General features: G+C 35.7%; 1 protein-coding gene and 1 non-coding gene across 2 annotated transcripts; both read left to right on the top strand.

Moving 5' to 3' along the window:
* The first annotated feature begins 6,957 nt into the window (after positions 1-6,957).
* TRNAS-AGA (transfer RNA serine (anticodon AGA)) lies at positions 6,958-7,039 on the top strand. Its single transcript has one exon. It is a non-coding gene; the product is annotated as a tRNA-Ser (tRNA).
* Positions 7,040-24,810: 17,771 nt separating this feature from the next.
* On the top strand, positions 24,811-52,788 carry LOC150078167 (uncharacterized). The gene is made up of 6 exons (XM_090385018.1): positions 24,811-24,917; positions 30,827-30,976; positions 34,519-34,647; positions 40,858-40,963; positions 45,548-45,692; positions 52,272-52,788. The coding sequence occupies exons 1-6, from the start codon at positions 24,905-24,907 to the stop codon at positions 52,653-52,655; spliced, it is 927 nt and encodes a 308-aa protein (XP_090241144.1). The 5' UTR covers positions 24,811-24,904; the 3' UTR covers positions 52,656-52,788.
* The last annotated feature ends 10,959 nt before the right edge of the window (positions 52,789-63,747 follow it).

Below are 63,747 nucleotides of genomic sequence, written 5' to 3'. Positions count from 1 at the left end.
TATTTATCCCTATTTTATGTTACACTTTTTTGGGAGATAACAGCAAAAAGGGAGGGAGAACACATAAGCCAATGGCTTTTTTAGGGGGTATTCCCTTAAAAAATGACCAACTGCTTCCTTTAACATTTGTACATTATTTCCATGTTGGTGTTTTTAAAATCCAGGAGTTGAGTGGAAGGTAATTTGAATCAGACATCCCTCCCTGGTGATGTGTTCGATTAGTAGTTTCTTGAATTGATTTAGTGAAGTGGCATTTTTGATTTTTGCAGGAAGTTTGTTCCAGGTTTTAGCACCTCTGTATTTTATACTTTTCTGACCTATGGCTTTTCTGAAAAGCGGAATCTTCAGGTTGGCTTCATTTCTTAGATTGTATGATAGTTCTTCTTCGTCTGTGGTTATGAAAAAGGTTCTGAAGAGAGGAGGAAAGTCTGCTGTCTTCATAGCATTGTAAACAAGGATCGCCTCGGCTTTCTGCAATAGCTGGTAGATGCTTAGGAGCTCACTTCCTTGTATCTCGAACTAACCGATGCGTTCCAGGGAAGGCACAAAATTGAATGAACGCATCGATTGAGTATATACTTATTAATCCCAAAAGTATATGGACAGCAAACGAAAGTAGGCAGTATTTCATAACTGTAATGGTGGAAGTCAATTTATGACTTAATTTCAGCACGAAATCAACTTAGCAATACAAAGAGAAAATTTTGGTAAAAATATCCTGCGATAGAGTGCTTTATCATGGGAGAAGACATACAAGTTCGCATTTGTACTTGGGTTTGCTGATTATGAATCCCAGATATGTCCCAAAATATGTTAAGTTATGCCTCTGGATTACTACAACAGATTTGCAACATTATTCTTTTCGAACGGTACGGTGGAGTCAGTTAACTACTTGTCACTCGTTTGGAAAGGTCGGAATTCAAATTTCATTAGACACTGGAAAAAATTGTAAAGGTCTTTTCAATCGGGACCGTAGTCATCCAATCTCAGGCGAAGGGAGTAGGGTTGTCTTGAGTTGTTTCAGGTTTTTCAGTCAACACGACGTACACGTGACATACAGGATAAGTCATATGAACTGGCGCGCTGTGAACCAAAGTAGATTACGTGCCAAAAAATCCCAAAAGTAATTAGCCAATTTTAAATTACTATTCAATAAACAGTTTAGCAAAATGTTTTAATATTTTAACTCTTTTGCTGACATGTCTTTTGTTTATTTTCATTCAGGAATAAATTTTCTATCGGAATAAAGATATTCACTATCTATACTTCATCAATCAAACATGGTATCATTAGTTTTTGCAAACAATTTCTTTTCAAGATGTTGTTCATGAAAACGACTTCTTGAATTTAGTACGATCTACCTCATTTTGTTTCAGCGATATGAATCACTGAATCCACAGTAGTGGAGATGGAGAATTGCCTATGTTCAACGCAGAATTGTACAGCCACGTGTTTTGGCGATAGAGAAAGTAGGATATTTTTTGGCAGATGCAGAGAAATTCCACTTTGCATTCTTTGAATAATGCTAATATCGATTGGTTTCGTTCTGAGATGAATATAAGAAACATCGGGACTTCAATGGATGAATTCTTTTCTGAACAGTATTTTCTTTATATTCCGTTTTATTTTCTGTTTGTGTATTGGTTTCGAGTTATTCTGTATCTATTTTGTGTTTATGCAATAATAATTGTTGTTTAACAGCCTTATTATTTTTTCTTTAAAGTGCAAGCAATTATTTTCAAAAACCTTAGTATAACATTGAGCTACAGTCCATTGCTTTAAAACGTTGAGACATTTTAAGGTAACAAAGAGGCCTTTTTTAGCTAAAATATTTTTGCATTCACCAAAAATGTTCCTCCTATAAAGGGATGCGAGAGTATTTTGGATGATATGCCACTTATAAAAGTTACTTTAACCCTTTATAATACAGTGTGTTTTGAAATGTCATTCCCTTTTCATCCACTAGTTAAAATCTATCAAATCATGCCTTCAATCAAACTCTGAGTCGGAATTAACTGATTTTAAACGTGGAATTTCCTTTAATAAATAAATATATAAGCTACTGTTATTAACTATAAAACCATACTAAATCGATAAATAATACACTTTACTAAATTTTCCAAATAATATAGAATGTGCAGTACCACAACGATATATATTGTACTATCCAAAGTATGGGGAGCATTCATATAAGTTATGGAAAAAATCTGTTTTACGTAAATATATTGAAGGCTCACCTTTGGTCTCCAATACATCAGATAGCCTGTATTCAGGCGTAAACTTGCCACTACCTGTTGACAAAGTTTAATTGAAATATCGTCCTCTTTAATTCATCATGCAGGTGCTCAAGTGCTCAATGGGGCTAACAGCGAAGCTGTGAGGCGGATATTCTATAGTAGCAAGTTTTTCCCCTTCATACCTCCTTCAAGTTGTTCTCTTCGTTGAGCTTTAGGAGAGGGCGCATCGTTCTGCTGAAACATATATGGCCCTTCACTGTTCTATTCCGTCTGAGTAGCATTGTCTGGAATATCATGGTAGAACAATCCATTCATCTATAGTTTGTCCCGCCATACCATGAAATCCTCACGCCTTTACACTTCTACAAAGTCTCAACTACACTTCACAGTTGGGACTCTTTAGTCCATATGAAAGCGTGTTGCATCACGCGAGAGAAAGCATTTCTACTCCTACAATGTCTAATTTCCTACTCCTACAATGTGAAGGCACCACTGTAACCGTGCAGAGCATCGATGCTTTTGATCATGAGTTTGGGAGCAGTTCCTCGTCTATAAAGACCAATGTAATACTCTCCTGTACGCTAGACCTCTTGAGGGCTTTTGCTAAGCTTTAGTACTGACTTTGTTTGGCAACACGTTAAGAAATGTTTATTGCAATAGTGATAATACTAATAGATACAAGGCATTTCAATATTGCCCTTCATGGCCACCAAGCTAAGGGTTAGCAGTGATAATACAGTATGCGAGAGAAAAAGTTAAAATAAATAAATAATAATAACAACAGAGAACATTCAATAAAGCAAACATGAGGAAATACTTAAATGGAAGCATAAAATGAAGTACAGTTCAAAGTACAGTAAAATTACAAAATATAGTAATACAAAACAGGTAAGGATACATATTCTGATAAATAATTTCTGTCCGTAGAGAGAGGAGTCAAACTAGATGAAAATGACAGAAGTACAAAGTTTGCCATTAAACATCGTCATACTGAATAAGGTAGTAAGCCTCCTTCGTGGCAGATAGTATTGTTGGCTTGAACTTGCATTAAGATGACCTTCGAGGAGAAGGATTAGGGACAGAGATATACAACTCAAGGATGCAGCGTCTGTACTTCCTGACATACGCAAACTTATTAAGGTCAGAATCCAATGACTGGGCACATGAGAGCATCTGAAAGGGCAGAAACCTACTGACAAGTGAAGGCGGCTGATCGCAGATGTGAGCAGAGTTGGAGTGTCACTCTGAGAGAAACTGAGGGACTCTCCAAGAGCACAAATCCCCGAATGGTGGTTGTGCAGGAATCTGGACAACGATCATTTTAACAGTCGTGATAAGACGTTTCACCTTAATCAGCGTGGAGAATCTTTGAATTGTTGCAAGCTGGCCATTGCAGTTTTCCTTGACTTTTTAACACGCCATTTTTAACACGCCATTTTAAAAGCTAAAATTCAACAACAAAAAGTGGCAAAATTGCGCTAGGGGCAGCAGATGCCCATACTTCTACAGCATATAAAAGCGGAGCGAATACCATGGTTTTTATATAGTTTCTGGTAGTTGTGACATCATCAATATACTGCAAATGCTTTTTGGTAATCCATCGGAGTCGAGCTGCCTGGATGAGCAGTTTGCCCATGTGAGTACTGAAGCAAAGCTTAACGTCAGACACAACCACAAGATCAGTATGCTTATTGACAATGGGGATAGAAGCATTACACAGTGTTGGTCGAATTCAGGAAGGCGTGTTCTGTAAAGAGAACATCATAAATTTAGACTTTTCTGGGTTTATTTTTAGCTACTGCTAAAAATAAACCCAGAAAAGTCTAAATTGCGAGATTTAAAATAAATCTAAATAGAAAGTCTAAATAGTTCTAATTCCAGGAGATGATGGCAAGGTTTTTCTCCTGGAGAATTAGATTTTAGAACAGACAACTCAGCCAGAGAACACACGCAATTTATGGACGTATAATACGCATGGGCGGAGGAGGTTGTTCTCTGCTAACCCTAATATGATTTTTTTAACCAGATTTCTAGAATCTCTTCCTGTTGGAAGAGATTCCGGAAATCTGGTGGAACGAAATTATGATGACTTACTTCCTGTTCTATCTTTTGTTATCTCCTCATTGGTCTGCTTTATTTCCGATGTGGAAATCCTTGCTTGGTAAAGATGTAAAAGTCCTTCGGGTTGTTTGGTGTGGGGGAGTTCTAATTCTATCCTCTTCTGTGGTTTTGTGAGCTCCTTTTAATTATCTGATTCTTGAAAATGCTTATCGACTCATTTTTTAAGTTGATGAGTCCACGATTTCTGTGGAGGTAGAATAGTCCAGAAACTGTCGGAAACTGACCACTGCAGCAAGATCTAGAAACTCAGGACTCCAGTACTTCTCAGTCATTTCACGTGATTAGATTTTGGTCTATCAATATAATTGATAGACCAAAATCTAATCACATGAAAATTAAATATGAAATATCTTGCGAACCAAGAATGCCAGAGAAAAAAAAAGAAAAGAAAAAAAAAAACGAGCTGCAAAATCGAAATCAAATAAAAATACACTAAGTGCGCCATATTTCTGTTGAAAAAAAATTTCATTGTTGTTCAGTGTAATATTAATGCTGGCAGTAAATGGTCGTCCTAAAATATTTTATTTCAAAGAGAAAATTTACAAAGATAGAAAGGATTGAGTTAGAAAATAAACTACTTGAGTGGGAGAAGACAGATAGTGGTAATCAATGGACGCTGCTCTTCTTGGACTAATGTTCTTAGTGGAGTCCCCCAGGGTTCAGTGTTGGGTCCATTATTGTTTTCTTTATTTATTAATGATATTTATGAAGGTATATCAGGGTTAATGTCTAAGTTTGCAGACGATACAAAGGTTGTTAGGATTGATAATGACACTGACAGTACGATACTGTAAGAGGATCTAGAAAAGTTGAGCAGCTGAAGTTAGTGACAACTGAAGTTTAACATTGACAAATGTATGTAAAGTACTGCATATGGGAAGCAGTAACCCATGAGAAATGTACCAACTGGGTGGTGTTACACTTAGGGTAGTGGAGAATGAAAGAGACCTGGGGTAACTGTGCGCAGTCAGGTATGAAGTTTTCTGAGCACTGCAGACAGGCTGCCAGAACAGGTCATGGGGGTCTTGTCAATGATATACCGAAATTTTGCTAGCAAGGATAAGGAGGTGGTTATCCCCTTGTATAAGACAATGGTTAGGCCACACCTTGAGGGCTGCGTACAGAGCTGGAGGCCTCGTTTTAGGACGGATGTACAGTTGCTAGAACGAGTACAGAGAATGACAACAAGACTGGTGAGGGGAACAAAGGGGTGGTCTTGCGGAGATAGGCTAAGTTTTGCAAATTGCAGCGTCTGGAGACTAGGCACCTGCGAGGCGATCTGATTGGGGTGTATGGGTTGAGAACGCTGAATTCTGATGGGATTTTTCCTCTTGCTCAGATTTCGAATCTGAGGGGGCGGCATAAATTCCAATTGAGGAAAGACAGTTATAGAATAGATGTGCGCAAATTTGTCTTTAGCCAGCAGGTAGTTGTTTGCTGCAACAAACTTCCATCTGTCGTTGTGGAAGTTGGTAGCTTTAATAAATTCAAGGAGGGACTGGACAAACGTTAAAGGGAATGGATGTGGGAAATGTTATTTATTTATTTTTTTTTTTGGTTGCTGCTATATAAGCTTGCTTTCTTGCATCTCATGCCTCTACTTCTACTACTACTACTACTGCTACCACTACTTTAAATAAAAACCAGTGAGGCGTCAGGCATAACAACTAAAGTTAAAAGATTTCTGCAGTGTTGTCATTTATTATTATTTACTTGTAACTGTATTTAATAACGTCACAATAAAGATAAACGGAGTTATATTTAACCAGTTTATCAGATAATATGACTATAACTTTGTACCAAGTTATAGTGATATTTTTAGTTCGTTTAATTGTGTCATTACTGGTAAATGCAGGCTTATCTCGAACAACTGAAATATTTCTTGAACTAGTCAACAAATGTTTTGTGAAAAATGTATAAAAAGTATGACTTTACGTAAAAAATAAAAAATGAAAGAAAAAGAAGCGGTTTTTACGTAAAAGTATACTTTTGCTATATTTGACAGTTTCGTTGTCAAATTTGTCATCTTCTTTATGGAAATGTTTAAGGAAATTATTTTGGAAGCTCTTAAGCTTTTTTATATCAACGAAAAGATGTTATTCGTGGTATAAACCAAAATGGATGGTAAATGAACTAATGACCGTAGTGGCAGAGAAGAAAGATGCAAGGGATGATTATAAATCATCAGCGTAAATAAAAATTAGTCCGTAATAAAGTTACTCAGGGAGATTAGATAAGCTCAGGCAGCTTACTAGAAGGCAGATTACGAGAAATCTTTAGCTAAGCTATCTCTGTGCTTTAAAGTATGAGGTTGAAGGATCTTATGCTCCTCGAGTTGTTATGCTTATGTTATCTTATGCTCTAGAATTATCCAGGCCGTGGATAACTCTGGTTCAGGTGAGCAATTCAGGACAAAATAATGGTTGAAGTATATTACACCAAGTCTGGATTTTGGAGATGCCTTGGAGGGTTTTATTCGAACTAATGTAATTAGTAGTTCTATTCCTACGATTATTATCAAAGCCAGTAACAATTCTTTATGTCGTAATAGTGGTATAACTGAAATACTTCAGCAACAGTATTAGTGGTGATGCTAATGGCAGTCGTGGCCGAGTGGTTAAGGCGACGGAGTAGAAATCCGTTGGGGTCTCCCCGCACAGGTCCGAATCCTGTCGGCTGCGGTATCTTTTAACCCCAGGGGCTTACATCTGGTGAGTATGGGATTGGCACACCCAGGGTCCTGAGCTGGATATCATCATTCTTCTTTTTCTTGGTGATTCCCTTCTACTTCTCTCTCTCCGTTCAGAAAAAATTTTTTTGGCTGGTGCAGAATAAGCCTCAGGCTTCCTTGCACCATATGGCTAATAATAATAATAATAAATAAATAAAAATGTGCTTTTCTCGGAAATAAAATCAAATATGAATGATTTAAATGTTAAAAACGTTCAGGGAATCTGTGACAATACACTTGTGCTCCACGTTAACAGCTCTAAAGAAATGGAGATGACTGAATCCAATTGTGCAATTAAAGACTCATGATTTATTAATGTGTAACAATGAGAGCACCTTTGAATTCCGTCGATGTCCCTGTAGAATGGAAATGTGCCAATGTATCTCCTATTCACAAAGGTGGCTCAAAGGGGGAAATGAGCAACTACAGATAATGAAATCCTTAAGGATGCAATACAAAATCATTTGGAGAGGTACAGAATTATGAAGGAATCACAGCACATGGCTTGGCTAAGGGCAAATCATGTCTGGTTAATTTAATATATTATGGGGTTGTCAGTAAAGAATTGGATAAAAGGAATAATTTTGATATCATTTGCTTTGATTTCAGTAAAGCTTTTGATACAGTCCCATAAACAATTATTGCATAAATTGAAGCAATGTGGTAAGTTACTACCACAGATGGCAGGAAACAGTGAGTAGTTTTTCACGGCCACTGCTCTTCATGGACTAATGTTATGAATGGGCTCCCTCAGCTTCGGTCCTTGATCCCTTGCTTTACTGTTTCTAATATTCATTAATGATATTGGATAGTTAATGTTAGTAATCAGGGCATACTACTTCAACATACGGATAGATTATTTGGGTGGGCTGATAAATAATACTGGAAAATGATAGGTCTTGCATGGTAGCAGGAATCCTAGAGTATTAAGTAAAGTATAAAATGTGTTAGTTGCCTTACGGCAATAAGGGTTTCTCCCCTGCTCGGGGATGGAGTTTTAAAGAGAACCGAGTTTGAGTACCCAGTTCAGATCGCCAAATGGCGTGTCGGCAGCAAACTGCAGTATGTCTTCTTCGGTGATGGTTGTCAGGTCCGTGTAGTGTCAAATCCGGTGGGAAGGTCAAACTGCCCATCCTGCTCTGGGGGGGGGATATGTTAGCTGGCAGTGGGAAACCCACCAGGCGAAGGGGTGGGAAGACACACATTTACTTCATTCATAGTCTGCAATCTCACTCTACTTGCATTCTATTTTTATACTTTTTTCTCATAATTTATCATTTTTTTTTGTTAGGTTATATATTATATATGTATATTTTTTTTCACTCACTCATCCATCTTTTTTTTTCCGCATATCAGGGGAGATGCAATGGTGTGTAATATAAGTTTAAATACTAATGCTTAATAATTAACCTAAATAAGAAACAATATAAAAGATTAAAACCTAGAGTTAGTGTGTACTTAACTGTAACATTTATGGTTTGCGTTCTTTTTCTCACACGCTTACACTCTTGTTCATTCTTCTGGCTTTCATTTCATTTGTTCGCCTCTTGCTTTCTGCACTGCACTCTCTGGGCACCTCATCTTACCGTTATTCCTCAATTGTGGTGCAGGCCTTACAACAAGTGTTTTGCAGGCCAGGAGAGAATGCAATGATAGTGTTTGTGTTGTTAGTATATATAAAGTAATGTAAGTTATTATTAACTTTGTATTCTTTCAGCCAATTACATTTGCCCTTCCACTCATTCACTCTCTCTTTCCCTCATGCTGGGTCACTCTTTCGCCAAAATTGACATTTATTCTCTTTTACCACAATTCCTAATTCACTCTTTCACTCAATGCCCAGCCTATTCATTCTCATTCATTCATTTTTCTTTCATTCTACATTGCATCCCCTTGCTACTAGCTTACTCATATATTTTTCAGCTAATCTGTTTCCCTGGCTGACTGTACATCTCCCTCCTCTATATGATTACTTATTTGGTGTGAGCCCCCAGATCCCTACACATGGCAGGGTAGTCCTGGGTCAATACGGTTTTGTTATGCCAGGTTTCTGTCAGGGCGCAGAATACTGCTGTCCCGACAATTTTTAAGTCATCGTCTGGGCGTGGTGGGAGACGTGGGCAATTTTAACTATTGATTTTTTAATTGCTGGGGGGCTGAATTGCCCTTCTTTGGACAGTTCTGCGCATTTCGAATATTTTCTGTGTGAAGGTTGTAAAGGCTTTATAATTTTGCTCTTCTATGATGAACAGATGTTCTTCTTCCCTAGGAAGCGGGTCAATCTGTGCTATTAGCTGTGTTCTGGGGATGTCATAAATTATATACATTCATATAGTATGTGCGCCCAGTCTTCACTCTCTCCACAGGTGCAGTTTGGGTCATCAGTCAGTCCTAAGGAGGTTAGTTTCATCTTTAGGGAGCCGTGACCTGTCAATATAAATGTTGTAAAAAGTTCAGGGGCATAATACCACTTAGGTGGCTTTGGGCTAACCATTGCCACCTGTGGCAGAAACCTTTTGGTAACCAGACCACTGGTTTCCTGCTCCCACTTTGTTTGCTATAGCTCATGGAGCTTTGTGGCTATTCTTTTTCTTTCAGCATTGAAGGTGTTGGCTGTATCAAGGGCTATCCCCAGAAATTCCGTGGGTATGCCCTTTTTAAGTCTATAATATAAGCCTCTTTTGGCTGCTTCCGAGTAAAGTGGGAGAACTCCGGCGAGCAACTGTAGCGCAGGTATGCTTATTGTACGACATGCTCTCGTAATAGTGAGTAGTATTGTCCTTTGTATTGATTCTAATTTATTCCTGTTTCTTACTATGGCCGAGCGGGTGAACTACGCACCGACTCCATAGGTGATAACAGGTAGGAACATTGCGCGGTATATAATTGCCAGGGGTCTTTCTTTTGAATCTCCCTGTCTGCGCCTGCTCGACTGATCCTGGCAATAATACCTGCATAATTTCTCACTTTCTTTGCCAAGTACGTCAAATGGGGGTAAAAAGTTAATTTTGAATCAAAGACCACTCCAAGATATTTTAGTTCTGTTACCATTTTTATAGTAGTTGTATTAATTTTGATTTGTAGACGTTTTCTTATGTCCAAATTGCCTTTTAGAAGTATTTGTTTGGTTTTTACAGGCGATATTTTCAGCATGTGCATTTATGTCCACTCCTGCATCTGCAAGAGGGCGCTATTTGATCTTTGCTCTACAACCACCGCGTGCTACCTTTTACAAGGAAAATCATGTCATCTGTAAAGGCCAGGCTTTCCATGGGGCCCAGATTCAAGGCCAGAAATTCGTCCAGAACAGTGTTCCAGAAGAAAGTGCCAAGGCTTGAACCCTCTGGGCAGCTTTTATTCATAGGGCGTGTCAATTCCTGGAACCTTGTGCGTATTGAGACACTTCTGTCTGTAAGGCAGTTTATTAAGTTTATTACCTTATAGAGGTTTTGTGGAGCATTTGCCTGGCGGAGTCTCCTAAGGACACTAGGTCACCAGAGTGAGTAGAGTACTACCAGCTGGGTACCACTAAACTCAAAACTGTAGATAATAAAAAGAACTCGGGAGTAGCAATACAATCTGATATGAAGTTTTCTGAACAGTGTAGACAGATTACTAAGACAAGAAACTGTCATAGTAGTGCAGCTAAAGAATTACAGACAATAATACACCAGTGTGTATTAATATTTTATTCCAACAAAGAAGGCAAACTGATTGTGATTCTTTGTTGGAAGAAAAAAAACCGAGTTTCTGGAAGAAAAATCCTTCTATCCTCTCCTGAGACCGTCTAACTCAGCCATGAAGTGAAAAAAAAAAAAAAACAAACATAAACGTTCCTCGCGTCATTGACATCCTTTTTCCACCTGGAAAGGGAAAAGGTACGGGGAGGATTGTGATTACAAAAAGTAAATTGCAGCCATTATCAACCCACTGCAGGATGGAAGCCTCCTCAACAATTCATGCTGAGGAAAATGGACCATAATCTGCCACGCTGGTCCAGTGCGGGTTGGCAGATCGATCGTATTCAGCAGTCAGGGGCTTGAACCCCGGTCTACTCAAAGAGCGTGTGCTACTGCACTCCCGCTCCTGACCACTCGGCTACGGAAAACCTGTGATTACAACCACTGTGCTCTCTGCGATGGTAATAGGCAAGAGCAAATAAATTTCGCAGGACTACGGGTGGTTAAAAATTACCTCGTCTTAAACAAAGTTTTTTTTTTTTGCATGACTCTCCAGGTACGGTAACGAAACATTCTATCTCCATTTCTTCAAGCAGTCATTCGCAGGGATTAGTGCTGTTTTGTTTGATATTCGAGTAAATAATGTATGATGCAGGATATTATAAATAACCGATGCGGATATTCCAAATAATCAAAAGTTTATGATCATAAGACTCGTTTCCTTCTCATTTTACCACCTCTCACATCACTAAATTAGCCTCTTATATCATCTTATATCAAAAATACAAGCAAGTTCATCAAGGCTTTATGGAGAAAAGGCAAAAAGAATTAAAACTGATAAATTCATAGAGGTAGTATTTTGTTTGTTGCCAGATGTTATTTGAAGATGACAACATGCTAGGAAGAAAGCATCAGGAGCACACTTGTGAAATGAACTGGAACAGAACATATCCTGTTGAAGTTGTAGTCTTCAACCATGGAACTGTGCGATTACAGATATGGGGAAATTTGGGCACCGAAATAGGCCTGGGTTCGAATCTCGTCTCTCATCCGAACGGGAGCCATTTCTCCCGGCTCAGAAACTGGGATTTTTTATCCATAAAAAAAAAAGGCAAAGTGACCATAGAATATGCACAATCTGCGGACACAATATATTAACCCCACGTAGCCTTAGTTTCCTCACAAAATTTAAATCACCCATCAACTTCATTAAAACATAACATTTGAAATATCCCTAAAGGGGGTTTTTGAAGCGTTACAAAATTAAAAGCTTATGTTGTTTACTAGAATACTGTAAGGTAGTAGCGCAATGTGCCTGGTACCTGATAAACATTCCTTATCACGTCACTACTCTGACAAGCAAATGCACTTTGTGATAAGTGGCGGCCTCGTGCGTTATTGGAAAATGAAACGGAAAACTTCGTTTGGATAAAGTCACTCTAGGAGTGCACGTAGAAGGACGACCGATAATTGATAAGGGTTTTTTTTTTTTTTTTTTTTTCAATGCGGAAAGAGTGAGGAAGCCCTGCAACCTGATGAAAATGAAATAACCTCTGTGTACATACCTGACTAACTAACTGCACGAATTCTGGGTACAATAAACACTTTATTCTGTACTTAAATTATACTGAGTTAGTTGGACCTGGGAAAGAATATCATGGATTTACCCCTCCCCCATCTCCGAAAACTCCTGTTTTTCGTCCAGCAAAACAGACAAATCACCCAGAGAATAAACGCAATTTGCAGACATACCACACATGAGCAGAGGAAGTAATTTTCAAGTAACTTTAATATAACAAAATATACTTAAATTGTAGAATATATAAGTAGATATTTCAACCTGATTTTACCACACCTTGCTCTGTGCAAATAAGAAAAATATGTTATCAGTCCGTTCCTGCGTGTACTTCCTGAAAACAGGACTGCAGTGTACGTGACCTTGGAATCCTCGGAGATGTGTGTGTTATCTCACAGGACTCCAGGACTTCAAGCATCTGGGACTATCCTGGTCTGTTTTTAAGTGAAAGCGATAAAGTCATCGTATCTATGCAATTATCAATTATTATTTACTGTTAGGACTACTGTTATATGATGTGCCATTACTCTCTCTCTCTCTTTGTGCCCTCGTCGGTAGTACAGTTGGTATAATCACCGCCCTCCCCATCAGACGAAAAAGACATGAGTTCGAATCCCGTCAACGACGCGAGGAAATTTTATTGGACTTTTTCACAACGTGATGAGTTAATCATTCTCAGGCGTGGTTTCTTGTCCTGGAAACTCGACTTTTTCATCCAGCCAACAGTAAATGACCACAGAACACATGCAATTTTCTTAGTCGCTAATGCGCCTAAAACCCTACAACAACCAACTAAAAATTTTTTTTTAAAATGTTGCATACCGGCTTGTATTGCCAAATGTAAACTAAATGCAGTAAAGTACGAGGGTGAGTCAACTGAACCTACTGCGCAATATCTGTTGAGTACAGACTGTACACGGTGACTAAAACAAAGTTACCGTGTACAGACAAAATGATAAATTCATTTTCCCAAGTAACACTGAAATAAAAAAATTTGCTTCTGTTATTTTAGAACTCACTTTTTCTTTTTTTTTTTTTTTTTGTTTCACGAATGTGGAAATTATACTTACTTTTAGTTTTAGTATGAGAAAAGCCCATTCTGAAAATAGATCGACATAAGACCATTACATCACTGTCAGTACATGTGCTCTGTGCATGACAGTTCTACTTTTGCAACGTATCTTTAATAAACAAACTCCTATTGCGAAAAGCGTAAACTGATATTTAGCGAATTTTCCAGACTGCTCTTTGACTCGATTTGATTATTCAGTATTTCAGTGATTCATTCAGCTTGATAAAAAAAAAAGCGCGTACACATTATATATACAGGGTGATTCACTACCAGTGCGACAAACTTGCAGGAGGTGTAGGGGGCCCAAAGACGAATCGGAATCACATAGTATTGCAGGGTCCGAAATGCCTTCGTCATGAGGTAGAGGACGTTGAACAGCGATCCCGCTGGAAGTCAGCATTTGCGAACCGTTTCTGTTGAAGAAACCAAGTAGCAAAAGTCCTCCGGAGTGGATAATCCGCAGGCTACAATGATTGGACGCGTTGCAGATAGTATGAACTCATTTGGTTTGTTGACAGTATCCTCCATACAGTGGATTGGGAAATACCCAATCGTTGGCCTATCGCTTGAGTACTCGTACTCGGATTGCCTTCTGCAAGATGTAGGACATTCTCCTCATTGTCTGGCGTCCTCGTCGTTCGCTCTTGATTCATGGTACCTCTCGTGAAACAACCAGTCTCACGTAACCTTCTGTGCAGACGTGCGAAAATCGTATGATGAGGAGCACGCCTGTGCGGGAAACGTTCCTGGTACAAGCGCAGAGCGGCGCGCACGTTACAGTCCGCAGCTCCATACGCGAGGTGCATGTCGGGCAGTTCAACGTTTGAATACTCGTCCATCCTACTGCCTCGGGAACCGGTTCGCAAATGCTGACTTCCAGCGGGATCGCTGTTCACGCGACCTCCCGTTCAACGTCCTCTACCGCATGACGAAGGCATTTCGGACCCTGCAATGCTATGCGATTGCGATTCGGCTTTGTGCCCCCTACACCTCCTGCAAGTTTGTCGTACTGGTAGTGAATCACCCTGTATATAAGCAATGTGTATTTGTTAATTGATCCACCGTACTTCTCTATAAAGGATAAGTCATGAAAATGTCAAGATTTGTTCGTGTTAAGACATCCTTAGCGTTAATATTAAGAAAAAAAAAATTAAAATTACTTATTAATTTAAAACAATTCTTGTTAATAACTAAAAATCTTGTTGATGACTGTATATTCTTCCTAACAAGTTTTGATCTACAGCATATAATATTTAAAAGGCATATCTATAGCAGTAGAGTGTACGTGTAAAACGCCAAAGCAACTAAGACTATGACGCTTCAATGCATGGTGTCTGTATCAGTGTGTAATAAGTTGCCTGTTTTCTGGGCCTAAATTCATACGTTCTACAAGAAGATAATACCACAAAACCCTTGTCCAAGATCAAGTAACTCGGTCACTCTCTGAAAGAAAGCTGATAAAATTTCTTCCTCGGGGGAGGGGAGACGATTCGAACACAGGTTTTTTTTCCCACACGGCGTTAAAGGAGGATCATTGTAACCTATGTGCGAAGACAGTGAGAGAGATATATACACTGAGTGCCATTTTATTGGGTACATCTACACAATAGCTATGTAGACACGTAGACACGTATACAATATCTTATGTAGAGCGTCTCCAGAACGTTAGTTCAACTCGGCCGTTGTACATTGTGATGGTACAGAAACTCTGAAAAACGGCCAGAAATGTCTGTAATGTTATGTTATGTTGTTAGTGTTGTGTGTGTGTATGCGTGCGTGTTGTTTACTTGTTTCTGGCCACTTTGCAACCAGAAAAGGGATTCTGAAAAGCCTCCGTCTACACCACAAGGAGGTGGGACACAACTAGATTTGAACCGTGGTGTACCTGACTATCCTGTACTGAAAGCCCAAAGCGAGTTTAAGATCATTCTTTAATAAAAAATAAATAATAAATAAAATTCAGCATCCACTGGTATTGCCAAATACCAGTGAATGCGGACCAGCGGATGCCAACGATCCCGCATCTAGGGAACCCACATTCCGACGCCAGCAATCCCTTACCCAGGGAATCCAAACCCGAGCAAAATCCCGCTTCTAGTACATAGCTAAAGGCCAGCAAACAAGAATGTATAAATCCCCGCCAATCAATTTGAAAATCCATGCTACCTTTGTGAGACCGACTTAATTAGCCGCGTTGTGAAAAAACCCATATACTGTAAATTCTTCCAGTCATTCACGGGATTCGAACTCAAGTCTTTTGCACCCGGTATGGAGAGGACGGTGATTACACCAACTGTGCTACCCACGAGGGCACATATCAAGATGAAGGAAAACTAGATGGTGGTCGTCATCCATAAGTGTAGTCATTCTATAGTCTAAATGTCCGGATAGAGTAGTGTCGACGTGATTTATATTGGCATCCACATTCAGTAATGTTAACAGACGATGACACAATAGATTTCTGCATAGAAACAACTTTTAAACTTTTTCTTGTATTGTTTCTTTAAGTGAGCATCCAAAGTCTGTTATAATAAATTCTTATTATATAGATCCTCTAGGATCTATATAATAAGAATTTTTCAGTTAAATTCAATAAAGGGCCACTAACCTTAGCTGTTGAATTTTTGGTGGGCCAATCATCAGTCAGTGGGGAAAGTGATACTTCCGGTCCCTCATCATGTCCTTGTAGTTAGGCTCGTAGCTTTTGCGTGAGATTCGCAGGAGGCGATCCGTATTTTTATCAGTAAGTGATCTCCTGTATTTTGACTTGGTGAATGTTAATGAGCTAAAATACTTTCACAAATCCAAGTTATAGTCACTATTGTGATTTCGGCATATTCGTTGTTGGGGGTGCAGCCAAAATTTTTATGTAGTAATTAGACTTAAGTAATTCAGTAAACCTTGATTTTGTTGTAATTTTATACATTTCCGATTTAAACTGGGCCTCACTATTTAAAATTATTCTTTTATTTCCTGCATCCATTCAGATGTCATTTCTACTGATAGAGAGTTGGCTTTCTAACCGTTTCTTCTCCCTCTATTACTTTTACTGTTTCTGATATGCATTGTGCACCTCAGCGTGAGTGAAGGGTAGCATTTTCTTAGCTGGAATCCATAATACTCTCAAAGAAGCTTATGTACATTTTTCCTGTGATACAGAAGGTCCACACAATATTACTTTGGCCTACCTGTATGACTTTTAGCTTATCTAGCTTACTTTCTCTGGATTTCGAGTGTGGTGGAAATTTTAAGTGAAAATCGTTATGTTTGGTCTCATAATGTCTTTTAAGATTACATACTTTAACAACGAACAGGACTTCATCACAGATTAAGCACATGAGTAAATTATTAAGTAGTATGAAACAAAATTCAATTGTCCATTCTGTTTTAAACTGACGGTTTTAACTGTCAACTTTTCTTTGTATATGGATTTCACCCATTTGTACTGAATTATAAAATAGCGATATTGACAACCATACGTTGCCAATATCGCTATTTTAATACTGATGTCTGCATGGTTGCCAATAGCGATATTGGAACCATGCAGACATTAGCTCTCAGGAAATGATTGTCATCATGACAGTGCAGTGCTACGTTCTGGTAATAATATCAGTAATTAGAACTTAGCAGTTTTCAGCTTGGAGAAAATTCAAAATAACTTCTATGAAAACGAATTAATATTTATTAAACTCGTCAGATTTTTTCCTCAATTTCCATACTCATCAACTATTAATTGGTGGGCCAGAAACAAAGTGACCAGCAAGCCGCCATTTGCGAAGCCCAGCTCTAGGAGGATGTTATCTTTTGTCATGTCTTTAGAAATATTATATACCAAAACGATTTATTTATTTATTTTTTTTATTTTATTTATTTATTCTTTTTTTTTTTTTTTTTTTTTGCTCTGATATTAGGGCAGTAAGAGCTGGTAAACCAGAGGGTTCGGAGGGCAGCTGCGGCACATGCATAGTTGTGGCCTTCTTCCCCGTGGTGTAGACGGACACTGGGCAGGCTTTCCAGGTGATCTCCTGCCTGGTGACAAAACGGCTAGAAACAACTAAACAACACAACAACACACACACACACACACACTGCACAAACATAATATTACACACATTTCAGGCTTTTTACAGAGCTCTGTATTCATCACAGAGTACAAAGGCGGAGTTGAACTGACGTTCAGGTGCCATCCTACATGTTTACGTACAAATTTTGTACATATCTACCAAAATGGTCGGGTTAGCTCTCTTGGGAGTATTTGAAAAAGAAAGTCCTACATTAGAGAAAGTTTCTGAAGGAGAAACGCAATCTAAATATTTTTTAGATGCTGTTTCAAGGATTACGCTCTTGTTTCTAGCTAGTCTTAAGCACTTTGAGATTTTTAATGTCTTTCTTTAGAGTATTAATGACTGTCTGTAATCTCCTGACTAGAATTGAGTTTACTTGTAACAGAATCTTTCAAGATGATGATATTCTTATGTTCTTCGGGAGGCTTAATTTCCATGTAAAATCCATTTCCCATGTCGGAAAGGTGAGGAACAAAATGAGAGTCGCGATTGACGGCTAAATTATTTTGGAGAGCCTGAGCGAAAGAGATGTTATTGTGGAATGGAGTTTTTAGACTTCCTGAGAGAACTACCCGAGAAGCAGGTGAATCTATAAATTAGTCAAAACGTTTTGCTGTAATTAATAGTTCCTCATTATGAGCAGTCAGCCTTTCATTATCGATGAGCAAAACCGTTCTGATGGTTTCAAAATTTGATTATCTATCTAATAAATAGCTGACAGCGGCTTTGATAAATAGGTAATCCTATAAGACTCCGAAACAGGACGGAAATAAGGTAGGTAACAACTTCTTTTTTTAAACCGAGTAATAATTTTAAACAAGGAAGATGCATCAGGGCGTTCATCTTTTTCTAATACATCCCAGGCTTGGATATGCTGGTAACTCAGTAACAACAGCGAGATGAGAAGCTGAAGTCTGTGCCAAACTGTCCTTCAGTTGAGAACATCTGTCTTGATCAATATGATCATCATTCCTTGTGAGATGTATCCTTGGTTCCAAATCTTTATGGATCTTGTCCAGGGACTCTTGAGAGTCGGGGGATGAAAATAATACTAGGCGAATCCAAAGGGGGAATACCTTGAAGGTTAGGATCTTTGAAGAATCCAAAGACTGAATCATTTCGACATCTATACTGGAAGGAACTTCCTATTGTATAGTCTTTGTAAGTTCGAGATCAACTTGGTCCTGGATCTTAGTGCTGTGGGGAAATCGTCGATCTATCCGTTTATGTTGAGAAAAGATATCATCTGTACAATCACGCTTGAAATGTAGGTGATTCTCTTTTCCTTGACGGTCAGCGGTAATCACATCAGAGAGTTCTGTAGTCAAGGCTTGCGCACAACTGGGGAAGGAGATAGTACTTCCAGATGACCCTTTGAGCAGTCAAAACTCTGCCGAATAGAGTGGTTTCATTGTGCTGTGTGTCGTAAACTCAGATTTCCACAGCATAGGCGACGCTACTGTAAGTTATGAGTAGTGCAATATCTAGGCAACCGGTAGTACAGGAGATTTCTCTGTCTGAAATGCTTAAACCTGTACAATCTCCAAATCAGTTTAAAATCGCCAGAAAAACACATTTTGAGAAATTTTTCCAAGAGTATCGATTTTACATTAGTATTAGTTTTGAAAAATGATACAATAAAGCAGCATAAGCCAAAAAAAAAAAAAAAAAAAAAAAAAAACATTTATCACATCACCTGTCCGAAGCCTCTAATAATTTTTTTAGTTCCTCCTTAAATTTTTCAAACTATCCATTGCCACAGCATCAGATGGAAGTTACTCAATCAACTACCCGCAAATTCTGGCATATATATCCTGCAACCATCCTTCTTCAATTTAAATTTATGTCCCTCGTGAGTGTTGTATGAGCAAGAGCAAGGTCTCTCGTGGGTAGCACAGCTGGTAAAATTTCCGTCCTTCCCACACCGGGCGGAAAAGACCTGAGTTCAAGTCCCGTAAATGGCGTGAGCAATTTTCATGGACGTATTTCACAACATGGCTGAGTTATTCGGTCTCAGGCAAGGGTATCATGTTTTTCTACCGAAAACTCAGGTTTTTCGACCAGCGAACAGAAAATTGACCACAAAATACAGGCAATTTTATAGACAGTATACATGGAGCAACATGTCCTTAGTCGCTGACGCTCCCAAAACCCTTTTACTAGTGTTACTACTGCAAGAGTAACAATGCCATCAGCTTTTAGCTTACTCAATCCATTCAGGGCCGTCAACACCTCAAACAGATCTTCTCTTGGTGTCTAGTTTCCTGATTCTATAGTTTGCTGAAATAGTCTTTTCTAGTAAGAGTACTGTTTTGTACCCCTCACTAATCTCTTTTCCCTTCTCTGCACATCTCCCTTTCTAACCGATCAACATTTTTCCTAAAATGAGGCTTCCAGATCTGTACGCAGTGCTCAAAACAGATCTGGAAAAATTTCGGTATATAACATTCATAACAACCCATGAGCTTCCGGGCAACCTGCCTGCACTGCTCAGTAAAATTCATATCTAACTGCATAATTACCCCGAGGTCTTTACGTTCTCCACTACCCTCAGTGTTGTGCTACACAGTTGATATGCTATTCCTGGATTGCAGCTATCCACCCATTTGCAGTATCTTGCAGTTTTGATGTTCAACTTCAACTGCCTTTTCTCAGCACAACTGACTAATTTTTTCTAGATCTTTTTGAAGTAACACATCGTGATTACTGTCATTAACCACCCTGCCAAAAAAATAAACTTAAACATTAAGCCTGTTATGCTCTATTATTAGTATTATTATATTAGGGTTACCCGTAATTCAATACATAAACCCGTATTTGTCTGTAAATTGTGTGTTCTCAAGTCGATTTGCCTGTTTTGCTGGACGAAAAAACCTCAGTTTTTTTGGGGGGAAAAACCTTTCTATCTACGCCCGAGACCGATTAAACTCAGCTACAGAGTGAAAAAAAGCCCATTAAAGTTCCTCGCGTCATCGACGGATTCGAACCCGGGCCTTTTCCACCCGTGTCGGGAGGACGATGACGATACCACTGTGCTACCAGCGCAGACAGCCTGATATGCTCTAAAAAAATCAAACTATGATTTTTTTGGCCACCCGAATAATTAAATTCATCTGTCGTATTGTATGTCTTATGTCTGTTAATTGCGTGTGTTGCATGGTCGATTTGTCTGTTTTGCTGGACAAAAAAAAAAACCCAGTTTCTAGGGGCAAAACCTTGCTATCTACGCCTGAGACCGACTAACTCAGCCACGGAGTGAAAAAAGCCCATTAAAGTTCCTCGCGTCATCGACACGATTCGAAACCAAGCCTTTTCCGCCCGGTGTGGGGTGGACGGTGACGATGCCACTGTGCTACACGTGCAGACAGCCTGGTATGCTCCCATTAATATTATTAATAAATATTGAATACAACAATAAGCCGAACACTGGACCATGGCCCTCGTGGGTAGCACAGTTGGTAGGATCGCCGTCCTTCCCACACCAGATAGAAAATACCTGAGCCAATATATACGGAGCAATATGGCCTTAGTCGCTGATGCTCCTAAAACCCTACTACAACAACAACTAAACCCTGGGGCACTCTATTAATAACATTAGTCCAAGAAGAGCAGTACCCATTGATAACCACTCTATGTCTTCTCCAACCATCCCTTTATCCATAGCAGTCATCATCATCATCAGTCGTTTTCAATCCACTGAAGGATGATGGCCTCTCCTAGTTCCTTCTGTTTTATGCAATGGCCATCAATTGACTACCCATTGAACTCGTGAATTTCATCTATTCATCTTCGTTGTTGTTTCGAGGTTTTCTTTTAGATCCTCTTGGGTGCCATTCTGTTATTTTCTTAGTCTATCTGTCATCATGTCTTTGAGCTATGTGTCCTGCCTAAGTCTATTTTAGTTCTTTAGTTTTGATAAGGATGTCCTTTATTTGTGTTTGCTGCCTAATCCATGCGTTTCTCTTCTTATCCAATAGTCTTATTCCTAATATAATTCGTTTCATTTTTCGCTGTGTAATTTTCAGCTTCTCTTCCATTCTTTTGGTGAGTGCCCAAGTTTCACTTCCGTAAGTCATGGTGGAGAGTATACATTGGTTCATTATTTTACATTTCAGACAAATTGGGATACTGCTCCTCAGTATGTGACTATATTTCCTGAATGCTATCCATTCGAAATTTATTCTTCTCTTGACTTCCAGCCATTTATCATTATTACAGCTAATGACTTGTCCCAGATAAATATATATCTTCAGTTATAGCTCAGACACAGCATGGTTCTGTTAAGGGGAAGTCTTGCCTGACCAACTTGATTGGATACTATGATGCAGTCACAAAAGAACTGGATGCAGGGAATAACTTTAATATTATATACTTGGATCTTAGAAAGGCTTTTGATACTGTTGCACATGGAAGACTGCTACACAAATTGGAGCAGTGTGACATTGGAGGCAAATTGCTGCTATGGATAAAAGGGTGGTTGAGGGGGAGAAGACAGAGAGTGGTAATCAATGGACACTGCTCATCGTGGACTAATGTTATTAGTGGAGTCGCTCAGGGCTCAGTGTTGGGTCCATTATTGTTTTCTGTATTTATAAATGATATTGATGATGGTATATCAAGCTTAATGTCCAAGTTTGCAGATGATACAAAGGTTGGCAGGGTTGTCAAGGACACTACTGACACTATGCTGCTGCAACAGGATCTGGAAAGGTTGAGCAGATGGGCTGAGAGTTGGCAAATGAAGTTTAACATTGACAAATGTAAAGTACTACACATGGGAAACAGCAACCCCAGAGCAACGTATCAACTCTGTGGTACTACACTGACAGTGGTAGAGAATGAAAGGGACTTGGGGGTGATTGTGCAGGCAGATATGAAGTTCTCTGAGCAGTGCAGACGGGCTGCAAGAGTAGCTCATGGAGTATTGTCAATGATATACAGGAATTTTTCCAGCAGGGATAAGGAGGTGATTATTCCATTGTATAAGGCAATGGTCAGGCCACACCTAGAGTACTGTATACAGGTCTGGAGGCCTCATTTCAAGAAGGATGTAGAGCTGCTGGAACGAGTACAGAGAAGGGCAACAAGATTAGTGAATGGAACAAAGGGGTGCTCTTACGAAGAAAGGCTTAAGTTTTGCAAATTACAGTGTCTGGAGACTAGGCACCAGCGAGGTGATCTGATAGAGGTGTATAAAGCCTTGAATGGTTTAAGCATGCTCAATGCTGATGGGATTCTTCCTCTAGCTCAGAAAAATCACCTGAGAGGGCATAAATTCAAATTGAGGAAAGACAGATGTAGGATAGACGTGCGGAAATTTGCCTTTAGCCAGCGGGTGGTTGGTTGGTGGAACAGACTTCCATCCTTTGTGGTGGAGGTTGATAGCCTAAATAAGTTTAAGGCTCAGCTGGACAGGTATTTTGAACGAACAGAGGGGTGAAGTGGAAGTGGGGTTTTTTTTTTTTTTTTTTTGGCTGATGCTGCATAAGCTTGCTTTCTTGCATCAAATGCCTCTACTAATGCTAATGCTAATGCTAATGCTAATGCTATAAATCCACCTTTTCAATTACTGCTTATTCAATTATTATATCCCTTTCTGTGGCACACTTGTCCATCATTACTTTTGTTTTAACGATATTACTCTTTAGTACAAAATCCTTATTAACTCTGCATAACTGATTAAGATTTTCCTCTAATTCCTTGGGATCATGGCTTATGATCACAATGTCATCTGCAAATGGTAAATGGTTTAGGTACTTTCCATTCACAATGACTTCTTTCTGCGACCAGTCTCATCTTCTGAAACCTTCCTCAAGGGCAGCAGTAAACAGCTTCGAGGATATTGTGTCTCCTTGTCGAACTCCTTTCTCAATTTTAAATTTCCTACTGTCTTTGTCTAGTCTAATACAGGAGGTAGCACTCTCATAAATTTTCTTCAAAATCATAACATATGGGGTATCTATGCCTTGTCTTTGAAGTGCCCGAAACATTGCCTTATGCTGTATGGAGTCAAACGCCAGACATAATCCACAAATGCCAGGCATAATGGTGTTTTATAATCATTTGCTTTCTCCATTAACTGTGATATTACGTAAAGGTGATCCCTAGTTGAGAATCCTGTCCTAAAGCCAGCTTGCTCTTTCGGTTGATTCTCATCAAATATTATTTCTAATCTGTTAGTAATGACCCTTGTGAACAACTTGTAGATGTGGGATAACAAGCTAATTGGTCTATAATTTCCAATTTCTCATTTATCTCCTTTCTTATGCAGCAAAACTATGATTGCATTATTCCACTGCTTAGGCGTCACACCTTTTCTAATGCACTTTGTGAAGAGCCTTGCCAGTTTTTGTGTTATGTCTCTTCCTCCCAATTTTAACAACTCTACAGTAACTTCATCTTACCCCGGGGCTTTCTAATTCTTCATTTTCTTCAATGCATGTTCTACCTCATCAGGAAGGATATTGGGTATGTCATATGTGTTGCTAATTTGTGATCCATCTTCCCCACTGCTGGCATCATTCCCTTGCTCCTTATATAATTCTTTACAGTCTTCTGCCTTCTCTGCTATTTATCTATTGAATTATGCCTTCTCTGCTATTTATAAGTACACCATCGCCATTCTTCAGTTTCAGTATCCTTTGGCTTGTTCTTAAGTTCCAATCATAATTGGAACTTAAAAACAAAGTATATATAGAAACTACTTTTTCTCCTCTTCTGTTATCTCAAAGACTTTCGTATTATTCACTCGCGTCAGTTTTTTTTTTTTTTCTTACTTTTCTTACATCTACATCAAGTAGCATCTTACCATTCTGTGATCACTTCCAACATTTACCTTGTTCAGGAGGGTAACATCATTCACAATATATCTTCTATTATAGCAGTAACTTGCCCTTAATGCCATACCGCTCTAATTTGTATAGCAGTCTTTTATGTGCAAAAAGCTTTTCTGAAATCTAAGTACGTATATGATATCAATTTTTTTTTTGCATCCAAGTCCTTTATTACTGCATCACATTATCTACTCAGACTTGTGAGACACGACTGCCCCTTAACAAATCTGTACTGTGACTGCGGTATAATTGCATTCCTGTTTAGGTGGTCCTGAGTTACTTCTTTAATCAGTGACACCATTATTTTCTCTGAACAGAGAAATCCGTAATTACTCCCTCCACATAGCCATATAGCTATATATCATGAAGTTTTTAATTGTGTAAAGTTATTATTATTATTATTATTATTAGAAATTAATAATTAAAAACAATTCGTCATTGTCATTTTACTGTATAATGCGGTATTGAAGGTGGCGCTAAAAGTATGTTATTTCCTAATATTTACAAGTCTAGGAAATGTGGATTATTCACCTTTTACGGAAGGTTCGATTCCATGTTATTGACGTTTCCAATGTGGAAGGATATTTGTGATGATATGCGAAAGTAGGATGATATAGTTTTATTTTTTATATTTTAGAAAACAATCATTTAAATATATTATCCTTTTAAATTAACCCTTTCTATCGTAATAATTATATGAACTTTATATGACGTTTTTCTGCTACAGCAGACAGCATTCTTATTCACCTTATCCTTTTCGAAACAAATTTAAGTGGTAAATACAGGTAATCGCTTGGATAAAAAGCTAAAAAAAAAAATTGCGCGTACACCTGGCTTATGGTCAATATTATGGTATAGATTAGTTAGCCGAAAGCTCTGTTGAAGAAAGGGACTGAGAGGATTGGAAGAGTTTAGGTGTGGCAGTGTTGTTGTAGCATTCACCTTTAGCCGCTTTGATTACAATAACGTGAGTTTTATATACAGTATTCGCTATATACTCGTGTGTGTGAGTGAGAGATAGAGCATATTTGTGGGCATCATAATGAAACGATTTTTTTTTTTTTTTTAAGCGATAAAACAATTGCGCACGGCGAAATAAGAAAGTACTTTTGAACAAAAGATGATAATTTCAAAATGATATTTCTTGTTGATGCTGATTTGTACATCATTGACAGTAGCTAATTATTGCTACTGGAAGTTGAAACTGGAATTCTTATTAGAATCTTTGTGACTTATTAGAATATTTGTGAGATTAAAGGGCTCAAAGAAGGAATTCATTGTTCAGATAGTTTTAATAAAAGTAAATGAACAAATTAAACAGCGGAGAGACTTGCCACTCCAAAATCATTTTAGATTTTACCCTTGCAGTGAATTATTGGCATTGAAGTCTTTTGAGTCTAATAAAGTAGCCATATGATTTCCACAAAGTTTGCTGATAACAGAAAATTAAAAATAATATTGAATTTTAAGAACCTTATCTGGTTATTACAGTCTAAAATGATGTTTCTTTCATACTGAATTTCAGCTCCAGTATACATTATTAAAAAAGTACATATTCTCCTGTATAGCTCAAAAGTTATTTAGATAGGTTGTTTTTCCTTTTTTTGATGAGTTTCATCTGCATAAGGCAGGCAATGCACCAGCGGCTACATGCCATGTATTTTTTGTGGTAGTGGTGTGAACTAAAATTTTGCAACATGCATACCAGTTTATATACTTGATCTCCATCCTACAGGAAATGAATCCTGGCAGTTGGATGATCCCAAACTGTATACCAATCAGTTGTACAAATATGCACAGATGTAATACAATAAAGAATGAAATTTTAAAATAATTATATAATAAAATACAGCAAGCAGTAAAAAAAAAAAAAAAAAAAAAGTGTAATTTAAAATTTGTCAGTTAATTTATAAGAAACCTACATTATTACCAGATTCTCTCAGTGCATACGTAAAGTTTAGGAGAAAAACTGATTACCTTTCAACTGAGAAGCATGTGATTTTAGCTGTTTTTTACTTGAGTTTTAAATATATCAAAGGTAAAAAATAAATAAAAACATCAATAATAGCTTTTATCAACGTAACATCTCTATGAGGATATTTAATGACCAGTTTGTTCTTAAAAGTGTGTCCTGAAATTCACCATACTGAAAATGACTAAGTAACTAGCACAATGGAAGAGCCGACTATATTGTTGATTAACTTGTGCAGAAATAGTTATCCATGATGATGTTATGCATATAACATGTTTCTCTCTGCTGTGGGTGGGGGGGGGGGGGTGACTGTCATTTTGTAGAATGCTGAAGGACACAAGTTACTAAAACATTTTAGCTTCTCTATGTATACTGTTTTTAGGATGTGAAACTGTAACATATGGCAACAACATCATATAGTAAGTAAATTCCTTCTACTCAACAGCTAGATGTATTGACTACAGTGATTGATTTTGCTGACAAGAATAGAGCAGGAAAACAAATTGCTAACACAGCGTTCATTTGCATTGTGAAACTAGGGCAGTGTCATGCAGATGTTTTTGGCTACAGACTCCTTTTGATTTCTCAGTTTACTGGCAGTCCACTAGAATTACAATTTTCCTTTATTATTCTCAATAATAAAGCATTGTGATTGTCATTCAAAAATAAATTAGAAATAGTCCTTATGCAGTACACTTGGTTTGTAATTGCTTATATCTTGACTTCCAGAAATGCAAGAGGGGAAAAAAAAAAAAAAAAAAAAGCTGTGACAACTTACCTCACAGAATTAGTGTGATAGGCAAGCTTGTATACTTTTTTACTGTGGAACTCATTTGTGGCACATGTAATGAGCAAAGTCCACTTTCACAGACCCCCCCCCCATGGACTTTTCCTTATATCCTCTGAAATTCATAGACCACAGTTTGCATGTCACCTAACTAGAGCATGATAATGGAGCATTCAGAGAGAAATTATAGGAGGCATCTAATGGATTCAGCATTTTCAGTGGTCTAAGCAAGAATACTTGGCACACAAATAGTATAAAAATACACCAGGATGTACAATTTTGTTTTGCACAAAACATAATGGGAACATTTGAAGATAATAAAGCACTCAAAACCTACATTGATATTATTATATTTATTTACAGTTTGGAAATATGTATATAATGGTGTCAAACATTTTGTGGTATTTTCTTACCACTTCTTCAGTGACTACAAAGGTGAAGGAGTAACAAAGGGTTATTATTATGGAATTCCTAAATTTTTTTAGTAGAATTAAGTGTTTAGTATTTAGCCTTTGCAGTCACTGAAGAAGTGGTAAGAAAATACCACAAAATGTTTGACCCCATTATGTACATATTTCCAATTCAGAAATAAACATAATACTAACATACATTTTGAGTGCTTTATTACCTTTAAACAACACAATTTACCTACACATCATGTATATAATAGTGTCAAATATTTCATGGTATTTTCTTACCACTTCTTCAGTAACTGCAAAGACAATAACTAAGGGTTATTATTATGGAATTCCTAAAATTTTTTAATAGAATTAAGTTATTAATTATTTAGTCTTTGCAGTCACTGAAGAAGTGGTAAGAAAATACCACAAAACATTTGACCCCCATTATGTACATCTTTCCAGTTTGGATATAAATATAATAATACCAACATAGGTTTTGAGTTATATGCTACATTATGTAAAACTTCTGTTATTAAACTCATTTTAGTTTATTGAATCATTTTTAAAAAATGATAGGGTGATTAATAATCCAGGATTTTTCCATATATTTTTGCCTTTCAAATTTTCTTAGATTTCATATAAAGGAGACACCTGATTGTCTGGAATTGTCAAACATTCTGGGCAATCAGGTAATTGGAGTATGTTTGTATGCATGCTGTGTCACTTTACTATCTGCAAGAAGTGACCATGTGATAATCACTCTGTTGCTTATTTACTGCCTGTTGGCTCCTCTTCCTGAAAGGACTCTACTGTACTGTGCTGTAATTGGGTTACTTCTAGAATGCCAGTGATAGCTCTCTTTCAGAAGGAGTACATGTTTTTAAAATGATGTACCAACCTGCCACAATCTTTGATTATTCAGTTGAGTGTGTAAATCATGATACTTAATAATTAGTGTTTGGTACATAAAAATTTAAACTTTATATATTATATATATTATATATATATTATATATATATATATTAAACTTTAAATTTATATATTTAAAATTTTTTAATCAAAAAATTTAAAAAGTTTGAAGCAAAAGCCAAATAAAAACTCTTAAAAAATGAAAAGATTGATAGGCCCCACTTTCACAGTCCGTATTCATACTGAAAATCAAGAACAAACCAGCTTTTGCCATTTTGCTCTACTTGAGGTTTCTGTCCTTGCCGAGCTTGCCTTAGGACAATTAATGAATAAAAAAAAAATTTTTTTTTGACATTACATACTATATTTACTCATCATACGTATTATGTACAAGACACTGTATATATATTTTTTTCACATAGTATTATTATACTGTATGTACTAGTATTAGGTTACCTTCAACTGAATTTATTATATATGGTTTGTAAAATTTATAATTATTGTAAACAAAAAAAAAAACATGTTTTTCCAAATATTATTTCTATTTTCACAATAGAATTCCTGATAATTGAATTAACTGGTTAATTAAATCGATTTTTCAGTTTCCCAATTTGCTTATAATAATCAGAACCTACACTCATATTTAAAATGATATTGTTAAAAGGTTGTAGTTTCTTGAAGGCTTGTAAAATACAATACTACATAGTAGTTAAGATAATTTGATATACAATATATTATTTCCAATTATAGTTATTATTCTGTATGGTGGCACAGTTGATGGATAGCCGTCCTCCCCCACACCATGTGGAAAAGACCCATGTTCAAGTCCCATCAATGACATTACGAATTTTATGGGCCTTTTTCACAATGTGGCTGAGTTAGGCCACATGTGAGGGGAGCACGGGTGTTTCTCCTGGAAACCCAGGTTTTTCATCAGCAAACACAAAATTGACCTCAAAACACACGCAATCACCTTAGTTGCTGATGCTCCTAAAACCCTACTACTACTCCTGTATGGTAATGATTAGAGTAAAATTTTTTAGTGGAATGAATTTAATAGAATAAAACTTTTTAATACTATTGCACATAAAAGACTGCTCTACAACTTGGAGCAGTGTGATATTAAGGGAAAGTTACTGCTATGGGATGGTTGAGTGGAAGAAGACAGAGTAATTATTAATGGACACTGGTCTTCGTGGACTAATAGTATTAGTGGAGCCCATCAGGGTTCAATGTTGGGCCCATCGATGTTTTCAATATTTATTAATGATATTGATTAAGAATATATCAGGCTTAATGTCTAAGTTTGCAGATGATACAAAGGTTAGCAGAGTGGTTAATGAGAGTAATCAAGATGAGCTACTGCAACAAGATCTAGAAAATTAAGCAGATGGGCTGAAAAATGGCAATTAAAGATTAACATTGGCAAATGAGGCAGCAGTAATCCTAGATTAATATATCAACTGTGGTACTACACTGAACATAGTGGAAAATGAAAAATACCTGGGAATAATTGCGCAGAAGATCTGAAGTTACAATGCAGACAGGCTGCTGTGACAGCTGATGGGATTTTGAAATATATACAGGAATTTTGCTAGCAATGATGAGGAGATGATTATCACATTGTACATGGAAATGGTTAGGCTGCATCTTGAGTAGTACTGTATACAGGTCCAGAGGCCTCATTTTAGGAAGGATGGGATAGGTACAGAGAAGAACAATGAGATTGGTGAGGGGAACAGAAGAGTGGGACTAGCACCTGCGAGGTGACCTGATTGAGGTTGTTAAGGCCTTGAATCAATTGAGCAAGCTCAGTGCTGATGACATTCTTCCTCTTGCTCAGTCTACACACATGATGGGGCATAAATTCAAATTGAGGATGATAGCAGGATAGATGTGCAGAAGTTTGTCTTCAGCTAGCAGGTGGTTGATTTTTGGAACAAACTTCCATCTGTTGTTGTAGAATTGGATAGTTTGAATAAATTCAAAGAAGAGCTAGAGAGACATGGGGGATGGACAGATGATATGGAAAGGGTGGGGGTTTTTTTTTTTTTTTTGGTTTTTTTTTGGCTGGTGCTGTATAAGCTTGCTTTCTTGCATCATTTGCTATTCCAAATACTAATGTGGTAATGGTAATTAGTAAATATTAGTATTCAAATCATAAGAAGAGGAGAGGGAAAGCTTTCTTTTGAAGCTAAATCAGGAGAAGGTACTTGAACTACTTGATGACCATGCTGTGTAAATTGAGCAACCACTAACAATAATATAAAACTAATTATAATTCAATAATATAAATCTCATTAGACAAAAGTAACTTGTTTTGGGCACATTTTCTATTGGAGGAAAGAAATATTTGATTCAGAAGTAGTTATTTGATGCTTAATATTTACGTAATAAATATGTATTTAGATATTTATAATTTTTTTTTATTTTTAATTATCAGTTGGATGGATGGCAGGATGCAAAAATGATTCAGACTGCAGGGATAGAGATCATATGCTTTGTTATAATGAAAGATGTGAGTGTGAAGTTGGATATGTTTATATAGAAAAGACAAAGACAGGGATTAAACCAAATACATGTTATATAAAAGGTATGCATTATTATTAATATTTTTAATGAGTTATTTACTGTGATCAAAATATGTGATGATTATTTAAAAGAAAAGGGTTTCCACTACCCTATCTATTTCAAGAACAGGAAGATATCATTTAACAGTTAATCTCATTGCTATTTTGTAATGATGTTAACTGTTAAATGATATGTTTCTGTTGATATTAGCACTGGTAAAATGCAAATTCCCATCTTGTGGGTGGTGCCTACAAGAAATAATAAATATTAGCAAATTTTAATACAGTGAAACTTTGCTGTTTACATATCCTTGTTTATACTCTGGCACGACCACCAGGTCAGAGGAGTCTGCATTAAATCATGAATACAATCATTCATTATACAGGGGTCCCTGGTATTTGAGTATTGTATAGTAGATTCTTGATTATCTGAGGGCAGATTAACCCAGTCTCTATAGATGGATAACAAAAAAATAAATAAATATATGGAATCCATTATGGGTGCCATTTGTTAACATTTTGTGAGGTTTCTGACTACAAGATCATTGAATTTCTCAGGAATCAAATCTCCATTTCCAATTTTTGCTTTCTGCCTGCTAGCTCACTCTAGTCATATTTCAATACTCCTTCAGGTAATTTTAACATACTTCTCAGAGGGTCCCCCCCCCTCATTTGTGTCCATTATGTATATTAAATTGGAAAAAATTGTTCTTTCTATTTAGCTAAAACTTCAGCCCATCAATAAATATGAAAAGGTACCAACATATCAACTTTATGAGTCTCTACTTGACTATATAGAACAAGGAGATGCTGCTCTTCCTGATAAGACAATGCTTCTAAATTTATTTACTACCTTTTGCAAGATGATAAACCAAGGGAAAGAGTGAACTGCTGCATTATTTTCCTTTATAAAAAATATGTATGTTGTAAATTTTATATTGTCTTCTCATCCTATAATATGCTTTTATAAATATAAATACAGTATGTATATAAATAAATTTTTAGTTTTTTCACATTTACATGTTTTTTTTTTTCATTTTGCAGGTTATTACATCCATCCCAAATAAACAGAAGTTTACTGTACTTTAAAAAATATTCTAAGAGTTTAATGAGCATATTATGTAATAAAATATATAATGTGTAGCCAGTTTACAAAAACATATCCTTGTTTATACTCTGGCACGACCACCAGGTCAGAGGAGTCTGCATTAAATCATGAATACAATCATTCATTATACAGGGGTCCCTGGTATTCGAGTATTCATTATTTGAGTCCTTGCAGTTATGAAGATTTGAAAATTAAAGAATTAAAGGAAGCCCTTGAGAAAATTGACCAAGCAATTGAATATTTTTGTGAGAACTACTCACTTCATGATTGTGCAGCAAAAGTTAAGTGCAAAGGTAAAGACATAACTAAATGCTACTACACCATTTTATCTGAAAAAATGCAGCAAAAAAAACCAAGCAACTGGATTTATTCTTTATTCGTAAAACTGAAAAATAGTGCAACTTCAAAAAACTTAACTTAACCTTACATTGCTCAACATATTATAATAAAAAATTTCTAATAAAATAATTGTCTCATTTTTCAGTTCCTTCAATCCATTTTTTACTATGTGCAAGTACATTAGCATTAGTAGAGGCACATGATGCAAGAAAGCAAGCTTATATAGCATCAGCCAAAGGAAAAAAAAAAAAAAACCTTCCCATTTCACTGATCCATTCATTGCAATATGTATGTCTGCCTTGAATTTATTTAAGCTATCAACAGATGGACATAATACACTTTACGAAAATTTAATACCCATTTTAAGTGGATTTGTTTTAAGTGCTATTTTCTGGAACCAATTATCATTGGATAACGAGAACCTCCTATTTAGCAGTCAAGAGTTTGAACCACAGTCCATCCAAAGAGCATGTGCTACACACTCTCACTCCTGACCACTCAGCTACATTAGGCCTAATTATGTACATGTCATCATCCAAGGGATTGACTGTTCAGTGAGACAGTGTCACAAGCTAACACATTAGGCAGTAGTTTATTTCCACAATAATTTGCTCTGAATGTGAATTTTTGCAAATCTGTTCTGCAGCCATATTTTTTCAGTTTAAATTTGTGACCACTTTTGTCATTAAGAAAGAATAAAGATGCCATCAGCATTTAGTTTATTTAACCCTTTTAAGCTTTCTATGGTTTGATTAGGTCACCATGCAGATACCTAGTTTCTGGAGGATGTAATTTACAGAATCTTTCATAGTAAGCTTAACCTTTTGGGTCCCCAACTAATATTATTGATCTTCTCTGCACCCCTTTCACCATTACCTTTTTAAAATGGGGTTTCCAAATCTGTATGCAGTATTCTAGATGTGGCCTAACCATTGCTTTATACAATGGAATAATCACCTCTTTGTCCCTGCTAAAAAAGTTCCTATATATCTTTGAAAGATGCGCCCCCCCCCCCCCCGTGAGCTGTTCTGGCAGTGTGCATGTACTGCTAAGAGAACTTCATGTTGGGCTGTACACTTATCCCTAGATAAATGTACAAGAGGATTTTGGACAATCTCCATGCAGATGAAACAAATTGCTACATTGAACTCAGCACTCAAGACTGTTCAGCTGAGTGAATTAAAGGTCTCGGTTGAGTCACCTGATGAACACATGGAGATGAAACTAAAAACTTCAATGATGGATTTCTTCTACATTGGTAGGCAATGAATGAGCTTTTAAATGAAGCGCCAAATTCAGAAATATCTTCCAAGGTTATTATAGATGTCGAAACTGATCTTTGGTGCTACAAGGAAGTTCTGAATGAGCAAAAAAAAGGACATTTGTCAAGATTCAGACAAAGTGCAAATTTAAAAATGTCTCATGTGAAGACAGAATAACTTCAGAAAAATATTGCCATACTTGGAAGCACCATAAAAATTTTAGGCACCGTGATGACCTGGCATTCAGGATTTGTTGTGCTCTGCAACCAATCATCAGAAATATGATATAATATATGATAGTGTAAATAAATAGCACAGACATAATGCTATTTATTTACACTTTCATAACATAGCTCACTCCTTCAAAATTAAATTTTCTGATTAAAAATATTCTTCAGTATGCAGTCAGATTTAGAACATATCGACATTTAAATGAGGTGGAATTTTAATTTAATTATTATCATCAACAACTCAGGATCACAACAAAATATATTATTAATGACACTTGAGATGCCACAAGTATCTGTATTCTTTGCCTACATTTTTTGCTAAACAATCATTATAAACATATAGGACAATTTTTAACTTCAATAAAAGTGTTATAGTATCACCGGGAAACAATTATTTTCTTTTTCATTAAAAAAAAAAAAAAAAAAAACCCTCATGCAGCAACTGTTCACTATTCCCAAACTTTCCATATTGAAGTAAGCACAAGTTTGTGTTTGTTTGTTTTTTTATTTCAGAGTGTTTCATAATTTAATAACTACTACCCTGTATAATAAATATAGACTTTCTTGTTTTGAATATTTTTCTTATATGGTTCTTTTTTTTTTTTTCTCTCTCTCCCTTCTTTTAGCTGACTACTTTCGGAATTGCTTAGTTCCAGAGCAGTGTTATAGTATGAATAAAAACACATACTGTAATGGTGGTATCTGTTCATGCAAAATGGGATACTATTATAATGGCAAGGACTGCATTTCAAGAAGTAAGTTATGAAATTATACAAATGTTTTTTTTTTTAAATCCTTGTAATTTAGATAAACAAAAAAATTCCACAATCACAAGAATTAAGGCCATGGCTATACACGAGGCACTTATTACCTCCATCCAGCAGGAATAGAGGAAATCTTATATGCATGGGGATCACTTTAATAAATTCATGGAGATTTCTCATCTTTTTAATTGAGAAATGGAACAGAATAACTCTGCTTAATAATAAGTATTAATTATTGTGCAGAATTTCAGATTGATGTTTATTGTTTCACATATATATTTAGGAGTCATTTTAAGGAAGAAATAGTAGTGTATGTGCTTTATTTATGATTATTAAATAACTGGCAAGAACATTTTTCTGCTGAAAATCACAAGTTACACTTGGGAAGGTTGACAAAGAACTACATTTTGAATCACAAATTTCAAACTAGCATGTGGTCACAAATTCCAAATTAGCACATGGCTAAGTGATTTGAACATAATGAATGTATGCCAGTAAATACAAAAAAATAAATTTTTCCCCAGTCCCATGATAAAGGGACCCTTCTGTGCTTGTGTGGTAAATTTACTCATCCTAACTATAACTGAAATACCACAAGGCTCTACTTGTGGTTACTTCCTGCTTTTTTCCTTCTGTATATAGCTAATCTTCTAGGAGACTGCAAATGCCATTCACAGATTTGCTGATAGCATTCCACACTTTTTTTTCTAAATGATTTTCTCTAAAAAAAAAAAGTTGAAAGTTGCAACCGCTTCAACACAGATATCCAAGTCATTTGCCAAATGGAATCTGATAATTTTATTGATTTCAGTGCTAAAAAAAAAAAAGTTCAGTCCTATCTGATCTTTCACAAAAAAGAATTTTTACTAATAAAGGGCTGAATCTTTAGATAAGATCAGATTTATCTGCTTGAAGTTATGTTAACATCTACCCGTTTCTGTCATGAAGCATATCACAACGACATGTTTTACACATTCAGTAAACAGGCATTTATCTTCAGCTCTCAAAATTGCTTTACATATGAACAGTTATTAATTTTATACAAATGTAGTCATCCTTTGAATACTGTTCATTCTAACATCTGTGGTAGCATACTTTGAATCTCTCTAAAATCCTTCTCTCCATATGAGAGAGAGAGAGAGAGAGAGAGAGAGAGAGAGAGAGAGAGAGAGAGAGAGAGAGAGAGAGAGAGAGAGAGAGAGAGAGAGAGAGAGCAGTTTGACTGGTGTGCTTTTACTGAGCTATAAAACTCAAGCAGTTTTTTTTTCTTTTGTTTTACTATAACTTCAAATTTTTTTTGTGCTTACAATATTCAGAAATTTTAAATTTAGTATCAGTAAATGCTTTAACTTTCAACACATTTACAGTATTAAATTGTTAAATATGCTATGATGGAGTTGAGTCAGTTCTTGTTAAAATTAGTTCTGAATACTGATTATTCATTTTAATTGAATAATTATGTGTGTTGGGGTTTCCCTGTTTGTCATAAGAGTATGCTGGAGTAGGTTTCTTTTTGAGATATTGGTTTTTTTTTTTTCTTCAAAAATTTAAAACTTTTGTAAATAAGTGCTTTTAAATATTAATTTCTTCCAATTTTGACACGATTAACCAGCATTAAAATTATTGTAAAAGAATCAAAACAAGCTCATCACTAATATTTTTAAAAGCAATAATAATATCCTCTGTGTCTATTTATGCATCACTTAATTTTACTTCATGAACTGGTCATTCATTCTAGATCTGAATTCCAGACAATTTCTTCAATTTTTGCTTTTGTAAATCCAATCAGCTAACCAAAGCTAACATTTTTGATCTCCTCTGATTTTGAAAGCTATTTTTGTGCTGTGAGCTCTGAAAACTTTATCTCTTATTAGTTGGGAATACAGATGAGACATTTACTGATATTGAATTTAAATCTGAATAATGTACTTTAAAAATTTCAAGACAATTCATACATAAACTGGCATGCTAGTTGAAATATACTTGAAACAACCTTGAAAAACATAGATCAGTGTATTAGTATTGGCAAATGATGCTAGAGAGTAAGCTTACACAGCATGGGTAAAAAAAAAAATCCCATTTCACCTATCCATCCTCTCCAATAGTATATCTAGTTCTTCCTTGCATTTATCCAAGCTATCCACTTCCACACCATCAGACAAAGGTTTGTTCTAGCAGTCAACCTCCCATTGGCTGAAGGCGAACTTCAGCACATCTGTTCTGCAACCGTCCTTCCTCAATTTGAATTTATGACCCTCTTGTGTGTATAGTCTGAGCAAGAGGAAGAATATCATCAGCACTCAGCTTGCTAAATCCATTCAAAGCCTTAAACACCTCAGTCAGATCTGAACCCTTCACAAGTACCTAATCTCCAGACACTGCAATTTGCAAAACTGAAGCCTTTCTTGGTAAGAGCTCCCCTTTGCTCCACTCACCAATCTTGTTGCCCTTCTTTGTACTCATTCCAGCAGCTCTACATCCTTCCTAAAATGTGAGGCCTTGAGACCTGTAGGCAGTACTCAAGGTGCAGCCTGACCATTGCCTTATACAATGGGATAATGACCTCCTTATCCCTGCTAGAAAAATTTATATATATCATTAATAAAACCCCATCAGCTGTCCTGGCAGCCTGTATGCACTGCACAGAGAACATGTCTGACTGCACAGTTATCCCCAGGTATTTTTCATTTTCCACTACCCTGAATGTAGCATTTGATATATTACTCTAGGGTTACTGCTTCCCATATACAGTACTTTGCATTTTTAGCGTTAAACTTCAATTGCCATTTCTCACCCCATCTGCCTAACTTTTATAGGTAACGTTGCAGTAGCATATTGTTATTGCTGCCATTAACCACCCTGCCAACCATTTGCAAATTTGGACATTGCACCTAATATGCCTTCATCAGTATCATTAATAAATATAGAAAACAACAATGGGCCCAACATCAAACCCTGGGGACTTCACTAGTTACATTAGTCCACGAAGACCAGTGTCCATTGATTACTGCTCTTTGTGTTCTCTGACTCAACTTTCCCTTTATCCATAGCAGAAACTTGCCCTTAATGCGACACTGCTATAATTTGTACAGTAGTTTTTTATGTGCAACAGTATCAAAAGCTTTCCTTAAATCCAAGTACATGATATTAAAATTATTTTTTGCATCCACTTCCTTGGGGCTACATTTTAGTAGCCAATAGAATTTGTCAGACAAGATTTCCCCTTAAAAACCCCATGCTGTGTCAGAAGTATAACTGCAGTCTTGTCTAGATGATCCTTTAACCAGTAACTCCATTACTTTCCCTGGAACTGAAGTTAAACTAACAGGTCAGTAATTACTCGCGTCACCCCTTTGATCATCTTTGTCAACTGGGGATACATTCACACAACTCCAGTTTGTGGGGTCATTACCCTGAATCCGAGGATGCTCTCATAATTATGGCTGAGGGTTTGCTTACTTTCTTGGCTACCTCACTGAATATTACTGAATAGGTCCCATCCACCCCAGGTGCCTTTCTTGTGTTTAACTTCAACAATTTCTCTTCCACTTTCTTCTGATATTATAAAATCATTTAGCTCCATGTTAGAGCTTAATAAACTTCTGTCATCCCCTTCCCTAAAGAATTCCTCACATGTGAATGTAGATGTAAAATACTCATTCAGTTTGTCAGCAGAAACCTGAGCAAGATCATCAACAGTTGAATCATTGAGATTCGAGTGGACTAATTTGGTTGATCCCGTTCCTTCTAGTGTTTACATAATTAAAGAAGTCTTTTCTGTTTTTCTTTGTATCCTTTGCCAAAGATTTTGTGTAATCTGCCTTAGCTTGCCTAATCTCCTTCGTGACTTGTTTACAGACTAGTTTATATCTACTATAAGCTTCTGTGTCCCCTGATAATATATATGCATCCCATGCATTTTCTTCTCTGCCACAAGTTTCATCAGTTCATCTGACATCCATTTAGGCCTTTACCTTGAAGAGTATTTCTTAGTTGGCACGAAAAGCCTAGTAGCTTCTATGATTAATTCCTTGAATGCTTCCCATTTAGAATTTGCTGATGACATCATCAGTTGGTCCCATTGTATAGAATTTAAAAACTGCCTGAGACCACCATAGTCACCTTTATGAAAGCAAAAACTCTCCCCTTTACCCTTGATGGTGGTTACATCTTTAGGTAAATCACACATCAATACACTGCGATCACTGCCACCTTTTCTTTTACATGTTCTTTTATCTACACCTTTTCCTTGCCACCTGTTCTTTTATCTGCATATTCTTAATGCATGAATAATCACTGCTGTTAATCAGATCAATAGTATTATTCCCTCTTGTGTCCTCTAATCATTCTCTCCAGAACTCACATGAAAAATTTAGATCTATGTACATACTCTTAGAAAGGTTATGCCTAGTCATGGCCTTGGCCTGATTCTACATTGTCTATTTACTAAAAATCTTAGAACCCAGTTATTTAACTGATGTTTTATTCTGTACTGTTTATTTTACAAAAAGCTTAGTCTTAGATTGTTGTTAATAAGCTTTATGAATATAAAGAATTTTTGTGCTTACTTTCTCTGTTAGGTAAATTATTTTATTTAAAAAAAAAAATATATATATATATATATATATATATATATTATTATATAATTCTTTTCATTCATCTTTGCACTTAAGTGTTTTTACTCTGCACATTTACCTGTGAATTATTTTTGAATAATTTATTAAGAAATAAAGAAAAACAACTAAAAAATAAAGATGATCTGTATTACAATGAATAATTGGATAAAGTAGTTTCATAAACATTTTTGGTTAAGACTACCAAAAAAAAAAATGAGAAAAGGCTTAGCAAATCCTCACTTAATGTACACTGATGAGCCAAAACATTATGACCAGCGAGTTGTTATGCAAATCGAAGCAACTGCAGGTGAACTACAGTGCAGGTCAGAACACGGTATAAAAAACACCTGATATAGCTCTGTTAATCAGTGTTACTCTTGTTCTTCAGATGGGAAAGGCAGCAGACATAAGCGAGTTTGACAAAGGCCAAATTGTAATGGCCAGACGACTGGGTCAGGGCATATCCGAAACAGCACTGCTGGTGGGATGCTCATGGTCAGCCGTGGTTAGCACCTACCGAAAGTGGTCCTAGGAGGGGAGCCCACAAACTGCCGGCGAGGTGTTGGACGACCACAGCTTTTTGATGCTCGAGGTGAGTGAAGGCTCTCCCAGATGGTACGTGGCTACAGAAGGGCGACTGTGGTGCAACTCGCGGGTGATGCCACAATGCACAGTACATCGAATCCTGTGAAAATGCTGCATAGCCACAGGCTCCAAGTGCCCATGCCAACTACGGTTCACTGGCGACAGTGCCTACAATGGGCACGTGAGCATCGAAACTGGACCTTGAGTGATTGGAAGAAGGTCATCTGGTCCGATGAATCGCATTTCCTGTTGCACCATGCAAACGGCCAGGTACGCGTGCATCGTTTACCTGGTGAAGTGATGGTGCCTAGATGCACCATGGGACGAAAACAAGTCGGTGGCGGCGGTCTCATGCTTTGGGCGCTGTTCTTCTGGGGTACCCTGGGTCCAGTCATCCATGTGCCAGGCAATCTGATGTCTACCACCTACCTAAACATCGGGGGATGGGGGAAACCCTTGGTGCCATTTGACATTAAACACACTACCATTGCTGACCAGGTACACCCCTTCGTGGCAACGGTCTTCCCCTCTGGTGGTAACATCTTTCAGCGGGATAACGCGGCATGCTGCGCTGCCCGGATTGTTTGAGACTGGTTCGTGGAACATGAGGAATACTTCCAGGTATTGCCCTGGCCTCCAAATTTCCCAGACATCAATTCTATAGAGCATCTGTGGTTTGTGTTGGAACTCTGACCTGCAGCAACTCTGATCTGCAGCATTTCAACCACAGACCTTACAGGAGTTAAAGGATCTGCTGGTTACGTGTTGTTACCAGATACCACAGAACATATTTAGAAATCTTGTAGCGTCCATGCCTCGCCAGATACGAGCTGTTTTGGCTGCACATGGAGGACCAACATCATGTTAGGTAGGTGGTCATAATGTTTTGGCTCATTCAGCGTATATATATTAGCAGTTATATAAGTAGTAACTTTTGTCAGATATGATGATGAATATATGTTATGTGAATACATCAGTGCAGTATGGATTTTATTTGCAGATGGTAGTGAAGCTAAAGCACAAGAAATATATAAAGCTGCTCTGGTAGCAGCAGCTTGTTTTATTGTTGCTATTGTAGGAATTTTTGTGGCATGCATATTGAGAAGGTGAGTAAAAATATGCATAAAAAAGTTACTCATTATAAATAAATTTTTTAATTGTGTTAGGGAAAAAAATTTAAACCTTATCATTTCATTAACTTTAATTAGAAAATTTATCAATATTTATTTGAAACAAGTTGCATGCTTTATATAAATATATAAAATAAGTAAAATAGAGGCAATATGGAAAAAGTGCAGAAAAAAATAGTAAAGAAACAAATAAATAAGGACAGAAGAAGGAAAGTAGAAGGAATGCCTATCTGAAAAATTTTGAAAATATTAAATATAAGGAATATTTTTCATATTTTTATTTTATATATATATATATATATATATATATTTATTTTTTTTTTATTATTATTTCACTGCAACATTTATAATTCATATTTTTTAATATGACAGTGTATAAATAAAAGTTAGCTTTGCAGAATACATTAATATAGCAGGATCTATATCCTTTTAGTGTAGTAAGTTTATAAACATAAGTTTGTATTGGGGAGGGGGAATGTTTTTTTTTCTTTATAATATCATTGCTCTCTTACAAGTAATATCTTTAATCATCATATCATTATTTCAGATAAAGTCCACTTTCCTATTAAAAATATTAGTGATCCATTTGGTTATGGATTAAGGTAAATTATTGCAAAAATGAAGCAACACTGAGGCATTTAATACCAAGGGTATGAAAGATCAATACCATTAGAGAAAAGAACTCTGGTTTTTACCTATTACAAACTTCAGTTTCAGATATATAGCTGTTGTATGTTTGTCAGATTTAGAATGTCTTTGCACTGGAAATAATTGCTCAAATTCAGGAATTTGCAATCTTTTTTTCTTTGCTGCAAAATTCTTGATTAATAATAGTTTTTGCAGCTAGCCCTGTAGTAATAATAGTTTTTTTGCAGTGAATCTATTTTAATAGTTAGTATTAGTAGTTGAAAATGATGCATGAAAGCAAGCTTATAAAACATTGGTCAAAAAAAAAAAAAAAAAAGAAAACCTCCCATTTCACATATCCATCCCCTCCAATAGCTTGTCTAGTTCTTCCTTGAATTTATTCAAACTATCCACTTACACAACAACGGATGAAAGCTTCTTCCAGCCACCCATTGGCTGAAGGTGGCTGGAAGAAGGACAACCATCCTTCCTCGATTTGAATTTATGCTCCCTCAAGTACATAGTCTGAGCAAGAGGAAGAATCCCATCAGCATTGAGTTTGCACAAGCCTGAAACATTTCATTCAGATAATATCACAGGTGCCTAGTCTGCAGACAATGCAATTTGCAGAAACTAAGCCTTTCTTGGTAAGTACTCACAATGTGGCCTGACCATTGCCTTATACAGTGGGATAATCACCTCCTTTTCCCTGCTAGTAAAATTCTTGTTATAACATTGACAAAACCCCATGAGCTATCCTGGCAGCCTGTCTGCATTCCTCAAAGAACTTCATATCTGACTGCACAGTTATATCCCAGGTCCTTTACATTTTTGATTATCCTGAGTACCACTCAGGTTGGTACATTATTCTGGGATTACTGCTATCCATATGCAGTACCTTGCATTTGTTAATGTTAAGCTTCAATTGCCAATTCTCAGCCCATCTGCCTAATTTTTCTTGACTTGTTGCAGTAGCATACCCTGATTACTGTCATTAACCACCCTGCCAACTTTGTATCATCTGCAGACTTAAACATTAAGCCTGATATGTCTTCATCAATATCATTAATAAATATTGGAAACAGCATTTGAAGTGTGGTCACCTTAATTTTATAGAGAGGAATAATGACCACCTTCCCTTTACTTGCAGAATCATATTAAATCATAGATAGAACATTGTGCCCTTCTTGCCACCTGCATACACTGCACATTGAAGTTAATTTCTTTCTGTATCATAATTCCCAAGTCTTTCTAATCCTGAACATCCTTTAATTCCTTCTCTCTAATCTGTTAACAGCTCTTGGATTTCTCTTCCCAAAGTGCAATACTTTGCATTTGGTAGAATTAAACTTTAGCTGCAATTTTTCAGCCCATATTTTTCATATCCTTTTGAAGTAACATGGTCTGGTTTTCAACCTTAACTACCCTCTCAGCATTTAAGTCATCAGCAAACTTTATCAGCTTTCCCTGTATTCACTCATCAGTGTCATTTAGGAAAATAAGAGACAGAGGTCCAAGCACTGATCTCCAAGGAACCTCACTTGCTGTTCCAGTTCGCTCTGAAGAATACCCATTTATGATCACCCCCTGTCTCCTGGCCTTCAAGCAACTCCTAATCCATTGATTGATCTTTCCTGTTATCCCAACCTACTGTAATTTATGCAATAACTTCTTGTAAGCAACTGTATCAAAATCCTTATGGAAATCCAGATACAGTAAACCCCCGCTATTCGCGGGGGTTACGTTCCTGAGAAATGTCGCGAATACCGAGTTATGGATCCCATAGTAATTAAGGGGCTCTGTTCCAAAGTATGAAATATATAAGAAAAACTAGTATAAAATTTTGTCTATGTATGTATTATATGTACCTTCATAATATGACTATGTACATAGACAGTACATAGTGAAATTCAAGCATATGGCATCGAAATGAAAATAAGAAACAATTTAATATTAAATGTAATATTTATGTGAAATTTCAAACAAATCTTTCAAACCAGTGCCTTTGCTAGCAAAAAAACTTATCCCGCCAGTGCTATCACCAGTTTCGCTAAAGTGTTGATAAAGGAGTTTTGCTTTTTCACGAATGATGAGTGAACTTAACGGAATTTTATTTTGAGTTTGGTCTTCTATCCACAGATTTAAAGCTTTTTCCATTTTTACTAATTTAACATCACGAGTTACAGAGCAAATTTTTTAAGCAATTAGCACGTTTTCACGGACACTATGGCGGATTTTTTCTTCCGATTTTTTGATTGATCGTACCGTTGACTTTATGTTTTGCCACTGAGGAGACACTTTCACCATTAGAAATTTTGTCTAATAACTCGATTTTATTCGCTAATGTCATCATCTTCTTTGATATTTTCGCATTTTCCTTGTTATTCATAGCCATATTTTTGTACGGGTTAGAAAGAACTTGTCCACAATAAAGTCACTTTCTTCCGTTAACACACTAGAAAAAAAAGTCTGTTTTACACTGAAAAACGGTAGATTTATCACTTTTGTAAGCATATCAGTTTATAAATTGATAAATTTATTCAATTTATAAGCATATAAATTAAAAGCAAACGACGAAACCTTCCATGACAAGCGCATAACACATACCGAACAAGGATTAGCGAGAAACATCCACGCTCGCAATTTTGTCACCCCTCTCCCCCACCCACTGAGCGCTGTTTTGACCGGGAAAGATAATTTTAGCCATGCCCATGTTTTTTTACGGCGGAAAATATTCACGGCGCTTTAAAATTCACTTTTTTTTAGGTTTCATTTTATATTAAATCGGCAATCGCGAAACCGCGAATAGCGGGGGTTTGCTGTATATAATTTTTTTTCATCCAACTATATAAACTCATAGTAATTTACTCCAGATTTGTCAAGCAAGATCTCTTCACAGAATAGAATGATGATCAGACTCAGACACATTTTGTATAACATTGTTGTTGAGCTGCTTCTGTATTACATCTTTAGCCATAGATTCCAAAATCTTACCAACCACAGAATTCGTACTTTCATACTCACTGGTCTATAATTGGCCATCGCTTCTTCAGCTTCTCCCTTATGGATTGTAGAAGACATTGGCACTTCTCCAGTAAGAGGGAATAATCTCTGATTATTCCCTCTTACCTGCATCCAAACATTAACATTATTAATGTTTGGATGCACCTCACTTGCTACCTTTTTCAGTATAACTGGATGCATATCATTTCCCCCCTGGAGCTAAGCACTCTCTCAGCCTCTGCATCTTTTCAAATAGATACATCTCTGATATCATTATGTCACTTATTTTCCTGATTATATGATTGAAGTTGTATCAGCTAAGCGCAACAAATCTCAAAGATTCATCTTTGAGATCTGCTGCATTTAGCTGGCAAAAGTGAAATATGACTATCTGGCAGAGAAGGAATGAGCGGACAGCAGCTACAACCTATTCTGATTATATAGATAAATAAATATACTTTAAGAAGTATAATCGACCAGTATATATGTGCCATACTATATTTAATAGTACAAAATATCTAACAGGTTAGTGAGTTCGTGCAATGTATTGAAATTATTATACAGCTTTTTTTTTTTTTTTTTTTTTTTTTTTATGCACTTTATTATTAGGAGGCAGGTAAATGCTACATTAGAGTGGTAATTTGGACTCTAAAGCATTATTATTCAGATATAGCTATGTATTTCTGATGCGCTTGCACTATATTTATACGTTGTGTGTGTGTGTGTGTGTTATGGGGGGGGGGGGGGGTTTAGTGGTGCATAAGCTGCCAGGGCTATAGTGTGCCTATGGAAATTAATAAAAATGGTGCATTTTATCCACTAGTTTTATATTTATTTTTATGCATTTTAAAAATTTCATTCTGATATTTCTTCAAGTCCCTGTAAAACCAACGTAACTTGAAGAAAAAAAAATTATTCTATATCTTTTAGGTCTTTCTGTAGGCATGATCAGTCAAGTCGGGGAAACAGGCATAATCATGAAAATGATATTTTTACAATATCAGATGAACTTGGTGCACTTGGAGCAATAGACAAGCCACCTTCATATGAAGATGTTATTCGAAGTGAAAGAAATGTAAAAATCTTTATGTAATTTATATGTGTATATGAATAATATAAATTTATATAAAGTGTGTTAAATAAGAAATGTAATCAAATAATAATCCGGGTTGTTGTTTTCAGATTGAGTTTTTCTTTCAGGCATATTAGCATATGCGTAAAAGTGCTTACTTCACCATGTCTCTCCACATGTAACAACTTGACTCCCACTGGATGAATTTCAGTGAAATTTTTTATATGAATCTTTCTAAAAGATTTGTTGATTCATCTCAAATTTTACAAAATCAGACCAATGAAATTTCACCTCCCCTCATAAAATTTCTTCAAGTTACTGCCTTATATAAATCAAAGTATGTTTCAAATATTTGAATGTTACTTGAAAAATAAAATTAATTTTCAGCATGTTTTCTGTTAGGCATTTGGAAGGTTTTAGGATCAATTCTGATTTGAAAGCCCCGATGGTCCTCACCCCCATGGAAACCTGTATTAGCTTTGGAGTTTGAGAGCTGTCCAAAAGAAGTCAGGAGATTGACACCAAATTTCCAGTACAGGTTTCATTGGTCCCCACAAGAAGTTTTTTTAAATCAGTTACAATTCCACTGCACCCCTGCCCCCTTCACAGAAATATATAAATGTAAGTATGTTTAAGGCATACTTGAGAATAAAAAGTTGGATAGACACTAAATTTTCATCTCTTGTTTTGTTGGTTCCTATGGAGGCTTTAAATCTAGTTTAGATTTTATACCCCTCTTAGTTGTGAGGTATAAAAATGGTACTGCCCATCCTCTTAGTTTTAAGGAATAAGTTATTCAGGACCTTAACTAAGAGGATAGGCAGTCGTACTTCTGGATTTCCAAGGGAAAAATTTTTAATCTCTTCTGTTTCTTTTTCTTTTCTGAAATTTTTCTGCCTCTGACCTATTAGTTTATATGAGTGAAAAATAGACTCTCCTGCTTTTCTTTTTCTGTTCCTTTTTTGTCTTCCCCTCATTCCCTCGCTCATCCACCATTAAAGTACTCCAATGAAATAATCCATGGAAATAAATTAAATCATGGGGTTTCGCTGTTTACCCTTTGAAGACTGTTCTCAAATGCTGCTGTCATGTGTCAGGTTAGCTTACATATGCTAACCAGTGGCAGATTTCCGCACAGGCGCGCGCCTGGGGCCTCTTAAATAGAGGGGGCCTCAAATCTCAGGTCCCAAAAAAAATAAAATTGTTTCATTTTTAATTTTTACACTCATCATTATTACCGTTACTGAATAAAAACTATAATTTAATATGAGAAGTTAGTAAACTCTTATGCGAATATCCCTACATATTATATGAAATATCTATGCGAACTAAGTGAATCTGAAGTAGAATACGTATTATCATTAATGCTTAGTTGTGCAATTTTTTCATTTAAACATTAGTTAAAATGTGCATGAAAGAATTGCGCAACCAAAATGATTAAAACCGCAACACCAAATCTAGAGCACACTGTAATGGTACCGAAAATACTTAGAGGGGGGCCTCAAAATTGAATTGTGCCTGGGGCCTCTCAAGTGCTAAATCCCCCACTGATGCTAACTACTTTACCATTTCATTAGGATGGCTTCATTGGTTATGGCAGATCAGCAGATTTATATTCTGCATACTTGGTTGAACACTATTAAATAAAAGTTTTAATCCGTATTGATGGGAAAGTTTTGTGGCCCCAATTTCTTGGAGATGGATGTCTTTACCTAATTATAGGTTAAAGTTTGCAGTTATTGTTTCAAGTATGTTATGTTTAGTCTAATTTTATTTATTTCTTATATTTTTTTTAGTTTAGTTTGGTGGTTTTCTTTAGACACCTTTTTATAATATGTATTTGATGATCTCTTGTCTAATTTGCAGTTCAGGTTCTGTAGTTTTTATAGTCTAGTCAATTATAATATGGGGTCTATAAGGTAAATATCCTAATGTTGTTTTGCATACATTCTAGTTTATGTGTATAGCACATCTTGAACAAAGAAGCATTTTGCTCCTCGTTGTATCATGTTTAAATCACTGATTAGTATTAGTATTAATAGTAGCAAGAAAGCAAACTTATACTGCATCAACCAAAAAAAAACTAAAAAACCTCCCACTTCACCTGTCTCCTCCCATCCTCCAATAATTTGTCTGGTTCTTGAATTTATTCAGTGTCTACCATCTACAACAAAACAGATGTGCAGAAGTTTGCCTTTAGTTAGTGGAACTACCCACTAACTGAAGGCAAACTTCTGCACATCTCTCCTGCAACCATCCTTCCTCAATTTTATGACCCACATGTCTGAGCAAGAGGAAGGATTCCATTGCCATTGAGTTTACTCAATCCATTCAAAGCCTTAAACAACTTAATCAGAACTCTGTGCAGGTGCCTAGTCTTCAAACACTAATAATTTGTAGAAAACTGAAGCCTTTCCTTGTAAGGGTACACTTTTGTTTCTGTCACTGATCTTTTTATACCCTTCTCTGCACATCATCCTTTCTAACAAATCAACATCCTTCCACAAATAAGACTTACAGACCTGTATACAGAGAGAGAGAGAGACCTCTCTCTCTCTCTCCTGAATCCAATGATGCTCTCATAATTATGGCCAAAGGCCTTCTTACCTCTGACCACATGGGTCCAATTTGCAGAAGATACAGGAGTTAAGGTTGCAATGTTACATTGGCTAATTTATGCAAGTATGATATTCAAAAACAAAAGTAGAGTTTTTTTTTGTTTTTTAAGACTGCTGACTCTTCACTATATATATATATATATATATATATATATATTATGCTTCTTTGTGTATGGACCTTGGCATACTTGTCAACTTTCTGATTTTTTTTTATTTGGCTGATATGCCTTATTTAAGAAACAATTTCTTAAATAAGGGAACAACATGATTAGCTGTCCATGTTCATGATCAGCCATGATCTATTTCCGTTATATTCTACCCAAAATGAAAGAAAGAAAATTACTCTTAAGAGTAACTACAATTTATTACACTGTAATTGTTACCTTTTGTTACCAGCATCATGCTCCAGAACTCCTGCTAGTTCCTTGATCACATGCCCAAATACTCTTAGTGATCAGGGTGTCCATGAAAGTAAGAGATGGGGGAGAGGTTGAGATATGACATCATAAGAGAGAGAGAGTAATTAACCTTAAGTGGTAAATCAGATGCCCAGTAACCTCACCCTACCCTTTTAAAGGTAAGATGAGATCTCTTGTAATTTTATACAATACATTGAAAAAAAAATCTGAGAATTTTTTAAATTTAATTTTAATATAATTTTTATTTAAATTTATATTTATTTAAAATATTTTTTTATGTTTATATTTTTAATTTATATTCTGTTGTTGAATAGATATTAATCCATGTATATCTTTATTTCTCCCCATACTTCTGTTTCTCCATCCTACCTTTAAATGTTGTTATAGTAGAAGGGACTTAAATTTTCATGTTTTGCAATAATCAGGTTTGTAGTAACGAGGTCCCCAAAATCAAAATTTTACCTTTATTATTATTTTTTATTATTATTTTTTTTTTTGGCACATACTATACATTTAAGAATAATAATAAATAATAATAATATCAAAAATAAATTAATAAAATAAAATAATTAAAATAAAAAATAATAAAAACAAAAGCCTTGTCTAACAATACAGTTTTTAAAGATTTTTTTTTATTTGTAAGATAAACTAAGAAAAAAGAAATTAACAGAAATGAAAATATTGTACAGTATATATTTTGATGTATACAATATTTTCGTATCACAGTAAAAGAATTAATCTTAATATAAAAGGAGACATAAAATCCATTAACTTTTAGAAAAATTAATCTAATTTAAAGAAAGAATCCAATGTTGTTTGCACAGTTTTTGTCTTATATGCATTTTTAACTACAGCACAGACATTATAAAATGCAATAGTTATTTCTTTATAAACATTACTGCAGGCCAACACATTCTCTATTATGCTCAATATACATTTTAGGCATCTTTTTTTAAATGGTAGTGTGCATGTGCTTCTTCACTTTCACTGTCGTTGGTAACAAAAACATCATTGTTTTGCTTGGTGCTTAGCAGATCTTCTGTTGTTGTACATGTACCTTCATAAACTCTTCAAATTCGCCAACTAAGTCCATAGCTCCTTCAAATTTCCCCATTCCTCAATGTTGCCATCACATTCGTCTGCTGGACCATGTTTTTCGATGATATTCTCTCCAAAGCCACTCTTTCTGGAGCAGTTAATTATTACACTTGATGCAATACTGTCCCAAGCAATAAAAAGATTATGGATAGAATCCAAGACGTTCCAATTTAGCTGCAAATTGTTCCCTCCCTCCTATGTTGAGAATCAAGTACCTTATCAGGCAAGCTCTATATGCTCCCTTGTGGTTATAAATAATGCCTTGACCCAGTGGCTGCATAAAACTGGTGGGGAAAAAAAAGAAGTAAACTAAACTGCAGCCATTATCACCCACTGCAGAATGGAAGCCTGCTCAACAATTCATGTTGAGAGAAATGGACCATAATCTACTATGCCAGTCCAGTGCGGGTTGGCAGATCGACCGTATTTAGCAGTCAGGGGCTTGAACTCTGGTCTACTCAAAGGCATGTGCTACTGCACTCTTGCTCATGACCATTCGGCTATGGATGGTAATGGGAGGTTAAAAACAACAGCCGTATATTTGTCAACTTAAGTGTCTCAGCAGAATGTGCTGTACAACGATCTAGAATCATCAAAATGTTCCTTTTTTTCTGAAGCCATTCTTCTGTCCACTTTTGATAACCAAGACTGAAAAATTTTGACTGTAAGCCAAGCATCTCTATTGGCCACATAATCACAGAGAAGTTGGTTAACTTTAAAACATCTTGGCTTGGAAAACTTACCAATCACCAGTGGGCATAGTTTTTTATTGCTATTTGAATTGTAGCATAACAGAATAGAGAGTCTTTGTTTACTTAATTTTCCACCATGACAAGACTCTCCTCGAACAGCAAATGTTTTGTTTGGCAGCAAATTATAAAATAAACCTGCCTCATCAAGATTAAAAATATCCTTTGCCTCATATTTTTCAAAAATGGACCATACAGACCATAACCAGTCTGTAGCTTTTTCCTTGTCGACCAATCCAGACTCGCCCACTCTCTTTAAATCTTTGGAGCCAGCCACTGCTGCATTTGAAGTTGCTAATTCCATGTTGTTGAGCCAGATAATTTGCCTTTTCTTGCAAAATTGGACCTGATTTGGCAAATTAGATGCATGCATTTGTTGGTACCACTGAAAATGTTTTGTTTCAAACTCCTTGTATTTTGAACCAGGAATTCGTTTCCTGTTTTTTTTTTTTTTTTTCTTCCTTGCAGCTCCAGTGTCACGCAGTTCTTCAAGTTTTTTTTCAGTATTGTAGATGAAGTAGGTAAAGTGTTATGTTCCTTGCAATGGCCGTTTTGCTAAGTTCAGTCCTGTCAGTTTACGTTTTGTAACCATAACACTAGATGAGATTTAATATACACAAACTTTAAATTAATTTATTTAAAGACACAAGTTCCGAAAAAGACATCAGCTCAGATAAAATTACACAAAAAATATATTGCTGTATATGGTGGCAAAAGATTCTTTGAACTGGTGTAACAATTGCAACTGACATTATTCCCGTGGAGAGCAAGGGAGTGTATGTAAACAACTTAGGAAAACTGTTTTTATTCTTTTGTTAATTTAACATGATGTTTTTCAGAATGCATTTATGTAGTAGCAACCAGAAACTGGTTTTGTTTACACAAAAATTATTTCTAACAAGTCAGTGCCATCCTTCGGGAAGCAGTGAACCGGGTGGCTAGAGGCAATAATCAGACAGCTGTGCTAAGATTTGCATTAAACATACAAAATAACAATATTTATTTCTCATGGGGTGAAAATGAACTTTGTAATACATATTAAACAAATTTTGTAATAAACGAATATATTTACATAGAAAAGCCTATCCTTTCGCAGGGGAATGGTATGTACTTCATATAAATTAGTACTTTGTATAAACCGAGTTTATACAAAGTTTTGTTAACGAGTTTGTATTAACGAGATTTTACTGTATGTACATAGCTTCTTTAACTCTTCTTTTGATAAAATCCCTTTCCCCAATTATTTTAAGAATTTTTACATTAAAAGCTTATGAATGCACCCATACTTTTAATGTAAAATTTTCAAACCAGTCAACAGGGAAAAGGGATTTCATCTGAAGTTAAATAACTTCTCAAATTTGAATAGGTAGAGTTTTAATACCTTCCAATTATTTGGAGGACTTAAATTTTCAAAAGAACTTAAACCAAAGGGTAATAGGTCTGATCCTGAAATGAAAGATGGAGTTACAGAAATACCACTATATCTATCAAAATGTTTCTGCAGCTATGCTACAAGCAGGTTGGTGAAACTGAGATTAATGCCTTTGGCAAGTGTTTATAAATAAATGCTGTTTTCTTATTATATGTCACCTGTTTTCATTTCAAATAGCCGTACTACATATGAGAAAATTTTGTAGGATATTTTAAAAAATATATTAATATGAATATTTTTGCTAATCAAAGTTTATTTTTTTATAGTTCTTTGGTACTCCACCACCACAATATTCTGAAGCAAGAAATCTGCAGTCAGCCCCTTCTCTATGCACAGCAACTTCAAATGCAATTCCAGGCACTTCTAACTTGGTTCTCCAAACTACTGTTAATGAGGATCAGCAAATAGCAGCAGATATTAATTTTTCTCTTTCAACCCCCCACAGCATTTCCAATAGTACAAATGAATTACAACCACAAATGACTTCAAGTGCACTTTCATCATCTTTACCATTCAGTCATGACGTCCCATCAACAGCATATCCATCACCTTCAGTGCCTGATGGAATTAGAGATAGTCCTCCTACAAATGTCTTGCAGAATGAGATTTCCAAAGCATATGATAATGCTTGTTTCATAACTGATGTGTAATATTTGTATAAATTATATGTATAGTACATGTGTTTTTTAGAAAATCTTGGTGGTGCCTGATAGGAAGCACTTTGATGTGATTCATTTCCTGTGATCTTATCCTTGCATTTGATAGATGAATAGATTTTAATTGGAAATGCATAGATGATATAGAATTATAGATAAGAACTTGTTACCATTTTCTTTATTTAATCGTTCTTTATTATCAAAAAATATATATTATTTTAATATAAATTTTCTTGTAGATAAAAAAGCAACTGAAATATTGATGTTATTCATATCAGTGGAATTACAAAAAACAGTAAGCTAATATATGACTAGGCCAGAGGTCTATAGTTAGGTCACAAAACTGTTAAAGTAAATTTAATATTGGTGCTAGTAAAGGAACAGACTGCTATGCTTATATTAAAAAAAAAAAAAAAAAAAAAAAAATACAGACAGGTGACCTTTAGTTCCCATTTGAATGGGATGACATGAGGAATAGGTTGGAAACCACTGAAAGACATTCTTTTTTCTATAAAGATAATATATGGATTTTAATATACATAGTTCATTCTTTTTGTAATTTATTGTTCATTATTTCTGTACATTAATATACAGTAGAACCTCAAAAATCTGGCATTCAAAAATATGGAACTTTCAAGTCTGTCACTTCAGTTTTCACGGTAGTCAACCACATACGAGCAGAAAGGATTATGTTGCTTTAACAACTTCCTAGACTGTATGTCATTATTACTATATGTTCGAAACATATAAATTCACTTATTTTGCCAAACATTCAGTACTAGTTCACATTATAGTACTTAGTAGTACATATTTAGTTTTTAAGGTGATTTGATTGTTGAAATCATATTGCACTATTTATACTTCATATTAAAAAATACTGGAAAATCACAACTCCCACACTGGAGGCAGCATTCCAACCCACAAACTTTATTTTTTAGGCAAGTATGTTACCCACTGTACCAATCCAGCAATATGGGTTAACATTTTAGCTTAACGCTGGTGAATATCATTCTGTGGAGATTAATAGGGATCATGGTTACTGTATTATTTAAAATAATGAATCACTCTTGAATACTTTAGCTATTTACATAATCTTCAAAAATCTGGCATGTGCTGGGTCCCAAGGATGCCAAATTTATGAAGTTTTACTGTATGTTGTTAGTACTAAAAATAAAATAATTGTTTATTTTCTTATATACTATATATTTATAGATGTCAGTAGGCACAATTTTGTCAAAAAGAATTGGAAATATAGAACACTGTCAGATATTTTACTTATTGTAATGCCTTTCCTTGCATTTGCTTTATAAACTTAAATTATTTTTTATTAGGCATACTCATTATTATCTGGAGAGCAACTGTTAAGAAGGGCTAAACAGCAACTTATAATGGTTTACCTGTGATGCAAATTCTCTGCAAGTGATTATCATCAGTTCATTGAAATATAAGCACAAGAAATAAATTCTTGATCTTAAGATTAATTTACAAGCAGAAACAAAGCAAGTCTGAGAACATAAAATTGTATTCTATTGCTTTTGCAGTGTGCATTATATAATCTCTTTTTAAGAACAGAATTATATATGGGTTTTTTAAGTAGGATAGCAAAAACATTTTTGCAGTTGAAAGATTCACTTGAAAAACTAACTATGTTAAGAAAGAAAAGCACTTTAAATGAAAATAACTAATCGAGGAGCAGAAATGGAAAATGAAGGAAGTGCCCAAAAATTCTTTTTTTTTTTTTTTTTTTTTTTGTCATAAATCGGTTGTATGTGCCTTGCTTAACAACCTAATGAATGCAAAAAGTTCCAGAGAATAATAGTTTAGTGAGAGATTCTGCCGAAAGAATGCGCTATTGTGATAGTAACATGGCTAGCAACTTGAAAACTGATGAAAGCACCAGTACCCACCCTCAGTCATTGTGCTCTTGTGAGTTAGTTTTGTTTACAGTGTTGCATCTCTTGAACTTTGTGTAGTTTTTATTGTTTTTGGGCAGTTTTTGAAGTGTAACCTGGTTTTACCTACCACAATTAGACTAAGATTTGTGTTAAGTGTTCGAGTTGTTTGGAACATTGCATTTCTCTTCCTTTGTCATCGTGTTTAACCTCACTTCTGTACCTACTTCGTCTCCTGGACCTGAAAGGATAAACAAGACACAACAGAGAAAAGATTGGCAAACTAGATGCAAGCTAGTAAGCCCTACACTTCTTCAGGGGAAACAAATCCCTCAGGAAAAAACCACCATCAGAAGAAGTTGCCTGCAAGTGTAGATTATGTCTGCAAGGCTCTCTCCAAGGAGTATAGAGACACTTTTTCTTCAGTTCTGTAACTTAGCTGACAAAGAAAAAGGAACATATATTATTAATCAGCTTGAACTTGTAAAAATAGGTAGGCAGTGTCATGGAACCTACAATGACCTGACCAACAGTTGAAGGCAAATGACGTTTTGCTATGCTATTCCCAATGGTAATGGTAAGCACATTCAAGTTTGTAGTAAGACATTCAAAGACATTTTTGCTTTGAATGCCTGGTGCCTACAGACTGTTCAAGAAAATAAGAAAAGAGTGGAACTGCTGCTGCTGTACACAGATGAAAAGGAAAGAAAACCAGAGTGTAATGCACATAATTTAAGTTTACTAATGATGACAGAAATCTATTTCATTGTCACGTTACGTCATTTCCTCATGAAATAAGTCATAATGACTTATTATTCAAGAAAAAAAATCAAGGAAAGAGTACCTGAGTCCCAACTTAAATATAAATAGAATGTACCAAGCATTTAAATAAAAATATTCACAGAATCAAATTAAATTTATTATGGATGTGTTTGAAGTAAGACTTTTCTAACTCACATTTGGAAGACCTAAATTAGACACTTGTCTGATTTAGGTCTTCCAAATTTAGAGGATAACCATTGTGATAAGCTCAATGCTGCAATAAAAGCTGCTTCAGTTTCTTGTATCAAACAGCAAGCTAATAATGAACTACAGGTACACCAATGAAAAGCAGGAAGGGCTCAGACCATATTGAAAACTGATACCAATGATTGGCAGTTGCCTGGTAGCCTAACTGCTGTCCATGCAATGGACATGCAGCAAGTACTGTTCTTTTCTACACTTATTAATTCCAAAATGTTTTATTCATGCCAGATGTCTTGCTACAACTTTTGCAGGTGCCTCCGTAGCCAAGTGGGAAGGAGCAGCAGTGCATAGCACACACTTCTTGATTAGACCGGGGTTCAAGCCCGTCACCACCAAATATGGAGGATTCGGAAAGGTCAGGGAATGACCACCGCATATCCCGGAGCAATATGGCCTTAGTTGCTAATGCTCCTAAAAACCAAATAACAAACAAACAACTTTTGCATACACGACTTGACACATTATAATAGCTACATGTATATGGCATGAAGATATCTCTGGACAAGGAGGAAATGAAATTGCATCATGCTTTTTCATGCTTTTACAAGGTAATGTCTTCAAAAATAAATAACACTAGACGTGTTGTGCAGCCCAGAATAAAAACTGAATGCTACTCTTTGCTATGACTTACTTAGTGGCCAAAACAATTTTTGATATTATTGAAATTCAATCTCTTGTTTCAGGGCATAGTTTTATGGCCTGTGATGGGGACTTTGGGCTAATCGAAAAAAGAAGGGGACTTGTGAAGGCCATGGTCCCTGATGAGCTAGAAGAGGTCATCAAGACTGAAAACACCTTTTCACCTTTTGAGATAGTTAAAATGGGCCCAGAGGATTTCTTCAATTTTGCATGACTGACTAATAACTTTATAAGCACCACAAAGATCTTCACCGTGTTTAAGAAAAACAAAAAATCAAAACAGCTACCCTCAATACTGATGCTTCTGCATATAACAAACAAGCATGAAATTAGTCAAGAAAAAAAGAAAGATCTTTTGGAGCTATGCTCCTTTTTTGGGCAATGAGGAGTACAAAAATTTTTATCGAGCCCTCTGTTTGGGGGGAGCACAATGAAGGTAATGACTGTTGTGATATGGACAGTGACTGAAAAGCTGCTATGTTGAAATTTGCATTTTTAAACTATTTTAATAAAAATAAAATTTAATCATTATCTGGGTTATTCTTGCCTCCAGTTTTACCCCTGCCCCTCCCAAACCAGCAGTCAGGATTAGGTTAAAAAATTCATTCATATGAATAAATTGGGAATCATAATGGATTTCTTCAAACAAAGTATTTTTCCCTAACCTTTGCTTTAAAAATAAATCTGGAAAGCAATGAAAGTGCCAAGAAAGTGAGAATTACATATTCATTTCATGAAAAATTTAGTTTTTGGCATTTTCAACATTTTCCATTTCTGCTTCTCAATTAGTAAACTAAATATGCTAATACGGCATTTTCTTCAGTTTGATGGGTCTGTTAAGATTTTAGTACTATCCATCTACAAAACTGCTTGCAGAAAATTTGTACTGTTTAAGCGTCACTCTAGTCGAAAAATAAATGGGAAGTTATTTCCCAATTGCTCTTTCAGATAAACTTTCATTGAAATTTTATCATTCTCTCAAATTGTGTTTGTCCTTTAAAATGCTTCCTTTCCTTTTTTATATTATGTATATGGGTGGCTGAAGAGCCAGTCAGTGTAAGTAACTAAAACTTAAAATTGCAGTTACCAGCTATTTTAGCAATTCTATTTTTAGCCACTACAGAGAAGCACTTGACTAGTTTCTTAACTATGAAATGCATTTTCCAAAGACCGTTCTAGTTTCTACAAGTTTAATGTAAATCTGGGTTTTTTTTTTTTTTTTTTTTCAGTTGTATGTTCTGAATTTACACTGCTTGGTTTATGAACCATCCATGTAATGCATATAGGATGTTTATAAATTGTCAACAAAATTATAGGGATAGTTACTACATACCAAAACAAGTTAAAAAAAAAATTACACTTGTATAAACATGTCTGATTCTGAATGGTCACTAAGCTATGGTTATTTGAGTATGGCTACAGAGTTTTGAATGGTAAAAAAAAGTAATAAAATAAATAGGAATAAGCAGACACAAACTTAGTAAAATATTTATTCCTATTAGCCTGTCTTATTTATTTTTATTATTTTTTCATCATTCAAAACTCCATTCTTTTTTAAAATTCAAACAGCCACAGCTCCATTACCGTTCAGAATCAGAACTACCCCTATGATTTTTTTCAGTGTAATTTAGAAACACCCTGTATATAAATTTTTGTACATATATGTAAAATTTTGTAGGTTATGTTATTTATTACTTCTCTACATTACAAATTTTGGTTGTAATCCAAACTGTATAGTTATAATTTTTATTTCTCATCTGGATAGGTAAAAGATTATTTATTCATATTTTATGAAATAATTCAGTTTATAAATAAGTTCTGTTATTAGAGATTAAAATATTTTAAAACAAACTTTCTTTAATTGATCAAAGTATAATCAACATTAGAGTAGCAACATGGGACAAATTTATATTGAATTTTACCTTCCCAGCTGCAAATTTGGTATGCTCAGTTCTATTTCTCTGGGTATTATTTTATGCATTTAGCTTTATTTTGGTAGTGAGTTACATTGCTGATTTTTAATTGTAAATTTACTGTAGGAAGTTACTTTACTGTACTTGAATATACAAAAATAAATTATGCACACATATAATTGCATTTGGTATCAAGAGTATCATCACCAAATGCATATTATGTATTACAGGTGAAGGAGAACATAACAGAGATTATTAAAGCCATTACTGAATGTAAATAAATTTCCATTTATACTCGGTATGGCCAAGTGGTTACAACTTTATTTACAATAAAGTAACTGTAGCAGAAGAGTTAAAAACAATTAAAATGGGTTGTGCATTTTTTATGGCAGTGTTATCACCACAAATTTTTATACAGGCCATTGTTTATGTATATTACCTCATGATCTTACCCTTGAGTTTTGCATATAAAAATACCATATATTACTCAAGTGGTCTTGATAAATTTTTTTGTGAGACCATTCAGTAATCATAGTGTGATTTTACAAAACTTAATTTATAAGTGGTTGCACGAGGCTGCCCCAAGCATTTAAGTGCTCAATAGTGTACCCAGTGTTGAATATTTCTCACTAATGCTTCTTTTTTTTATTAATCAACACAATACATGATCTGCAAGTGTAAAATATCATTTTCTTGTCAGTTTTGTTTGGGGTGGAAGGGGGCAAAATGAAATATTGTATTTGCAATTATAGTTGTATTTTTATGAATTTTTAAAAACAACTTTTAAAAAGTTTGTAATATGATTGAAATTGAGTTTTTTTTTTATTTATATATTTATTTATTTTTGTATTTTGTTTTGTTATTGTTGTTCCAAAAATGGCTTGTAGCAGCACTCATGCAGCAGCCTTAGTTCCAAGCTTCGTGCTGATCAGTAACCACAAGTATTATCATTTGTCACAATTGTCTGCCTTATCTACTATAAATGTGAAGCTTAAGTGTAGTGCTAATAATCAGGCCAAACTTGTCTAGACAAGTTAGACAATCACCTGTGACAATCCCCAACTAGGATCCATTACATTAATTATATTCTTTTGAAAATGAAGAGGGGAAAAAAAAAAAATTTAGATTCCGATTGGAACCTGTATATAGATATTGTGTCTAGGGTCTGCAGTTTTATCAATGTGCACTTGCTAATAACCCAAAAATTAGATACAGTAGTAAGCTAGAAAAGGAAAATAAGAAACCTCTTAAAAAAATGTGATGTAAAAGCACACAAACAAGATAAAATTTGTTGCTGTCTCATATATTACCTAAGCTGTTTAACATTCTTTCAAAAGGTGCTTTGAGATCTGTCCAGTGCTAATAGAGAGGGCCAAGTACTTTTTCAAGCATGATGCAATGTTTATATGGTTTTTATTATATGTAAATTTAATAATTAATTTTGGTTGATTGTGCCTTGAGGTAATTTCATAGATACCAGAATGTCAAGCCATAGGTATAATCATCAAGATTTTACATTTTTCCAGTCCCAATGGAGCCAGAGAAACAGAAGTTTACTTTGTAGAATTCATATAAAGTAAATTAGCTAATCCTGCAGGTTAAGCTGTATAAATGTGAATGAATGTCAGGTCACTTGTGTAAACTATGCAGTGACTGTATGAATGTGGTTAATATAAAAAAATAAAAAGTTTAGGTGGCACCTGTGTCCTCTCCATTTGTATAATGACAAATGTAAGAATGATAAATGTGTGTGTTATGTGCTGTTATTCAGTCTGCCTCTAAATATCTAAAAAAAAATGTGATTGTGTAAATGTGTTTGATTGGTGTGCAGTTTGGCTGGGTGCATATAAAGTGTTTTTTTAACAGGTCCTCCCCCCAAATTTGACTACAGTTGGGACAACCTATTAAGAACATCCCCCCCCCACTCCCTTGCCAATGTCACATCCCCTGATCTGAGGCATGGTATGGGATATGCTGACATGCTCCAGCTGGCCTGGCTAGTGTGGGATTACTTACCAAGAACACTGCATGCCCACAATCCTTCCCTGCATAAGGTGCCCTGGCCCTATGACTTTACTTCCCTACAATCCCTGTTTCCCTTCCCCACCTCCCAAACCAGCCTTTTTTCCTGGTGGACTCTACCTCCACAAATCTTTGTTCTTTTAACAATCCTGCCCTCTGTGGAGGATGGGCTCCTCCCACAGGGGTGCCCTCCCCTTAATTTCTTGTTTCCAGGGAAAAAGTCTTCCAATCGTCCACCTTTATCTTCATCTGTTCCTCACCAGCCTCCCCTGCTCCCTTTTTCATTTTCCAGATTTTTTTTCTTTTTTCTCTCTGGGCCAAGCTCAGGTATCATCCCCACCAGAGAGAGACCTTTCTGTTCCCTAATACACTAGGCCTGGCATTCTTGGGGCAAGGATATGCAACGTTGTTCTTTCAGCCATTTAGGCCCCCTTGGCTATTTGCAAAATTTTACAAATAGCCACTAGGCTTAAATAACCCCATCTTTTTGTAAAATTGCCAGATTTTTTTTTTGACAATTCATATAAATCACACTTGCAGAATTTCCCTTGTATACTGGACTGTTGATGTAAACAAATGGATAAAAACACTGTAGTGGAAATAGGTATTAAAAATATATATGCATGTTTATTACTTAACTGGTTGATTTTAATAACTCAGTGGATTGATTTTTGTCTAGCATGCAAGACCTTAATAGGGTTGGCAATGTCCAAGTATGCATTATCATGAAGGATTCCTTTTGAGAGTTCTGTTTACTTGCATTTGATGCTGAGATGCTGGCTGTTCAGAATTTCAGCATCCCGTTTCAAACTTAATGTTGGCATCAGGTTCTTTAGTCTAATGAAAATGTATACTACAGGAATGGAAAACCAATGGCATGCATGCCACAAACAGCACACATGAGAAAATATAGAAACATGCAGCCACCTATAGTTTATAGTTGTTTTTTTTTTTTTTTTTTTTTTTGAGAAGACAGATTTGTTTGTCTGTCAGTCACAGCTGGCAGTGAAAACCAGAACTAATTGGGTGGGTGCAGAATTATACAGCAATGAGGTTCCCATTAGAAACTTAAGTATTCTTACTTTTTTATAATTAACCATAAAGACTGCTTACTAATTTTAATCAATATCCCCTTCTTGCTATGGCACACAAAAATTGTTATATTTTTGTTTCAGCTTATTTTTGGCACATAGTGGAATAAGTTTGCCATGCTGCCATAGTAGCTGAAGAAAACGATTATAACTTTTCTTGCAGAAAATGATAAAACTTTTTTCATTCTTGTATATTGAAGATGCTTCTTGACCACTCTGTGGCAGGTATCGTTGAGTAACAACCTTCATTATGTTCTTGTTTATACTCCGGCACGACCACCAGGTCAGTGGAGTTTACCATAAATCAATCAATACAAATGTTAATCGTATTTAGCAGTCACAGGCTTGAACCCCGGTCCACTCAGTGTGTCCTTATTGCACTTGTGCTCCTGACCACCCAGCTATGTCAGGCCTTTATATACTGTACATCCAACATTCTGTTCATGAATTGTTTTATGGTCCTTGCTTTTCAGCAGTAAAAATGAATCACTGCACACTGATCCATTTTGAAATAGTTGTAACAAAGAAAAAGCAATGAAGCAAATCTGGTCATGAACTAGGAGTACATTGTTATTAAAATGTATGCATGTGTTTCTCTGTTCAAGTAAGAACTGTCATGTGCTGAGTATAGTTTAACTGAACAGTCTTCACAGATGCTAAGTGTTCAAGTACCAACCACCATTTTTATTTAAAATTTTTTTATCAAATGTATACAGGTGACCCCCTGCTTAATGCTGATAATTCGTTCAAGAAAAACAGAACCCATAAGGTAACATATGTATTTATAAGTTGCAATCAGTGCCATAGGATATTTCCTAATCAATAATAAACAGTAGTGAAAAGATGCACAAATGTCGGTCAAAATATTTAATATTCAAATATTTGTACATATAAAATATTCTGCATTACATATGTATATAATTATGTGGTAACTACTTACGTATCAAAATTAAACTTAAAATTCCAATTAAAATCATGAATTTAATTGATCTAAATTGATTTAATTTAATTGAATTTAATCATGAAAAATGTGTCAGTTTTGGGTTGAACTTTGGCTCTCTTCTAAATAAAAGGGGTATTAATTTTAAATCCCCCGCAGCGTTACCACCCAACAGTAAAGTCACCCGATCCTTCACCGCTTTGAAACCTGGCACGTTTTTTCTTCTTTCAATATGAAACTTCTTTTAGGCATTCTTTTCCACAAAAGTCCTGTTTCATCTACGTTAAACTTGTTGAGAAGTATAACACATAATACTCCTCTTCAATAATTTTAAGTTCTTTTTTGAAAGTTTCGGCTCCTTGATCTGCACTTACGGCTTCTCCCTAGATTTTAAATCTATTCAACCAGCCCTTACCAGTTTTAAATGGTTCCACATTTTTTTTAGGTGAGTTTTCTTCAGATCATCATATTGGCTAATCTTTTTTTTTTTTTTTTTTTTTTTAATATTTAACTGAGCTGAATTCTGCATTGGATATTATCTTCAATAAAATTAGTTAACGTCTTTCCATTTCAATCCTAATAGCCGTCCTAGCCCTAGTTACTTGCAGTGGAACAGCTATCTTTCCCACTGCTAAAATTAATTCTTTACTTTTTTATAATTGTTCTTGCAGGTCCTAAATTATGGCACTCATCTGATTGTCGTTGACGGGAATCGATTCACTTCAAAACATCTAATTTAATTTTCAAATTCAGTCTTTTTCTTACATTTATAGTCTTCATACTGTGCCCAGACATTGCTTTTTCATTCTTATCAGCCATTATTAACTCTTTGAAAATGGAACTGCGTTGGTTGCATTAATTACGATACAATGTTCAAGTAAACTGTCTGTTACGCACAATGTCCAATACTGTACTGGGTGATGACTAGACTTTGGATAAATGCATATAACACAAATATTACAAGCAATATACTTGATCATTTTTTTAAAATGTTGATCTCAGAATACGTAACAAGTGACTGTACTGCAATTAAATTAGCATGCGAGAAAATTTCACCGAGCGTGGGAAATCTTTTAATGCTGTTTTGCTATTCATTTTCAAGCTATCAACTCCATCAAATGAAACGATTTCGTTAAATATGCCAAAAATACAATCTATAAAAGAGTGTTGTAGTCAGATATGGGTTATAATATAAGAACAGCATTATAGCAAATCAGCGTAAAGCGAACCGTGTTATAACGGGGGCCTGCTGTATACCGAAGAAAAGTACTGGAATAAAATTTCTGTAATCTTTTGTTTTCTAAAAATAAAGAGTACGGTTACTAAGAGCAAAAACAAGCACATGAATCCTTGCTTGCACTAATGCTAGGAGTATATAAATCAGTGGTTCCCAACCAGTGCACCTCAGCACATTGGTGTGCTGTGGCCCTTTTCAAATATGTTGTGAGATTAGGAAAAATTCCATAGAGTTCAGTGCCAATCACTATTTCGGTGTGCTATTAATATTCATCTTTTAAGTGTGACTTGGGTAACCAAAGCTTAGGAACCACTGGTATAAACAAA

This window comes from Mastigoproctus giganteus, chromosome 11 (assembly GCF_048544385.1).
Source record: "Mastigoproctus giganteus isolate SK-2022 chromosome 11, ASM4854438v1, whole genome shotgun sequence".
In the NCBI taxonomy this organism is placed as follows: domain Eukaryota; kingdom Metazoa; phylum Arthropoda; class Arachnida; order Uropygi; family Thelyphonidae; genus Mastigoproctus; species Mastigoproctus giganteus.
Note: the sequence above shows the minus strand (reverse complement) of the source record. Positions and strands in the feature narration are given on the sequence as shown.

Coding starts and splice junctions, on each gene's coding strand:
- LOC150078167 (XM_090385018.1), top strand. Junction 34,648..40,857: donor CAAGGACTGCATTTCAAGAA/GTAAGTTATGAA, acceptor TTTTATTTGCAG/ATGGTAGTGAAGCTAAAGCA. Junction 40,964..45,547: donor GTGGCATGCATATTGAGAAG/GTGAGTAAAAAT, acceptor TATATCTTTTAG/GTCTTTCTGTAGGCATGATC.